This window comes from Arachis stenosperma, chromosome 4, assembly GCF_014773155.1.
Source record: "Arachis stenosperma cultivar V10309 chromosome 4, arast.V10309.gnm1.PFL2, whole genome shotgun sequence".
Lineage (NCBI taxonomy): Eukaryota > Viridiplantae > Streptophyta > Magnoliopsida > Fabales > Fabaceae > Arachis > Arachis stenosperma.
This window is the reverse complement of record NC_080380.1, coordinates 31,466,746-31,538,834: the sequence shown is the minus strand read 5'-3', so window position 1 is coordinate 31,538,834 and position 72,089 is coordinate 31,466,746. Positions and strand designations below refer to the sequence as shown.

The 72,089-nt window shown below is 37.3% G+C and overlaps 2 protein-coding genes across 2 annotated transcripts; both read right to left on the bottom strand.

Annotated features, from left to right (window-relative positions):
• Positions 1-5,795: 5,795 nt before the first annotated feature.
• On the bottom strand, positions 5,796-6,234 carry LOC130973999 (phosphomevalonate kinase, peroxisomal-like). The gene is made up of 2 exons (XM_057898701.1): positions 6,181-6,234; positions 5,796-6,053 (listed from the first exon to the last, which is right to left on the bottom strand). The coding sequence occupies exons 1-2, from the start codon at positions 6,232-6,234 to the stop codon at positions 5,796-5,798; spliced, it is 312 nt and encodes a 103-aa protein (XP_057754684.1).
• A 23,941-nt stretch (positions 6,235-30,175) lies between these two features.
• On the bottom strand, positions 30,176-58,661 carry LOC130974850 (uncharacterized). The gene is made up of 7 exons (XM_057899691.1): positions 58,197-58,661; positions 57,626-57,726; positions 56,241-56,425; positions 55,974-56,156; positions 52,713-53,897; positions 49,584-49,792; positions 30,176-30,358 (listed from the first exon to the last, which is right to left on the bottom strand). The coding sequence occupies exons 1-7, from the start codon at positions 58,659-58,661 to the stop codon at positions 30,176-30,178; spliced, it is 2,511 nt and encodes an 836-aa protein (XP_057755674.1).
• Between the last annotated feature and the right edge of the window lie 13,428 nt (positions 58,662-72,089).

The following is a 72,089-nucleotide window of genomic DNA, read 5'->3' as shown; positions in this document are numbered from 1 at the left end:
GCTCCATGTTCCAATTATCTAGAGCCACCACCTTCATATTCATATCAAGAACCACTATCTCCATATTCATACCAAGAACCACCACCTCTCTATCCATATCAAGAACCATCATCCTTCTACCCATATCAAGAGCCACCATCTCCCTATTCATACCAAGAATCATCCTTTTTTTACACTTATCAGGAACCATCATCTCCTTCTTATGCATACCAAGAACCACCATCTCCTTATTCATCTCAAATACCATTAGATCTTGAGCTTCTCATGAAATAATTCCTACATGATATCAAGACAAGTGTAAAAAATATAGAGAAATATGTGCACACGATGATCAAGAACCAGGAAGAGGAACAAGAAAATTCCTTCCCAAGAGATACAATGCAAGATCCTATGGAAGAAAGTGAGGAAATCAATTAAAGGAGTTTATACTCCAGTGAATTAGAGAAATTTCCACCCTCACATATGGAAGAAGAGGAAGATGCACAACCTCCTATGTCCTTGGTAAGTAATGAAGAAGAGATTGAATTAGAAGAAAGCTACCAATAGGAAGAGGTTAAAATTGAGGAAGCTTGCAAAGAGGTAGAAGAATTCAAAGAAGAACACAAGGGAGTGGAGCTTGCAAGACCTCTTCCAAAGCCATCACCATCCAATACAACATTCAAGTGGGTAAAATTCCTATCCTTAACCTTTACTTTCCCACTTGAATATGGGCTACTGGAGACGGATGGTCAACTTAGAGCTCTTTGTGGCATTAAGAGTAAGAGGAAGATGGTTAGTGGCAAGAGTTGTCAAGCAAGGTTCAATATGATTGCATGCTCCAAATTGAAGTGCAAGGATTGGTGTAGAGCTCAATTGAATGGGTCTAGAAGGTTGTTTGGGTGTCTCTGTGAGAATTCAGATTGCTTGCCACCCGGTGGGAACAACGGTGATCCACAAGAAGACAGGTGTAAAAGCAAGGTTTGGGACCCTGGAATTCATTCCCACAATCAACACTCTTGGGGCCTTGTCACTTGCTTCAACTTGCTCGAAGGCGTTATGCGCCTAGCTTGGAATCCCGGTTGCCATTGAAATTACAAACATTGGTGAAAATTCCTGGATCAGTACAAGCATAAGCCACCATGACAAGGAGCTCACCACATGTCCAACTTAAGGACTTTAACTAAAAGTGCTTGGTGGGAGACAACCCACCGTGGTATGATCGCTCCTTTTCATTCTTAGTTGTTTTTTGTAGTAGTAATTTTCTTACTTATTTGATTTTTATTGAGTTTTCACTATTTTTCTGATCATGCAGCTATTTTTGAATAGGAACCGGACACTTAAAAAAAACGAGCACACGACGCACAAGCGTCGCTGACGCGTACGTGTCATATGTGTGTGCGTGAAAAATAAAAGTGAACAGAGAGTTGCGCGGGAGTGGCAAAGGAAGTGTGCTTTGTGCACAAATTGGATCACGCGTACGCGTCCATGACGCGTGCGCGTCAATTACAATTTTGGCACTCCACGCATACACGTCAAGCACGCGCATGCGTGGATGAGTGAAATCGGCGTAATAGGTGTTTTGGCCAGAGAGTTATGCTGGTGTGGGGCTGGAACTATGTTGGGCGCACAAGCCCCACCACGTGGACACGTCTCTGACGCGTTCGCGTCATTTTCCCATCCTGGCCGTCGACGCGTACGCGTCGCTTGAGGTTCGCGCGATCCACGCATACGCGTGCCTCATGCGTACGCGTTGCATGCGACGCCCAATTAAACCACCTCAATGCCTGATTTCAAATCATCCCCCTCCTAAATCCTAACTCTCTCTTGTTCTTTTATCTTTTTATCCTTCTTTCATCATATTGATTGCTTTTATATCCCTCTCTATTTGCAGTTTTTCTTTGTTTGAGGACAAGCAAACCTTTAAGTTTGATGTTGATGCTTCTTTTATGGCTTTTCTGTCTAGCACCAAAGGGAGATGAATGTGCTTCATGAAGGAATGAGATGACCTGCAACATAACTGAGGTGGTTGAGTTCCTTTTATTCTATTTCTCTTCCGTTCTTATTGTGTTGTCTTCTGTTTTCTGTTGCTTTGATTGCTTGCATGATCATTAGTACTTTTAGTAAAAAAAATTCTCATGTATTGCTCACTAAAACTTGAATTTAAAAGAAAAAAAAGTGATGTATTGCATGAGAAATTGAGTTATATTTAAGAGTAGTCTTATTTACTTAAATGTGGTGGTATTATTTGTGATTTTGAATGCATGACATGAATAGTGCATATTTGAATTTGAATCAAAGGATGTTGATGTATAAGGAACAGGAATTTAGAGAATTATTATGACTTCTCTGAAATAAATAAAAATTTAATCCTTGAAGCAAAAGAAACAGCAAAAAAAAGAAAAAAAAGAGAAAAAAAGAAACTATAAAAGCAAGGTCCAAGGCTCTGAGCATCAATAACTAAGGAGGTCAGATATGATTAAAAGCTCAAAGAGTTATTTCCCTAGTCATATGCTTGTGGTGTGATTGTGTCAAGTAATCCTTGAGACAAAACACTTAGAGTCGAGACCAAGTGCGTTTAACTGAGTATGCTAAAGGCTTTGAGCACCACTGTCTAGGAGTAACTAAAAAAAATCAAAACTTAAAGGAAGTTTCCCAGTTAAGTACTTGTGGTGTTTCCGTGTCAAGTAACCCTTGAGACAAAATATTTAAAGTCACAGATAGGCTCAAGGTGTAAAGCACCAAAGAAAAAAAAAATTAAAGAAAATTATGCTGTGTTCAAGGATTAAACTGGAGTATAAAGATCAGAGAATTCATAATATGATCCGGATTCTAATTCCGAATGACACTGACATTTCTCTTATTCAAAGGAGAGTGAGATGCCAAAACTGTTCAAAATTACAATGAATAAACCCCATTTTAAGAATAGACTTGAGCTTAACCAAACTCTCATTCTCATGCAAATTCACCTCCTAAACCTGTATTATTTTGGTTGCTTGAGGACAAGCAACAATTCAAGTTTGGTGTTGTGATGCGTGAGCATCTTTCTCATCTTTTCCTAGTGAATTTGCATTTAAATTGTTAAGTTTAATCAAGAATTAATTGTCTTTTAGCCACTATGGATGCTACTTTGAGTCTTGTGCAATTCTATTTATTTTAGGTAGCATTCAGCTGGATTTGATGGAGTTTCTGCAGCATAAAAATTAAAGGAGATGACAGTGAGGAGCGACGCGTGCGCGTACGTGACGCGTGCGCGTGATTTGGAGCTTTCCATGGTGACGCGTGCGCGTGCCTGACGCGTATGCGTGAAAAGCGAAGTTGCACAGCGACGCGTGCTCGTAACTGACGCGTACGCGTGACACGCAGAATAGACCATCGACGCGTACGCGTGACATGCACGACGTGCAGAGAATGCAGAAAACACTGGAGGCGATTTCTGGGCCCCATTTTGGCACTCAAGTAAGACGCAGCTCTCTGCCAAGTTAGGCGCGGATCCAATGAAGCCAAGTGGTCCCCACATTACAAGACGTGGATTATTTAATTGATTCTTATTCAAATTTAAATTTGAAAAGAGGAAAATATATTATCTTAATTTTAGATATTAGATTTTAAATTAATAAGGATTAGTTATAAAAAGGAGAAACGTTTCTTCTTTAGGGGGATTCCATTAGGAAATTCTATACCAATTTATATTCTGTACTCTACAATCCTGATTTTCACTCTTTTCCCATGAGCAAGCAAACCTCCACTTTTAAGGTTAGGAGCTCTATCTATTGTATGGATTGATACTATTATTTTTCTATTTTAATTCACGTTTTGATTTATATTTCAATAATTGTTTTCGTTCTTTATTTTATGAATTTGGGTGGAACGGAAGTATGACCTATGTTCTAATTGAGTTCTTATATAACTTGGAAAAGCTCTTTACTTGAACAACAGCTTGAAAACATATTATCTTGAATTTCTAATTGTTTGTATTTAATGGGATACGTGACATATAATCCCCTTATTTTTGGATAATTAGAATTCTTGTGGCATATAAACTGGAATTTGATCATCACCCTCTAATTGGAATTAATTGACCAAGGAATTGGCAGTTGATGAATTTTAGAGGAGACTAGGAAGGTCTATAGAATTAGGGTCTAGTCACAAATAATTTGCCATAAATTAAATCTTGCATGATTAAAATAGTTAGTAAGAAAAATTAATCTAGAAAATAGATAACTCTGAAGCCTTAACTGTTTTCTCCCATATTTTATTTTCAACTTGATTACTTGCTGCCTTCTGATATTTTGAAGTCACTTTTTAAACATTTTGAACATCTCAAAACCATTTTCTGCTTGCCTAACTAAGTAAATCATTTAACCATTGTTGCTTAGTCCATCAATCCTCGTGGGAACGACCCTCACTCACCTGAGGTATTACTTGGTACGACCTGGTGCACTTGCCAGTTAGTTTGTGGGTTATAAATTTCGCACCAAATTACTGTCAGAATATTCTGACGGTACCAACCAAGTCAAATTTTTAAGAAAAATTTTTTTTATAAACTATTTCATCGGCATTACCGTTGGCATATTTCGCCGATAAATATGGCGGGGAGTCAGATGTTTTGGCACCAATATTACCATCAAAAAAATTCCAACGGTAACGCCTAGCTATTTCATTTTTATGCTAACTAAATTCCGTCACTAATTCTGACAGTAATTATCATCGAACAAAAAAGTAAGACGGTACACACTTACCGGCAAAGTTTATATCGTGTGATTTTTACCGATGGTAACTTGATTATCATCGGTTTTTTTTCTATTTTTTCACCGGTAAATTGGATTGCACTTAGCATTTTTCTTATGGTATTTATAATTTGAGAGTATTAAAATTATCATAAAAATCTATATTATTTTATTCTCTTGATTAACTATTCTAAAATTACATTAATTATAGAATTTTATATACTAATATTAAGATAATGTTGTTTTAAGTACATATTTTGTAGACATCAATAGAGGTGTTAAGTTGCTTTTTAGTAATTTTAAATTATTTGCTTTTATTAGAAAAATTTATACTTCATAAATCTCCAATAATTTATTGTTGTTTATTTTGAGCTTACTTTGATACATTCTTATTTTACAGTAAAATAACATACAAATATTTGTTGGTAAATTTAAGTGTTACTCACCTATTTAATTTAACATTGAATATATATATATATATATATATATATATATATATATATATATATATATATATATATGTCTAGCTTATTGAACAAAGTAAATCAGCAAAATGATTAATAACTACATTTGAATTAATACACTTAACACCATATTAAGAAAAAATCATGTTACCTTTTTATTAATATTTATAATTCAGGTTAATTTTAATAAAACAAAATTTTCTAATATTTATAATTCAGGTTAATTAACAAAATGATTTTTCAGACGGATTTTCCGTCTGTAATTACAGGCAGATTTTCAGACGAATTTTCCGTCTGTAATTACAGGCGGATTTTCAAACGGAATTTCCGTCTGTAATTACAGATAGATTTTCCGACGGATTTTTCGTCTGTAATTACAGACGGATTTTCCGACAGATTTTTTGTCTGTAATTTAAACTTTGGAAAATTATTATTACAGACAGAAAATCCGTCTGTAAGGTAAAATAGAAATTTTTTACTTTTTCTAATTACAAAATAAACTTGTTTTCATACAAAATAAATATAAATTTAATACAAATTTTTATCTAATTTATATTCGAATATTTACAATATTTCAAAAAATAAACAAATTCATCGTATTAAAAAAAACAATATTTACAATAAATTATTCAATATGAATTGAAGATACAGCTGAAGTGATTTCATTTGTTCTAATGTCAACACTTTCTAAAGAAACGCCACAAGGATCTTCTTTAACCAGAAGGGCAAGAACATTGAGTGAGCTCCATGTTTTTATCACATTATTGATTGAATCTCCCAAAGTAACAGCAAAGACAGCATCAAATCCTCCTGCTCCTAGAACTCCAGCAGCCAACAACACTCCTTCTAAGTTCAGTGTAGCATCTAAAAGTTGTTTGTGATTCTGGTTAAATCCGCATGAATAGCAATGAAAGAGTAGTGATATTCTACCAGCAGATATAATTTATAATTAACATCATTCAAACAAAAGAAGCCTAATAATAAGTGCCAAATCAATGAAAGGAACTTACAGGAACACCTGCAGCCTCACCCATTAGGCGCATATGATATGTAATCCCAAGCATAGCTTCTTTTGCACCTAGCAATGCTTTAATAACTGCTTCCTTGTTGGGTTCAGAAGCTTGCTCTATCCACTGTGAGAATTGTATTTTCAACATCAACACAAGAAGAAAAGCAAGAACATGAGAGCCTGAAGTGTAGTCTCAAGAACATGATATCACATATGTGCATTAGAAATTCAGTCACACCATTTGAAACTGAAAACCAGGCAAACAGTAAAGTTGGATATATAATCTATTTCAAACCCATCAAAAGTCAACTTAATTGTATAAGTCTAATAGTAAAGATGTCCTATCTCATTAAAATAACTAATAAACAGGAATGTAGAAATTTAATCTAATGCAAGGCATACCATAAGGCCAAAATGTTCTAGTTATTTAACAGTGAGCATTAAATTGCTTACCAGAGTCATCAAAGGTGGTAAAGAGAGGATGAACAAAAATAACATAATCATGGGGAATGGTTGTTAAAATTGCCAAATAACTTCAACAACAACAAAAAGTTCAACTAGTAAATTTATGGCAAAATATTTATCCTGGGATTAAGATCAAACCTGCCCCACAGCTGACCAATTTCACTGAATGCATCGGGTGGAACTCCACTAACTAAAAGAGGAAAACCGCAAGTATAGAAACTTATTAGTAAGTATAGAAAATTCAGTTATATATTGACATTTATATATATTCACATTTATATATAATAATAGTCACTAATATAAGATATATAAGGGCTTAATATAGATTAGTAACTTCAACTTTTGTAATATTATATATCGTATTAAAAACTAAAACCCAGTCCCAAATCAGTTTAGTTACTAATTCATCAACGTAATGGTAGGAGAAAAAAAATAACGAAAGCATCTAAATAAAGTAGTTTAAGCCTTTAAGCACTAAGGAGTACCATTTGCCTCATTTATTATTTGATTTGAAACCACATGAATGTATTAGTATATGGAATTCACACCGAAGAAATCGAAGGATAAGCATGTGGAGCCTGCAAGCAATGAATTGTTGGGACCCCTTGTTTATGAGGGTTGGGGCCCGATAATAAATAGAAAACATGGAAAGAAAAAAATAAAACGTAATGAGCCTTTTTAAAATATTGTTAAAGTAAACAAAAAATATGTGAAACTTTACAAGATCGAAGTAAATACTAGTATGAAATACTAAGCAAGAAACTGACAAACCAATATGGTGGTAGATATGTAAAGTGTAAACTGTAAACTATCCACAAAATATATAATATTAGTCTCTAATAACTTTAAAGTAATCAATCAATCACTGAAATCATGGAACTCAAACTAAAAGCAAGATATATTACTTGGCCGGGGAAAAAACGCTCGAATTATGTTTAGTGTGTCTTGCTTTTAAGGTTCAAATATACAAGGCAAATGCCAAATTCAGTTAAGGTTCATTCAACAGAGGACCAAAGGAAACAGAGTAAGAATCAAGAAGAGCCATATATCAATGCATCACAGTCCCAAAAATAATAGCAAATAGAGAGTAAAGAGCAAGATGAAACAAGAAACATACATTGAATATGAGATTTTTGTTGGTAGCTTCCCAAACTAAGCCACCTCTGAAGTGTATGTTCCAAAGCAAGACCATGACAATAGCAGCCACCGCTAGAAGGTGAGCCACAAAGGTAAATGGAAGAGCAGGAACTCCGAACCCCATCTTCTTCAATGTTTTCTCCTTTTGTCTCCCAATCTGAGAATTAAGAACCAAGTGAAGTAATAACTAATAAGCTTGAGCTGGAGATTGGAAGCACCCATACTATAACTGAAGTTTCTATACTTACTGACTTACTAACTCCACTAACTGACAATTAGAATCTGACTATAACAACATATATGAAAAAAAGAACCACCAGTTAATAGAACCTAAAAGGAGAAATAGCTTATCAGTGAGATGGAGAGTGCCACCAAACGACTGGCTGAAGATCAATATTAATGCAACATTCTAATTATGTTTAAGGATGAAAATTGGTGAAATTTTTCACTTGAAAATTTCATTATCAATATTTTCTATATAAAAACTATAGCTGAAAAGAAAATTAAATGCTACTGGTAAAAGGAACAGCAACATAGTAAATTCACCAACTCTTGAAATGTGGAGGTCAGATTCCCTAGATTTAAGCTCCAAGGGAAGGAAAGATGACTAAAAAGTATTTGCAGAAGTTTATAACTAACATGCCAGAAAAGATTTAGTCCCTTACAACATCTGCAAGAAAAAAGCTATTTAAAACAAAAAAGCATTCAAGGAATATTTTATTTATTATTAATTATAAGTTTATAACTAGCATGCCAGAAAAGAAAATGTCCTTAACACCAAGGTTGACATAAAAAATCTTAACTCAAAGCATCAAATTGATCTATATTTTCAAAGTCTTCATGGAAGTTGCTTTGGGTCACCAACCTTAGATAATTTACAAATGTCAGTATAACCTCTTACCTTATAGCAGAAGTTCAAAAGCCTTTTTAAGTACACTTACCATTATGCATTTGGTTCCACTTGACTTTAAAAGCTGAAGAGGAACAAGAGTAGCAAGTTCTAGAGCCTGAAACAGAAAAACAGATCAGGCAAAAAAAGGAAACAAGATGATTGCAGATAAATTATCTATAACAGAACAAAGATATGTTTACTATGCCTAAATTAGGAACTGATCTCAGAAAACATCATAGCTTACAGCAGGTGAAGATGGAACTCCTTGTCCGTGTGGATGTGGCCCTTATGTTTTAGAAATATATAATTCATGGGTACACAAACAGGATCAAAGGAAACACATTTGACATTTCAGTATATTAGTTTCTCTTATCCTATTGTGAACTATTGATTGATATCATTACAGTAGAAGCCAAACATTCATGGACAATGAACAAGACAAGGTCCAATTTTTCATAAACCATGAAATAAATTGCATGAAAGTAGCTAGACTTACAATAGGAATGGCAGGATGAGTATAAACCTCTCCAGGTGAATAAAGTACTGCATAAGGTGGCATCATAGGTTGAAAGATGTGTTCTAGTTACTGCAACCCTGGATCAAGGTAACATAATTCATTATTAAATCATGATAATCAATAATCAATATGAATCAGAAGCAGGACTTCGAGAAAGCTATTAAATTATCCATTCCAGCAGTAACATGATAATGCAGTGCAATTTTGGTGTGGTGTTAGATCAGTGGAATCAAATCATGTTTTAACTACAATAAGCAGATTATAGATCCAAAGTTATCAATCTATAGAGAAACAAAGAATGAAAAAATCATGGAGCAAAGTTCGACTTGGAATAGATTAAAAAAATATCACAGAATTGGGGGAAGAAAGAAATGAATCCAAGAACAGTGTGTGAAATTAGAAGCTGATACAGATGTAATTACAGCTACAAATCTTTGATGTAATCACCCTGTAAAATTAAAAAGCAAAACAGAAGGAAAAGAGAAGATATTAGTGCTGAATCAGGAACATGGTGATGAAAGTGATTTGTAATCGTCAAACGAACTTAAATATAGCAAAGCCATTACATAAAAGAAAACAGTTTATGCACTTTCACTTTCATGTTAGAGAGAGTGTACTAAATAAAAGATTTATACCGTTTTAGAAAGCATTACTACTTCAGCTTGAACTTGTTGGTTCATCTCATATGAGTTATACGAGTTTACAAGAATCTGGATTACTGCACTTGACCACCTTCATTTCCCCACACACCAGGCCTAAAAATGTTTTAATTTGAGAGGGAGAAACAAGTAAGCAGTTAATTTGAGAAAATGTCCAAAATGGTGCAGTCACAGATGGAAATTGGCATTGATTGTATGAAATACCACAGTTAGCAACTTACGCGATGGAAACGAGATGGTTAACTCTATCGGTAGAAGAACAAAAAAACACAAAGGGAGCAGCAATCAAAGTAGTTCAATTGAATGGAAACCTAGATTTTGTTCAGCCTTATTGCTCAATATTCCTATAAAAGGTATCTCCTTTTCCATGAATGCTGAAGATCCGCGCCGAGTTTTCTTGCGATAAATGCATGTCCTGACAATATATTCAGACAAAAAATTCTTGATAAAGTTATGCTTAACCCCAAAAAAAAAAGAAAAAGGAAAGAAAGGAGCATGATAAGGCCCTTAGAGACATTGCGTCGAACACATGATAGACGTGAATATATTATAACATTATCTCCAACATAAACATGAAAGTTAACAACATCAAAATAAGTAGAAGCCATGCAGGTTCACACATTACAACTAACAAGTATTTATTTGAAGGAATGATATATCGATCACAAGCAGTAAATGGGAAAAGATGGAGATTTTGAAGCACAACGAAGCAGAACCACCACAAATGTACAAATTTTATCATCTACCGTTTATACACCACAATAAAAATCTAACCAGAGAAGATTCTAATTGCTGCACTTCCTGAAGACAAAAATCATTCAAAATTAAATTGAAACAGTGAGTGAATAAATAAATAAATACATAAGCCGTCTTGAAAGAAAAGCTAGGGTTCGAAGAGACAGACAAGTTTACAAAGTGAGAGTAAGATTAATAATGTTGTTGCTAGGGTTTGTTGGTTTGTTAGTGTGTAATGGTTTCGATTCCTGAAGCCATACCTGAACAGCACAGGAACTATGATTTCAAATGAGAAGAATTCAAAAATTAAAAGCCATGCAAAACCATACCTGAACCGGTGGATGAGGATGACCAGCGAATGGCAGTTGCTGTCAGTGATGAGATCATGGACGGAGCGATGGAGAGAGCGGCGGCGGTGAAAGAAGCTCCTGTGATGGAGAAAACGTGGACGGAGAGAGGAAGAAGCTCTGAGAGGATAGGATCTGAGAGGATGGGTTCTGAGAGGATAGGAAGAAGCTCCTATGAAGGAGAGTGTGAAGTGTGAATGCATCGCGAGAGGATAGGATGTGAGTTAGGGTAACTCAATATTTTAGAGGGAAAATTTTAAATTACAGACTGATTTTTTGTCTATAATAATTTAATAAAACGCATTGTTTTGTCTACTTAATTACAGACGGAAAATCCGTCTGTAACCATTCCACGGAAAAAAAATTAATTTTTCCGACAGAATTATAGACGGATTTTCTTTTTCGTCTGTAATTTATGCTAATCTATTTTTTTTGTTTTCCGACAAAAAAAATCCTCTGAAATTCCGTCTATATTTCAGTGGGATAAAATCCGTCGGAAATATCCGTCTGTAATAACTAATTTTCTAGTAGTGAGAGTGCGACGGTAGGATGGTGATGGTGGTTGAGTTTAGGGTTTCTCAAAGAGGAGAGAAAGGAGAGGGGTGGGTGGATATATGTTGGGTTGGGTTTATATATATATATATATATATATATATATATATATATATATATATATATATATATATATATATATCGGTAATCCTGAAAAAAATCTGGCCAATTTTAATGGTTCACTAATTAACTGTCAGTTCGATTGGTTCTTAGTCCAATTTTTTACAAAAAAGTTTTATACCTTAATTGAACTAACTAAATAATTGGTTTTCGGTTAATCTGGTTAAATTGACCAATTCAATTCAATTTTTAGAATATTGGTTTGATCACTTTTATTATATTAGATTTGGCAAATCATTTGCTAATTGAGATTACAAATTCGTTTTCTATAAAAATAAATCATAAAAAGTAATTAATATTAATCTATTAAATAATAAGATAAATAAAAATGGATAAAGTCTAATTAATTAACTTACTAGGTTTGTTCGAAATTTATTGTTTAGAGAACAATATAGTGGTCACAAACCATATATTGTGAAATTTCACTTTGAGGGTTGTGTTCTCAGTTTTTCAGATGTAAAAATAAATAGAAAAGATGTTAGTCATTATTGGACTAGTTTAAAGAAAGGGCTTAATTGTAACATACATAAAAAAAAATAAAAACTATTTTTAGGAGTATGATTTTTATTATTATGAAAAAATATTTTTTTGTTTAATTTTGTCCTTTTTTTAATTATAATATATACTTCTTATTTATTCAAACAAAATTATTGTTCACTTCTGTTTCATCGTTGTTGATGTACTTATTAATTTCTTTATTAAATATGATACGAAGTGCAAACTTAGCTTTTTAATGCATGTGAAACTAAATAGCCAAGAAAATCCAGTTTGGAAGAAAGATAACAAATGACGAAGAAGTTGTGATATTTTAAAAAACAAAAGAGAATTGTCGTGTTTTAAGAATGAAATAAAAGATATTGTCAAATTGTATACAATAATCTTTTATTTTATGTAAAACAGTATAGATTCTAAATAAAAAAAATTGAATAAAATTAACTTCAACGTATGTTATGTTTAATATATTAATAAATTAATTAATTATGTTTTGTTGTAAAATATAACACTAAAAATAATAAAGTAGAAAAAAGAAAAATAGATAAATAAATTAAGATAATTTTGTTATAGATCTTTTTAATGGTATATTATATAGAACTCATAAAACAACTATCTATAATCAACTGGAGATATATGAACTAAATTAAATCAAAGATCAAATCAAATATTCATAACCAATTTATAATGTATCATTCTATTTATCATGATATGTATAGCCATAATTATCTTAATAAGAAAAAAAAAAAGAGTGCAACATACACTACTTAAGATGTGGCGGCCATAATTAAAGTTTGCTATTGTTATGAAATAAAGGTACTTTAAGCTCTTTTTGAGTGAAAATTAATTTTGGCTTTTCTTAGCTGTATTTTGAAAATATCTTAATTCTTAAATAAGTGATTAGTAAATAGTAGAATATAAATTTTTTAAAAAATATTTTGTAAAAATATTTTTATTATGGTCATCTCCAACTCTCTTTTTTGTTTCTCTTTTAAACACTTCCTTTATTTTTGAACCTATTACTTTTATCACCATCTTGTTACCTACTACCGCTTTGCCATCTATATTTTTTTTCTATACACCATTGTTGCTACCGTCGTCATCACCTCCACATCAAATCTTTTTTCTAATCTTTCCTTCACAATACAACTTTCTCCCTCCTTCCTTCGCCTGTGTTCGCCATCTCCTTCTCTACTTTGCCCTTGTCCATCATCGTTGTTGGTATCACACATCCATTTTTTCTTTCTTTCTTTTTCTTTTTCAATTTACATTTTTCTTTCAAAAAGTTAAAGTAACAAAAATAGTTATTGTTGTCGTTTGTTTAAATGGCATTTTTTCACATGAACAAAAATTTCGCGTGCACAAGATCAACCCACGTGTCTTAATTGATGAAACATGTGTATTCACGTTTTAGATTCTTCAAGAACCTCCAACAACTGTATCTGATAGTATTTAGAAGTCAATATGAAAGGAAGAAAGACAAAGTATAATATACACTCATATTTTTTTCATTCTTTTAGCTTCTTAGGACCTTGAATTCTAGAGAGAAGCGCCTCAACTTCTCTCTAAAATTCAAGAATTTCTTATAAATTTATATATTATTTTTAGATTTTTTATTTGTTTAATTGTAGTTAGTTTATAATTTATTATTTTGTTACTCTCATTTCTTAAAATTTATAGTTACTTTCTCTAATTTACTATTTTTAGTTTATGAGCTCTCGTTAATTTTTTATTTTCCTAATAAATTTGATGTTTATGTTTTATTATTATTTATTGGAGATGTTATATATATTATTGCTTTCTTGAATTATGTAGTTATAGATTTAACTAATTTTTGTCATTTATAAAATTTTATATTTATACACTCTAGATGTTTAACAAAATATTTGAACTAGTTATAGAGTATATTTTTACTCTTGACTTGAATTGGAAACTTGGATCAACTTGATTTATTAATGTCCAAGTTGATGATAATTTAGAAATGTTAATTAATCTTATTCTACTAACGCTAATCTTTTATAAATTTCAATTAGTAAGTTGCTTAGGACTTGTGGATTAGGATTAATTAAGCCTAATTGACGTTTCTCAATTTATAGATTTTTTAAGTTTGCTCTTTGTAATTATCATGTTGTGATTAGTGATAAAGATAGTGATTCTTAACCCTAAACCCTTGTCAAGATTTTTTAGCATTTAAATTTACTTTCTTCTCCTCTAGTTAATTGATTTGATTACTGTTAATTTAATCTCTTTGCCATTTAATCTTTAATTGTGCTTTTAACTTCTTGCTATTTATATTCCTGTTAATTGTGATCAAACCCTCCAATTTTTTCATAATCAATAATAATGCACTCGATTCTGATTCCAAGAGAGAACGATTCGAGATTAAACTCCCAGTTATTGATTTGAATTGTGATATTTTCTAACGAAACTTTAATAGTGTTGAATTCCAATTTAGAATTATATCTATGACGAATTTGAGCTTTAAAACTTGTGAATTTCTAAACCGGTACTTAGCACTCATTAAGTTTTTTGCACCATTGTTGCAGAATTGCAATGTGTGCTTGTTATTGGTTATTGTTAATAAGTGAATAGTGTGAATAGTTTATTTTTTGCATGTTTTCTTGTCTTTGCTACTAGTTAGGACTTTGTCTTTTCCTATAAATTCTCAATCTTGTGGATTTGAGTTGTATAGTTGAGGAAATATTGTAGAACATGGCAATTTCAATGACGGTTTACACCAAAGAATGAATTATCAATTGATGGAGGATGCTTACATTCAAGAAAAATCTTCATGGTATCAACAACCTCCTCCACCCTACTATGATCACAATCCATCTTATGGTGTATACCAACCCAATAACTATGGTGGTATATAAAACTCTGATAAAAGCTGAACAATTAATTAATAAATAAATTAACAATCTTTGTAAATATTACAATTAGTAAGATACTAGCTTCTTATTCTAATTAAAACTTTATTATCCTATTCTATCATATAGGTTATTCCATGACGCAAATCTTGAGACCTCATTAAACAATATTTCACGTTGGTTCAAAGAATATGTCGGCGTGCAGCTAACTGACACAACAGATTCAGAATTAGTTTGTACTTAGTTGGGGCCCAACAAATAAGGAAAAGCTACCCGATGTAAACTGTTAATGGATATCGATTCCATACCTTACCGTGGTCGATTAGAAAGAAAACAAATAACACCGGAGTTTGGGTTCATGGGGATTCAGCCGGGAGTCATTTTGATTAGTTTGGTGTATTGATGTGATAACTGTTGTCGATCTAGAATTTCACAAAATGTAAATTCTCTTCGTTGCAGGTATAGTATAGACCAACAACTAATCCTCAATCAAAGTTTAGATTTTTCAATTACAAAACATATAAACTGAGAGTAATTCAATCTCGGGTCGTTCTTCCTAGGATGCAATTGAAGTGTCACACTTTCGGTTGTTAGGTCAAAAGGGGGTTTTGTAATCAAAGAACGAAAGACTAAAAGAACTAAGAAATGATCAAAATTGGAATTAATGCATGTAAAAAGGGAAACAAGTTCAAAACTTAATGAAAATGCTAGAAATGCATAAAGAGAGCCTTGACTTGGGAATGAGAATCCAAGGAATTCTGTCATCGTCATAACCACAACTATGATAATTATGATGAGTCAATCTCGCCTAGTTAACTCCTAACATCGAGGAGTAAGTCAAGCAAGCATAATTGACCTTAATCCATAAGTCCTAGCTAACTTACCAAACTAGTTGATAAAAAGCTAGCGTAAATGGAAACAAAAATCAACTAACTACCCAAGAATTACCACTAAATGTCGGACATTATGACTCTAGTATTCTAGAAACTCGAACCCCAAGCCAAGTGTGAAAATCTACTCAAAATTACCAAGTGGTATTTTCACAAACACTTGGTGGGCACAAAACCAAAATATGAGAAATTGCAAAGGAAAATGGAAACTATAACCAAGATATTCACAAAACCAACCATAAACAATCAATCAAGCAAATATAAACCATAAAAAACTAAACTCATCAATCAAAACTTCAAGGAACTCAAAATTACAAATATGAACAAGGTAACTTGAACTAAGAGAAAATGAAAGTAAAAGTGATATTATTAGAGAGAAAATTGAGAGTACTTACAATTAAAGAAGTAAAATCCAAAATCAAAGCTTAAGTGTAGGTTTATGTGATGAAATCAACTCAATTTAAGTCAAAATATATCATCAAATATGGACTAATCAATTCCCCCACACTTAAACAATAGCATGTCCTCATGCTAAACCAAACAAGGAGAATGATCAAAGGGGTAAACAACTTATTGAATGCAACTCTCTATATACATGCAAGTATACTATATACTATCTATGCCTATATATATATATATATATATACTATAGTTTCCTATAAAATTGGTGAAAACAAACAATCACATTTCCAAGCAAGAGTATAGACATATAGGGCTAAGCAAGGAAATAATCCAATGCAATCAAAATCTAGAGAATTGATTCAACTCATCAAAATGAAGCAACTTGCAAGAATACATGATCAGACGTATGGAAACATAGAGTTGAGTAATTGAACCCTCACTAGGTGTGTATATACTCTAATCACTCGGTATGTAGGGTTAATTCACTCAAATCTCCTCTAATCATGTTTTCAAGGATTTACTTTCCATCTAACAATCAACAACCATGTGATGCATGAATGCAATTATCATGAGGACTTTGATGAGCGGATAATTTATACGCTTTTTGGCATTGTTTTTAGGTAGTTTTTAGTAAGTTCAAGCTACTTTTAGGGATGTTTTCATTAGTTTTTATGTTAAATTCACATTTCTGGACTTTACTATGAGTTTGTGTGTTTTTCTGTGATTTCAGGTAATTTCTGGCTGAAATTGAGGGACTTGAGCAAAACTCTGAAAAAGGCTGACAAAAGGACTGCTGATGCTGTTGGAATCTGACCTCCCTGCACTCGAAATGGATTTTCTGGAGCTACAGAACTCCAAATGGCGCGCTCTCAACGGCTTTGGAAAGTAGACATCCAGAGCTTTCCAGAAATATATAATAGTCCATACTTTATTCGGAAATTGACGACGTAACTTGGCGTTGAACGCCAAGTACATGCTGCTGTCTGGAGTTAAACGCCAGAAAAACGTCATGATCCGGAGTTGAACGCCCAAAACACGTCATAACTCGGAGTTCAACTCCAAGAGAAGCCTCAGCTCGTGGATTGATCAAGCTCAGCCCAAGCATACACCAAGTGGGCCCCGGAAGTGGATTTATGCATCAATTACTTACTCATGTAAACCCTAGGAGCTAGTTTATTATAAATAGAACATTTAACTATTGTATTAGACATCTTTTGATAGTTTAATCTCTTGACTGTTTAGCCTTTGATTATTCGGTCTCTTGATCACTTAGGGGGCTGGCCATTCGGCCATGCCTGAACCTTTTACTTATGTATTTTCAACGGTGGAGTTTCTGCACACCATAGATTAAGGGTGTGGAGCTCTGCTGTACCTCAAGTATCAATACAATTACTATTACTTTTTATTCAATTCTCTCTTATTCTTATTCCAAGATATACGTTGCACAACACTTTGATGAATGTGATGATCCGTGACACTCATCATCATTCTCACTTATGAACGCGCGTGACTGACAACCACTTCCGTTCTACTCTAGGCCGGACGCATATCTCTTAGATTCCCCAATAGAATCTTCGTGGTATAAGCTAGATAGATGGCGGCATTCATGAGGATCCGGAAAGTCTAACCTTGTCTGTGGTATTCCGAGTAGGATCCTGGGAATCCGGAAAGTCTAACCTTGTCTGTGGTATTCCAAGTAGGATTCCGGTATTGAATGACTGTGACGAGCTTCAAACTCCTGAAGGCTGGGCGTCAATGACAGACGCAAAAGAATCAATGGATTCTACTCCAACCTGATTGAGAACTGACAGATGATTAGCCATGCTGTGACAGAGCATTTGGACCATTTTCACTGAGAGGATGGGATGTAGCTATCAACCAAGGGTGATGCCTCCAGACGATTAGCCGTGCAGTGACAGCGCATAGGACCATTTTCCCAAGAGGATTAAAAGTAGCCATTGATGATAGTGATGCCCTACATACAGCTTGCCATGGAAGGGAGTAAGAAGGATTGAAGGAAGAGTGAGTAGTGAAGTAGAGTTTCAAGAGGAACACAGCATCTCCATACACCTATCTGAAATTTCCACTATTGATTTACATAAGTATTTCTATCCCTTTTATTTTCTTTTTATTATTAATTTTCGAAACCATAAACCTTTTAATCTGCCTAACTGACAAATACAAGGTCACCATAGTTTGCTTCATACCAACAATCTCTTTGGGATCGACCCTTACTCACGTAAGGTTTATTACTTGGACGACCTAGTACACTTGCTGGTTAGTTGAACGGAGTTGTGAATTCAACTGGTGCCATAATAATGAGTTCATACAAATACAAAGAATATGGATCACAATTTCGTCCACCAGACTTCATATGGTTGTAATGGGGCTAGGGCTAAGGTAGGATAAATATGGCCAAGTGAACTAATTTAATTGAATCCTTGATTAGTTTAAGTATCCAACTCAACCTTTATCAATCCAATAACAAAGAGATGCAATCCTAACTTCCTATCATTTCTTTTTTTCACAAGCATTCATGTATACTTTTTCATTCACATCACATATGCATTCCTTATTCATTTCATTTTTCTTTGTGGTAACTTTTATCCCCTTTTGATTGAAATTTTTTTTTCAATCAAAATAAATGCATATGGTTTAGTAGTTCATACATGAGTGCTCCCATTTTTCAAAATTTTCAATGAAGTACCCAAAACAAATGTTTTTATTCACTACCAATGTTTTCCAAAATTTTCCCACACTTAAATGTAACACACTTCTCAACCTAAACTAATCAAGGATACAAATCATGGTAGATCGTGATTTTCCGCTTAAGGTTGTAATGTGATAATATCAAAAATAATGGGGTAAATAAAGCTCAAATGGGTTAACAATGGTAGATGCAAAGCGTAAGCCATATGGGTTGAGTAAGCTTTAATCAAAGGTGGCCTCAATCATGCTCAATGCATTCAAAACATCAATCATTAGAAATAAAAAATCAAGCAAAACCAATATCACAATCATAGAAGAGATATAACACACAATCCGAGAATCTGCACCGTCTGGCGATGGTGGGTGCTGAAGTCGGTGATACACAATGATCGCACGGGTCGACTCTGTGGTGGTCTTAGCTGCTGGCTCTTGAATGGCCTAGTCAGGTGCCTCTGCTGTTACTGTCTCTGCTCTCTCCTCAGCTCTCTCAACTACTAGCTGCTCAGCTCTCTCCTCAGCTCTGTCAGCTGCTGCCTGCTCATCCTCGGATGCTGGCTCTACTGTCGGCTCCTCTGCCTTGCCCCTCTGCTGTAGGCTCAATCTCAGGTTCGGGCTCGGGCTCGGGTGTATCTAGAGGAGGTGGCCTAGGGTCTCTCCCCTCAAATTTTGCCACAATCCACTGAAAGTGGTGCGCATTACAGCGCTCATAACGGTGGATAACCTGAAGAATGCATTGGCCCATCTCATAAGGTGTTCAAAGTCTAGGTGCAGGTGCGAAAGGTGCTGGAGGTGCTGTAGGCACTGATGATTATGATGGCTCTATGGTTTTCCTTTTTTTCTGTGGTGGCCCATCATACTCTCCTTATGGCAGGAATGGCTGGGTGCTGGTATAGACAGACGTCCGGTCTGTCGGACGCCCAGATAAAGTGGCCATGCAAGTGATCATCGATGGGAAGGGGATGTTGTACTTCTGCTGTTGGTTCACTGATGAAAGAACTTTTGCATGGTCTAGAATTCAGAATAAATTCCCGTTGCAAGTATATCTTCTAAACCAACAAAAGTCCTTTCATACAAACGTTTTGGTTGTCACAAGTAACAAACCCCTAAATAAATTGATAACCGAAGTATTTAAACCTCGGGTCGTCTTCTCAAGGAATTGCAGGGAGGTATGTTCTTATTATTGGCTATGGAGATTGTAAATTGGGGTTTGAGAATGAGGAATGAATATGGCAAATAATTTAAATGGCAATTAAAATAAATAAATACTGTAAAGCAAACCCTTTGGCAAGGTATGAGAAATTGGAAGTCTAGACTTAGTTATTCTTATCAATAATAATAAAAGTTGAATCTTAATTCCACTTAGTTAACCTTTGCTAAAGCAAAGGAAAGTCAAGGGACTAATTAGTTTGACCTTCGAATCCTATTTATTTCCTAAGAAAAGGTTGGAATTATTGAAGTTCAGTTCAATTAGCAAAGATAACAGTTATCAATTATGTTGAGCTAAGATAACTCCTGAGTTACTGATTTCTTAACCAAGACCAAAAGGAAAGGGAATTAAATCTACTGGAATGAAAATGTCTTCAGATTTGGAATAATCAATAACATAAACAAAAGAAAGCAATATTAAACTGAAATACCTCAAATAACATTAATTCGAAAGAGTAATCTGTAACATAGAAGAATTCATAAACTAAATTGAGAAAACAAGTAATGAAAAAGGAATATTGAACCTGATAAAGAGATAATCCTCAAAGCAAATAAAATTCTAAATCTAAATCCTAATCCTAAAGAGAGAGGAGAGAACCTCTCTCCAACTAAACCTAAATCATCGAAAATGACTAAAAAATTCGAGGACTCTCCGAATGGATGTATTTCTCCACTTCATAACCTCTGTTCTATGCCTTCTGAACTTGGATTTGGGCCAAAAAGGGCTTCAGAATTCGCTATGAGCTGTTTCTGCAATTTCTGGTGCGTGGCCTCTGCCACGCGTCCGCGTGGGTCACGCGGTCGCGTCGATTGGAGTTTTCCTTGTCGCACGGTCGCGTTAGTCATGCGGCCGCGTCGTATGTAATTGGCTCAAGATGCGCGGTCGCATCAGTCATGCGGCCGCGTCGCTGCTTCTTCGCTCTTAGCACCCGGTCGCGTCGTCTATGCGGCCGCGTCGCTGCCAGTTTCTCCGAAACTCCGTTTTGTGCTTTCCTTCCATTTTTGTATGTTTTCTTTCCATCCTTTAAGTCATTCCTGCCTTAGAAGATCTGAAACTACTCAACACACTAATCATGGCATCGAATGGAAATAAAGGTAATTAAAATAATTAATTTTAAATCATAGGAAACATGTTTTTCACATACATCACATAATAAGGAAGGAAAAGTAAAACCATGCAATTAATATGAATAAGTGGATGAAGGATTGAATAAATCACTCAAACTCAGCACAAAATATATCACAAAATATGGGTTTATCAACCTCCCCACACTTAAACAATAGCATGTCCTCATGCTAAGCTTAAGAGAAACTATAAAGATGAAGAGGAATGGTAGGATGTATGAAATGTAACCTATCTATATGAATGCAACTACATGCAAAAATGTTTCTACCTACTTGGTTAAAAATAAATAAGTTCTCCAAGACAAACATAAATCAGATTTCACTAATTCAAATCATATAAAATAAAGACAAGTAAACTTGTAAGAAGATAGCTCATGAAGGCAGGGAACATAGAATTAAGCACTGAACCCTCACTGGTAGTGTATATCACTCTAATCTCTCTAGTGTATAGGGCAATCACTCTACTCTTCTCTGGTTATGCTTTCTAAACTTTGTTCTTCATCTAACCAATCAACAAATATTTAATGTACCAATGCAAACATCATGAGGTCTTTTCAAGGTTGTAATGGGGCTAAGGTAAGGGTGAGGGTATATATATGGCTAAGTGAGCTATAAATTGAATCCTTGACTAACCTAAGCTCTTACCTATATACACACTCTATATATTTTTAAATTCATGCTTAGCTACCCAAAATTCCCACTTTTGTATGATTCCCATACTCATGCGCCAAATTTTCTTTAATTTTTTTTATCACATGTGCATTGATCTTTTATTAAACTTTAATATTGGGGTAATTTTGTCCCCTTATTTATTTATTTATTCATTGAATATTTTTGGATTTTTTTTGAAACATAAACACAACATATATCAATGCACATGGTATTTTAGTTTAATTTGGTTTCACATGAACATGCTCCCAAATTCCTGATTTATTCTTATTAATTTAATCCTTTCCTATCAACCCATGTTCCCATGTTTTCCCACACTTAGTTGATACATAATCTCTATCTTAAGCCAACCAAAGATTCAATTTGGGATTTTTACTTTTGTTTTTCTGCTTAAGGCTAGTGATGTGGATATAGAACAGAAGGGGATTAAAAGCTCAAGGGGGCTAACAAGGGTGATGTAAAAGGTAGGCTAATTTTGGGATAAGTGAGCTAGAATCAAACAATGGCCTCAATCATATGCAAGCATGTAAATATACTAAATATTAGACATATAGACTGAAACAAAGTAAAGGTTGCAATCACAGAGAAGAAAACACACAAGAATAAAAATTTATGGTTAAATAATGTAACCATGTAAATAAGCTCAAAATCTCGCGGGTTGTGTGTTCTTTGGCTCAAAAATCATGTTCCAAATACAACTTCAAACAAGTTTAACACAAAAATTTTGACTTTAAATTAGTGAAATTTTTTTCAAAAATAAGATCTTAAAAAGAAACTTATTATTTTTCAACTAAGTAGTACCTAAATATAAAAAGTCAACTACACATGCAATCTATTATGCAATGCAACAATGAACTAATAAAGAAAATAAAACAATGGTGTTGGAAGGAAGAAAATAGATAACACATGGAAGTCGATATCGACCTCCCCACACTTAAAGATTGCACCGTCCTCGGTGCATGCTAAGATGTGCAGGTGGATGGGTTGTTCCAGCTGATGCTTCTCTCCAAAAATTGTGCAGATGGACTTGTCTTGTCTCCCCATGTAAACGTCTTCCGTTCCCCTCTGGGTGGCCATCCTGAAAGAAAAAGAGAAGAAAAGTAACCCAGAAATAAAGATAAGAAAATAAATGAAGTATGGATAGGTTAATGCCAAATGATAAGGGTCTCATTTACATGGAAGTTTCGACATGTACGTGAGAAAGCAATAGACACCATGGCATGCCAGTGGTACAAAATGTACAACAATGGGAAAGAGAGTGGGTAATGAAAGACAATGTAAGTTCATATCAATGCAAAAGGAATATAGGTATCATAAAAGATTGACATTGACAGAAAAATAGCATCACCCAACATTGTAAAATAAGTCACTAAAAATTATACCAGAAAAGATGCAACAGTTAAATAAGAAAATCAACACCAAAGGAAAAATAATAAATTTAGAAAAGAAAAGAAAAATATGCACTAAATGAGAATGCAATGAATGAAATATGCAAATAAATAAAATGAAAGATAAGAAGAATGAGAAAGGAAAGAAGGGAAGAAGAAGTAAGTAAGAAACGACGAAGATAGAATAAGAAAAGATAGAAAAATTAGGATTAGAGAAGAAAAGATAAAAAAATTGGCAATGATCTGGATAGGTTGTGCGACGCTGGCGACGCGGTCGCGTGGGTGGCGCGGCCGCGTGGGGTGTAATAAGTTCAGGCGATGCGGACGCATGGGGCACGTAGACGCGTGGCCTGATTTGTGCGATTAGCGCGAGTGCGGCCTCGCGTTCGCGCAACTCTCTGTTTGAAACTCATTTTACCAAATCTTAGGGTGACGCGGTGGCATCGGTGACGCGATCGCATGGATGGCCATTTTTGAAAGACGACGCGGCCACGTGGGGCACGCGTTCGCGTGGGAGGGCTTGGGCTTCTAGCACGAGTCCAGCCCAATTCCAGCACAACTTTCGGCCATGCACCTTTTTGACGTCGATTTTCATGGCACGCGGCCGCGTGCGTGACGCGGTCACGTGGGAGGCCAAAGTTCCACATGACGCGGTCGCGTGAGCAACGCGATCACGTGGGGTCAAATTATGCTAAAGGCGCGCCTCCAACCACGCTCTCGCGTGACTCTCTGTTCAATTCTTATCTACCCAACGCACTAGTGACGCGGACGCGTCAGCGACGCTGCCGCGTCGCGTGCGATTATTTTTTTTATGCAGGTATGCAAATATGCAGTATGCAGAATGCAATGATTAATATGAATGATATGCAAAACTCCAGGTTCAATATAATAAAATAAAATAAAACTTGAAGACAAGTAAGACTAAATAAGAAAATGAAAAAGGGACGATCATACCATGGTGGGTTGTCTCCCACCTAGCACTTTTGGTTAAAGTCCTTAAGTTGGACATTGGTTGAGCTTCCTGTTATGGCGGCTTATGTTTAAATTCATCCAGAAATCTCCACCAATGCTTGGAATGCCAATAGCCTCTAGGGTCCCAAACTAGGCATGTAAAGCTTCTGAGCAGCTTCAAACAAATTTTCAGGCTCCCGAGATGACGAATGTCAGGATAGGATCCTTGATCCCAAGCTTTGCTTTTAAATCCGCCTCCGTCTTGATCTACATGATTCCATCCGGGCGGTTTAAAAAGTAGATTCTCACCATGGTGACCAAACGTTCTCCATGATCCATTCAATTGAGCATGATACCAATCCGTACGCTTTGAGTTGAAGTATGGAACCTTATTGAACCTTGTGCACCAGCTCTGAGTACGAGCCATTTCTCTTTTTCTCTTAAAGCCGCAAAGAGCTCTAAGCTGGCCATCTGTTTCAAGCAAACCATATTCAAGTTGGAAATTGAAGATGAAAGTCAAGGATTTTACCCAAGTTGGAAACCATATTTCAAGCAAACCATATTCAAGTTGGAAATTGAAGATTCTGACCTCCCTGCACTCGAAATAGATTTTCTGGAGCTACAGAACTCCAAATGGCGCGCTCTCAATAACGTTGGAAAGTAGACATTCAGAGCTTTCCAGCAATATATAATAGTTCATACTTTATTCGGGAATTGATGACGTAAAGTGGCGCTCAACGCCAAGTACATGCTGCTGTCTAGAGTCAAACACCAGAAACACATCACAACCTGGAGTTGAACGCCAGAAACACGCTATAACTCGGCATTCAACTCCAATAAAAGCCTCAGCTTGTGGATAGATCAAGCTCAGCCCAAACATACACCAAGTGGGCCCTAGAAGTGGATTTATGCATCAATTACTTACTCATGTAAACCCTAGTAGCTAGTCTAGTATAAATGGGATAATTTACTATTGTATTAGACATCTTTTGATCACTTTAGATCTAAGGAACATCTCTAGATGCCTAGTCCTTAGACCATGGGGGCTGGCCATTCGGCCATGCCTGAACGTTTCACTTATGTATTTTCAACGGTGGAGTTTCTACACACCATAGATTAAGGGTGTGGAGCTCTGCTGTACCTCAAGTTTCAATACAATTACTATTATTTTCTATTCAATTCTCTTTTATTCTTATTCGAAGATATACGTTGCACTTCAACTTGATGAATGTGATGATCCGTGACACTCATCATCATTCTCACCTATGAACGCGCGTGACTGACAACCACTTCCGTTCTACTTTAGGCCGGGCGCATATCTCTTAGATTCTCCAACAGAATCTTCGTGGTATAAGCTAGATAGATGGCGGCATTCATGGGAATCCGGAAAGTCTAACCTTGTCTGTGGTATTCCGAGTAGGATTTCGGGAATCCGGAAAGTCTAACCTTGTCTGTGGTATTCCGAGTAGGATTCTGGTATTGAATGACTATGACGAGCTTCAAACTCCTGAAGGCTGGGCATTAGTGACAGACGCAAAAGAATCAAGGGATTCTATTCCAACCTGATTGAGAACCGACAGATGATTAGCTGTGCTGTGACAGAGCATAGGACCATTTTCACTGAGAGGATGGGATGTAGCCATTGACAACGGTGATGCCCTACATACAGCTTGCCATGGAAAGGAGTAAGAAGAAATTGGATGAATGTAATAAGAGAGTAGAGATTCAAGAGGAGCACAGCATCTCCATACGCCTATCTGAAATTCCCACTATTGATTCACATAAGTATTTCTATCCTATTTTATTTTCTGTTTATTATTAATTTTCAAACTTATCATAAACCAATTTAATCCGCCTAACTGAGATTTACAAGGTGACCATAGCTTGCTTCATACCAACAATCTCCGTGGGATCGACCCTTACTCACGTAAGGTATTACTTGGATGATCCAGTGCACTTGCTGGTTAGTTGAACGGAGTTGTGAGATTCTCTAACAGTGCCTGTAACTCTTTTGGTCCAACAACAACACTAAGCTGTTGGTTCCATTACCAGGGATTATTAAGATCCTAATTCATCATACCATGATTTCTTTGGGGTATTCTTGATAGAGCCAATATTTAAATTTCATACAAGTACAAAGAGACCAACCTTGAGGATCACAATTTCGTCCACCAACCAACAACTAATCCTCAATCAAAGTTTAGATTTTTCAATTACAAAACATATAAACCGAGAGTAATTCAACCTCGAGTCGTTCTCCCTAGGATACAATTGAAGTGTCACGCTTCCAGTTGTTAGGTCAAAAGGGGGTTTTGTAATCAAAGAACGAAAGATTAAAAGAACTAATATATAAAAGAACTAAAAAATGATCAAAATTGGAATTAATGCATTTAAAAAAGGAAACAAGATCAAAACTTAATGAAAATGCATAATTGACCTTAACATCGAGGAGTAAGTCAAGCAAGCATAATTGACCTTAATCCATAAGTCCTAGCTAACTTACCAGACTAGTTGATAAAAAGCTAGCGTCAATGGAAACAAGAATCAACTAACTACCCAAGAATTACCAATAAATGTCGGACATTATGTCTCTAGTATTCTAGGAACTCGAACCCTAAGCCAAGGTGTGAAAATCTACTCAAAATCACCAAGTGCTATTTTCACAAACACTTGGTGGGCACAGAACCAAAACATGAGAAATTGTAAAGGAAAATAAAAACTATAAACAAGATATTCACAAAACCAACCATAAAAAATCAATCAAGCAAATATAAACCATAAAACAGTAAACTCATCAATCAAAACTTTAAGAAACTCAAAATTACAAATATGAACAAGGTAACTTGAACCAAGAGAAAATGAAAGTAAAAGTGATATAATTAGAGAGGAAATTGAGAATACTTACAATTAAAGAAGCAAAATCCAAAATCAAAGCTTGCTATAAAATGCTACAATGGAAAATGGAAAAATGAACTAAAACCTTAAGAGAGCTTTCTAACTACACTACTCCTACTACTATAGAAAATGTAAAATTAAAGTTCTAAGTCCTAATTGCCTTCATATGGCTTCAATTCTTCTTGATATAGCACTTCCCATTCAGCATCCAAGCTTCTAAAACTGGGCCAAAGGCCCCCAAAATCGCAGATCATGTGTTTCATTAATGAAACCACGTGCAGGGACCTGTGCGTACGCACAGATGTGTGTGTACACTCACTTTGCTGAATGTTCACCTGTGCGTACGCACAGGGTTCTGGGCACGCACACTAGCCGATTTCCTTCATGTGCACATGCACAGATGCTTGTTGCCACGCACACTTTGTTGTGTGCGATTTTTCTTGTTTTTCTTCATGTGTTCTCCATTGTACAGGCTTTCCTCCACTTTTGCTTAGCCAAATCTTGCCTAAATGACTTGAAATCACTCACAAAATATATTACGGCATCGAATGGCATAAAAGTAAAATTAAAATCACTAATTTAAGCACAAAAACGCATGTTTTCATATTTAGGTTCAAATTAGGGAGAAATCACAAAAGTATGCTACTTTGGTGCTTAAGTGTAGGTTTATGTGATGAAATCTACTCAATTCAAGTCAAAATATATCATCAAATATGGACTCATCATGTATTACACAATATAATGGAATTACAGTATTTCTGTCGCACTACGTACAAGGTGTGTGTGTTTAAATGTGAATGGTATGATCCAAGTTCGCAACAAAGAACACGTAAGTATAAGGACTATGATATTACTAGAGTTAATGTAACTAGGAAATGTAGGCACTACGATCCTTTTAATCTACCGCAAAATGCACGACATGTATACTATTCTCCTTATCCAGGTTCATACAAGTCTAGTTGGGTGATTGTGGTTAGGACTAAGTCAAGAGGCCACATCGAGTCTGATGATAGGACAGATAGTCAGAAATTTTACCAGATTGAGGAGCCAATTCCTTCGAGAATGGTTGTTGATACCGATGAGCCAATCACCCTTAAGTCTACTGTTATGGATGATGCCATCATTGACCTTGAAAGATGCCGACGCACTTCCACCAAAGGACGACGATCTTTAAGAAGAAGGCATGATCGATGGCGACAAAGAAGAGAAAGACAAGTTCGATGATAATCAGAAAACTACTTTAGAAGAGGAGGATAGTGAAGAGGAAGAAGATGATGAATCTAATTAGGGTTAATGTAAACATAGTTCTGTGATATGTATTCTTTAAGATACTGTGCACATTTGTAATATATATTTTAGTGAATGTAAACATAGTTCTGTGAATGTAATATAGTTAAACTTGTTTCAGATATTTCAGTTACCATCAGTCTGTATTTGTAATTTATATTTTTTGCACTAAGGATTCAGGTTTAAAGGACTATTTTAATTGTTAATTATCAGAGTACATTAGAGATTGATAGAAAAAAATAACTAAAAAAAATAAAAAAGATACTTTTGTCGAAATTACCGTGGAATATTCCGACAATAGCCCCAAGTCAAATTTTTAAGAAAATTTTTTTATAAACTTTTCCGTTGGCATTACCGTCGTCATATTCCATCGGTAAATATGGCGGGAGTCGGATGTTTTGGCGCCAATATTACCGTCGAAAAAATTTCGACGGTAACGCCTAGCATATTCCGTTTTTATGCCAATTAAATTATGTCACTAATTTCGACGGTAATTATCGTCGGACAAAAAAAAATTCAACACCACACACTTACCAGCGAGATTTATACCATTTGATTTTAACCGATGGTAAATCTGATGGTAACTTGATTACCATTGTATTTTTTTCCATTTTTTCGTCAGCAAATTCGACGGTACTCAACGATTTTCTTGTAGTGTTTATAGTTTGAGGGTATTAAAATTATCATAAAAATCTATAGTATTTTATTCTCTTGATTAGCTATTCTAAAATTACGTTAATCATAGAACTTTATATACTAATATTGAGATATTGTTGTTTCAAGTACATATTTTGCAGACGTCAAAGGGGATGTTGAGTTATTTTTTAGTAATTTTAAATTATTTATTGTTTATTAGAAAAATTTGTGATTTATAAATCTCCAATAATTTATTGTTGTTCATTTTGAGCTGACTTTGATATATTCTTATTTTACAGTAAAACAACATATAAACATTTGTTGGTGGGTATAAGTGTTATTCGCCTATTTAATTTGACATTGAGTATATATGTCTAACTTATTGAACAAAGTAAATCAACAAAAATGATTAATAACTATGTTCGAGTTAATATGTAACGACCCAATTCCCAGTATGTCATAATCATACTGAAAACCAAGTGTCACCAACTTGCTTACCCAAAACTTTAACTATTTACTATTAAGTCTGTAATCGTATTAGCGCACTATCGAATTTTTGGAAAAACTTTACTTTATGAAAAGATTTGTGAGGGCAGCTAATTAAACATACACAAGCCACAATAAGAAATTAAGTAAAACATACACAAGGCCAACACTATATATAAATATAACTGATATCATAGATCATATATACATACAAAGCTATTGTCATATATATCATAAGTTTGCGTACAACCCTTCACATCTTGCAACTATGTACAAAATCAACATTCTAGGCCTTGGTCCATATAGGAAGTCCCTAAGCTGGCACCTGAAACTAGACTAGTCAACTATATACACCCTACTCTCGCAACGGATCTAATCAAAAGTGAGAGAATAACACAAAAGCTAGGCTAACACACAAAAAGAACTACCAAAAGGCAACATCCTCAGCTCCCAAGCATCAACTATCATCGTTAGTGGAAATCACAATCACGTCTGAGCACTCCTCAGGATCCTCATTCTCATCATCAGAAATCTTAATAGTCTCAGGAGGGGCCCTAACACTTGTACTACTGGTCTGACCAACTCGTCGGTCCACTAATGGAGGCGGTGAGCGGCTCCTCAGATGACGGCTCAGATGAAGATACTGTGATCTGCTCTACAGTGATATCCTCTTCCGGTATAGGCTCTAGCATATGCTCTTCCGTAGGCTCAAGTTTAGGGTCCACCTGATCCACAGGCTGATCGGGATGCTGATGAAGTACAAGCCCGTCATGAAATGTAAAACCCGGTTAATTAACGGCTAATTAACCCATAAATGAGAATTTATTCTAGAAAGCCTAAAATGTGATTTTTATGGCTAAATGTGATAGAGGAGACTGAGACGAGAATTTTGGTACCAATTTTATAGAATTCGGACCAAGATTGGACCGAACGGGCCAAACCGGGCCAATTGGACCCAACGTGGGCCCTTGGCCCAACATAACTTAACCAAAACCCTAGTTTTCAGCACTCTCTCTCCTCATTTGTTACACACACAAGCTGAAATTAGAGAGAAAGGGAGGAAGAACATTCTCTCAACTTCTCTCTCTCACTTGATCTTCAAATCACCATAACTTTTGATCTAGAGCTCCGATTGCCGCCCCGTTTGCGGCCACGCGTTCACCGCGGAGAGCTCTACAAAACCCATATAATCAATCTTGAGGTAAACCACACCTTGCTGTTCGAAATCTCAGCCCCTATTTTCGAGTTTCATGGGTTAAATGTTGAGATTTTGGGTTCTTTGATGTTATAGGACCCAACTCTCTTGAAGGAGAAGGTTAATCTTGTCTCCTTGGACCTTGGAGGTGGTAAGATTCTCAACCCTAGTGTATTTTGTTGTTTTATGATGTTTGGGTTTTGAGATGTTGTGTATGGGTATGATGGTTGTGGCTTAGGTTGTGTATATGTGTATATTGGAGCTTGATTGGTGACCTTGAAAAGCTTGGAAAGGGTTTGGTGGTGAAAAATCTGTTCTTGAAGGTGTTGAGGCCTTGAGAGCTTGTGGATAAGTGGTTTGGAAGTGCTCCGGTGGAGCTTGGGAAATTCGGCTAAGGTATGGTTTCGGTTTCCCGTATCTAATATGTACTGTGGTAGGAAATACTTAGGCTAGAGGCCCTAAGATAGGCATTGAATGGTTGATGTTGTTAAATGATTGAGATATATGATGTGGTCATATATGTGATGATGATTATTGATGCCTTGGTGGTATGATGTATGAGAAATATGCATGTTGTGATATGTGCTTGATGATTGGTTATGGTTGAATTGTGGGTTGAACCATGTTGATGGTAAGTATGATGTTGATTGTGTACAATAATGATTTATTGGAATTGGTGTTGTTGAGAATTGGCATGAGGAATAGTATATGATATGTCAATGTGTTTGGGTTTGAGCCACTTGGGTGAAGTGGGGTAAAATAATGAGATAGTGATTTTGGTAAATTGTGGTAATGTGTCAATGTGTGAGTTGAGGAGGCTTGATGTTGAATTTGATACATTTGATTGACTTCAAAGAAAAGGGATGAAATTGGCATGTTTTGATTGATTTTGAAAAGAGTTGAAAATGGTTTGTTTTGAAAATGGCATATTGTGGTTTGTATGAAAATATGGTTTTTGGGCTTACTTTGACGGGACATAACTTGGACTACGGATCCTCGTTTTGTATCAAACCTGTTTAGAAATGAAATTGGATCCGGGATGTCCATACCGTTCGAAGAACGGGTGAAAAACGATTTAAAATGAGGAAGTTATGTCCGTTGGAAGATTGGGGTTCAAATCTGTAAATTCTGCAGCTTTTAACTTAGAAAATTTTTAGCAGAATGAACCCTTGCGCGTGGGCGCACCTGGCGCGTGCGCGCCGATCTTCCGAGAAGTGCCATCCACGCGTATGCGTGATGTGCGCGGGCGCGCCGATTGTGCTGCACCCAATGTCCGGTCATTTTCCCGAGAGTTATGCCAGAACCGTGCCTGTGTTGTGCCTGGGGCACGAGAACACCGCGCGTACACGTGGTTGACGCGTGCGCGTCGATTGGCAAGTTTTTAATCCACGCGTTAGCGTGCATGACGCTTGCGCGTCGATGAAGTTTTGAGGCCACCCACGCGTGCGCGTGGAGTGCGCGTACGCGTGGCCCTGTTTTCATCCCAAAGTTGATTTTTGAGTTTTAAAAAGCCAAATCTCATACTTCTAAGCCTCCGATCTCACCATTTATGTCTTAAATCTTTATGACATGCCTAGCTATTAGCAAGGAGCTAGTGAATGAGGTAACTTGCGAGTGAAGCAAGGGAAAAATGAATGATCAATGAGGATCAAGATGATTATGTGAGATGCGGAGGATGGTGGTGGAAGTGCTTGTTATGCCATTGGCCGAAGGGCCGTAATTGTTTATGTATTGGCTGGTTCTGGATTGAACCGTGAGCCGGAATAGCTGTGTATGCTATGAATATTGGCTGGTTCTGGATTGAACCGTGAGCCGGAATGGCTGGTATGGATGTTGATCCATGGATGAGAATTCATGCATGTTGATGCTGAATTATTGATAATTGTGAAATTGCACTTCCACTATCTGAGTACGAGTTTCCTTGGGTAGTAGCAGTGGCTAGCCACCACGTGCTCCAGGTTGAGACTCGAAGCTCTGTTAACCCTATGTTGTAAGTGTGGCCGGGCACTGTGAAAGGCCCGGATGAGCTCGAACCCCCATAAATATTCACCAGTGAGGGTGAAGGATATGGATCATGTTTATGATCACATTTATAACGAGTATAACTCGAGTTTGGGGATGCGCGACAGAGGGACAGTCCAATGGTTAGCGACCAGGACTTGTCGGGTTGGCTCTATAACCGACAAGATGATATCATCGGCCACTAGGGACAGGCATTCATCATATGCATACTATGTGAATTGGTTGAGATTGCCTAACTGACTGCATATTACTTGCTAATTGTCTAAATGTCTTAACTGCTACTATTTGTATATTCTCTGTTTGATATATCTGTGTTTGCTATAATATACTCCTGCTGGTGGTTGGGAGGTTTGAAGGAATTGGAAAGGAAAGTATTAGTTAGACTGAAGAATCTTTAGTCAGATGCCCTTATATGGTTTAGCTTGTTTATAAGCTTTGATATTATCTGGAGGAAGTTCTAGGATTGCCTTTGGCTTTCCTCTATTATTATATATTATGTATGTGGAAGCTGTTACCATGCTGGGGACCTCTGGTTCTCACCCATGCGGATTTTGTGGTTTTCAGATGCAGGACGTGAGGTTTCCCGCTGAGGCATGCTGGAGACTTCTATACTTGCGAAGATCCTTTGTTCTCGGGGCTATTTTTGGTTTATATGTTTTGTTTAGATACTTTTATCTCCATTAAATAATACGAACTGTGATGACTCCTTTTATGGGAGAATTTTGGAGAATAGGTTTTATGTATTTGTGTCCCTTTGGGTTTACCTTGGGGTTTTCCTTTTTCTATCATATGTATATACTGTTATGCTCGGACCGGTTATCTTCGCAGCCGGATTTTGAGCCTTGATATTCCTGTTTTTGACACTCTTTTGTATATATAATCTCGCGTTGGTTTATCCTTGTTCGTTACGTTATCGATCGGAGTGTTGCGCTTTTGAGTTGCGGTTTTTGTTTACCACTTATTCTACAAAGGCTCCTAGTTATAATCAATCATTCATACTACTATATGTACTAAATTTTTATTTTAGAGGTCGTAATACCTTGCCATCTCTGAATTATGACTTAAGCATAAGACTCTGTATGGTAGGGTGTTACATTATGGTATCAGAGCAGTTCGTTCCTGTAGAGCCTGAGGGATGGACTGACTATGCTTCTGTGCATTCTCTGTGTGTGTGTTATGTGCTATTAGTATATCTACTTGATATAATTGGCATAAACGTTCATGAGCATGCATTTGGGACTTTGAAGTACTAGACTTCCGATATTGAGACTGATCAACTTAATATCGATTGTTTGGTATGTATAGGAACCAGATGGCGTCTCGTGGACGCGGTAGAGGTAGTGCGAGAGGTCGTACGAATGCTCGTGCACCGGAGAATAACCCTAATGACCCGGTGAACTTTATGGCTGCGTTGGAGAACATGGCTGCTGCTATGCAAGCCACTGCTGAGGCTCTTGGTCAACAGATGAACAACCATGGTAATGATGGAGGTGGAGTTCAGGGCCCGATGACTCTAGCAAACTTTTTGAAGGTTAATCCGCCTAAGTTCAAGGGAACTACTAGCCCAACTGAGGCTGATACATGGTTTCAGGCTATAGAGCGAGCGCTGCAAGCGCAAGTGGTGCCTGAAGGACAGCGTGTCGAGTTTGCTACCTATATGCTTGTCGGTGAAGCATCGCATTGGTGGCAAGGCATCCGACGTCTTCTGCAGCAGGGTGATGACTATATCACCTGGAATGTCTTTCAAGAAGAGTTCTATAAGAAGTACTTTCCGACTTCGGCTAGGACGGCTAAGGAACTTGAATTGTTACAGCTGAAGCAAGGTACCATGTCCATATCAGAGTATACGGACAAGTTTGAGGAGCTGTTCAGGTTCTCTCGCATGTGCCAAGGGACCCCGGTGGACTATGAGGAATGGAAGTGTGTTAAGTATGAAGGAGGACTCCGGAGTGATATCTTCAGTTCAGTGGGACCAATGGAGATTAGGACTTTCTCCGAGTTGGTGAACAAGTGTAGGGTTGCTGAAGAGTGTGTAAAAAGGGCAACCGCTGAGAGAGGGGGTCAAAGGGGATCATTCCCACAGAATCGAGGGAAGAGCTTTGCACCTAGGGTTCGTCTTTCAAGAGAGGAAGCTCTTTCAGGAGGCCCAACAACAACAACTCCCAAGGAAAGAAGTTTGGGAAGCAGCCTCAAAATGATCAAGCTTGCGCTAGGTGTGGGAGTCACCATCCGGGAGTACCATGCAAGGCCGGATGGGGTTTATGCTACAATTGTGGAAAGCGGGGCATAAAGCCGCCAATTGTCTGGAGAGGCAGAAACAAGGTGCTGGGAAGGCACAACAGACTGGTCGGGTGTTCACCACTTCAGCTGTAGGAGCTGAGGGATCTGAGACACTCATTCGAGGTAACTGTGAATTAGCTGGTCAAACTTTAAATGCTTTATTTGATTCGGGAGCATCACATTCATTCATTGCATTTGAGAAAGCCCATGAGTTAGGGTTGAAGATTGTAACCTTAGGTTATGACCTAAAGGTATATAATGCTACCCATGAAGCCATGGTAACTAGGCTAGGATGTCCGGAAGTTTCCTTTAGGTTCAAGCAGCGTGATTTTGTTCATAATTTAATCTGCTTACCGATGGTCGGCCTTGATCTTATCTTGGGATTGGACTGGTTATCTAAGAACCATGTTCTGCTAGATTGTTCCACAAAGTCGGTGTACTTTATGCCGGAAGATACAGAAGGGCCGGTCGTGGTGAATAATTATTACTTGAACTCGATGATGGTGAACTGTTCTGGAATTGAATGTCAGGGTATCATGTTGTTAACCGTGGGCGTTTCGGGAGATGATCAAAGGTTGGAACAGATTCCGGTTGTGTGTGAGTTTCCGGAAGTGTTTCCCGATGATATTGATGAGTTCCCACCTAACCGAGAGGTTGAGTTTGCTATTGAGTTGGTGCCCGGGGCGGGACCAATCTCAAGTGCTCCTTATAGGATGTCACCGTTGGAGATGAACGAGCTAAAGTCTCAGTTAGAGGATTTGTTGGGAAAGAATTTTATACGACCAAGTGTTTCTCCGTGGGGTGCTCCAGTGTTACTGGTGAAGAAGAAGGATGGGAGTATGCGGCTCTGTGTGGACTACAGGCAGTTGAACAAGGTGACAATAAAGAATAAGTACCCATTGCCGAGAATCGATGATCTCATGGATCAGTTACAAGGAGCTGGAGTTTTCTCTAAGATTGACTTGCGATCCGGTTATCACCAGATAAGGGTGAGGGGCGAGGATATCCCTAAGACCGCTTTCAGGACTCGTTATGGTCATTACGAGTACACTGTGATGTCCTTTGGGTTGACGAACGCTCCTGCGGTATTCATGGATTACATGAATAGAGTCTTCCGTCCGTTTCTGGATAAATTCGTTGTTGTCTTCATCGATGACATACTGATTTATTCCAAGACTGAAGAAGAACATGCGGAACACTTGAGGACCGTATTGCAGATTCTAAAGGAGAAGAAACTTTATGCAAAACTGTCTAAGTGTGAGTTTTGGAAGAGTGAGGTGAAGTTTTTGGGCCATGTGGTGAGTAAGAAGGGAATAGCAGTAGATCCAACTAAGGTGGAGGCGGTGATGGATTGGAAACAACCAACCACCATAACAGAGATAAGGAGTTTTCTGGGTTTAGCTGGCTATTACCGAAGATTCATCAAGGGCTTTTCACAGATAGCTTTGCCAATGACGAAGTTAACCCGAAAAGACACTCCGTTTGTTTGGACTCCTGAGTGCGAGGAGAGCTTTCAGACATTGAAGAAAAAGTTGACTACTGCACCTGTGTTAGTGTTACCCGAGCCGAATGAACCATTTGAGGTGTATTGTGATGCCTCATTAAAGGGTTTAGGGTGCGTGCTGATGCAGCATCGTAATGTGGTGGCGTATGCCTCACGACAGTTGAGACCTCATGAAGTTAGTTACCCTACGCACGATTTGGAACTCGCTGCGGTTGTGTTTGCCTTGAAGGTGTGGAGGCATTATCTCTATGGGGTTAAGTTCCAAGTTTTCTCTGATCATAAGAGCTTGAAGTATCTCTTTGATCAGAAAGAGCTTAATATGAGGCAGAGAAGGTGGATGGAACTGTTGAAGGACTACGACTTTGAGTTGCATTACCATCCGGGAAAGGCGAACGTGGTGGCGGATGCGTTAAGTCGGAAGTCGTTATATGCGGCTTGGATGATGCTTCAAGAGGAGAAGTTGCTCAAGGGATTTGAGAGTCTGAAAATCGGTGCTCGAGAAGTATCCGGAATTTTGTGTTTGAGCCGATTAGATATCTCAAGTGATTTTAAGACCGAACTCCTAAAGGCTCATCAAAATGATGAAGCGTTATGGAAGGTGTTACCGGCTATTGAGCAAGGAAAACGGTGGAGAGTGTCGGAAGAAAAAGATGGGTTATGGAGATTCAAGGGTAGGATCATTGTGCCGGATGTTGGCACTTTGAGGCGAGATATTTTGAAGGAGGCACACAAAAGTGGATTCTCCATTCACCCGGGAAGTACTAAGATGTACCATGATTTGAAGGCGATGTTTTGGTGGCCGGGTATGAAGAACGATGTGGCGGAATATGTTTCAAAGTGCTTAACTTGTCAAAAGGTAAAGATTGAACATCAAAGACCTTCCGGGATGTTGCAACCTTTAGAGATTCCGCAATGGAAGTGGGAAAGTATTGCAATGGACTTTGTGTCGGGATTGCCAAGGACTAGGGCTGGTTTTGATGCTATTTGGGTGATTGTGGACCGATTGACGAAGTCAGCTCACTTTTTGCCCATTCGTATGACTTACACCCTTGAGGAGCTAGCACGGTTATACATAAAGGAGATTGTGAGACTTCATGGTGTACCTGCTACTATAATCTCTGATAGAGATCCTCGTTTCACTTCAAGATTTTGGGGTGCATTTCAGAAAGCTTTTGGAACCCGATTAAGCTTGAGCACGGCTTACCATCCTCAAACAGATGGTCAATCTGAGAGGACGATCCAAACACTAGAGGATATGTTGAGAGCTTGTGTTTTGGACCAACCGGCGAGTTGGGATCGGTATATGCCATTAGTGGAGTTTGCATACAATAATAGTTATCATGCGAGCATAGGAATGGCTCCGTATGAGGCCTTGTATGGGAGGAAATGTCAATCTCCGCTATGTTGGTATGAAGCTGGAGAGAAAAGCTTATTGGGGCCAGAAATGATAGCTGAGACTACTGAACAAGTCAAGAAGATCCGTGATAGGATGCTTACGGCGCAGAGTCGTCAAAAGAGTTACGCCGATCAAAGGCGAAAGCCCTTAGAATTTGAGGAAGGAGACCATGTTTTCCTTAAGGTTACTCCGACTACTGGAGTAGGTAGGGCGATTAAGGCAAAGAAGTTGAATCCTCGATACATTGGTCCATTTCAGATCCTAGAGAGGATTGGACCGGTGGCGTATCGGATGGCTCTACCACCTCATCTTTCGAACCTGCACGACGTGTTTCACGTGTCGCAGCTTCGGAAGTACACTCCAGATGCTAGCCATGTGTTGGAACCTGAATCGGTTCAGTTAAGGGAAGATTTAACGCTTCCAGTGGCTCCAGTCAGAATTGATGATACTAGTATCAAACGGTTGCGTGGAAAAGATGTTTCACTAGTCAAAGTGGCATGGAGTCGAGGCGGCGTTGAGGAACACACTTGGGAACTTGAGTCAGAGATGCGATCGGATTATCCGCATTTGTTCTCAGGTAATTGCATTTGAATTTTGTGGGCAAAATTCCCAATTAGGTGGGTAGAATGTAAAACCCGGTTAATTAACGGCTAATTAACCCATAATGAGAATTTATTCTAGAAAGCCTAAAATGTGATTTTTATGGCTAAATGTGATAGAGGAGACTGAGACGAGAATTTTGGTACCAATTTTATAGAATTCGGACCAAGATTGGACCGAACGGGCCAAACCGGGCCAATTGGACCCAACGTGGGCCCTTGGCCCAACATAACTTAACCAAAACCCTAGTTTTCAGCACTCTCTCTCCTCATTTGTTACACACACAAGCTGAAATTAGAGAGAAAGGGAGGAAGAACATTCTCTCAACTTCTCTCTCTCACTTGATCTTCAAATCACCATAACTTTTGATCTAGAGCTCCGATTGCCGCCCCGTTTGCGGCCACGCGTTCACCGCGGAGAGCTCTACAAAACCCATATAATCAATCTTGAGGTAAGCCACACCTTGCTGTTCGAAATCTCAGCCCCTATTTTCGAGTTTCATGGGTTAAATGTTGAGATTTTGGGTTCTTTGATGTTATAGGACCCAACTCTCTTGAAGGAGAAGGTTAATCTTGTCTCCTTGGACCTTGGAGGTGGTAAGATTCTCAACCCTAGTGTATTTTGTTGTTTTATGATGTTTGGGTTTTGAGATGTTGTGTATGGGTATGATGGTTGTGGCTTAGGTTGTGTATATGTGTATATTGGAGCTTGATTGGTGACCTTGAAAAGCTTGGAAAGGGTTTGGTGGTGAAAAATCTGTTCTTGAAGGTGTTGAGGCCTTGAGAGCTTGTGGATAAGTGGTTTGGAAGTGCTCCGGTGGAGCTTGGGAAATTCGGCTAAGGTATGGTTTCGGTTTCCCGTATCTAATATGTACTGTGGTAGGAAATACTTAGGCTAGAGGCCCTAAGATAGGCATTGAATGGTTGATGTTGTTAAATGATTGAGATATATGATGTGGTCATATATGTGATGATGATTATTGATGCCTTGGTGGTATGATGTATGAGAAATATGCATGTTGTGATATGTGCTTAATGATTGGTTATGGTTGAATTGTGGGTTGAACCATGTTGATGGTAAGTATGATGTTGATTGTGTACAATAATGATTTATTGGAATTGGTGTTGTTGAGAATTGGCATGAGGAATAGTATATGATATGTCAATGTGTTTGGGTTTGAGCCACTTGGGTGAAGTGGGGTAAAATAATGAGATAGTGATTTTGGTAAATTGTGGTAATGTGTCAATGTGTGAGTTGAGGAGGCTTGATGTTGAATTTGATACATTTGATTGACTTCAAAGAAAAGGGATGAAATTGGCATGTTTTGATTGATTTTGAAAAGAGTTGAAAATGGTTTGTTTTGAAAATGGCATATTGTGATTTTGTATGAAAATATGGTTTTTGGGCTTACTTTGACGGGACATAACTTGGACTACGGATCCTCGTTTTGTATCAAACCTGTTTAGAAATGAAATTGGATCCGGGATGTCCATACCGTTCGAAGAACGGGTGAAAAACGATTTAAAATGAGGAAGTTATGTCCGTTGGAAGATTGGGGTTCAAATCTGTAAATTCTGCAGCTTTTAACTTAGAAAATTTTTAGCAGAATGAACCCTTGCGCGTGGGCGCACCTGGCGCGTGCGCGCCGATCTTCCGAGAAGTGCCATCCACGCGTATGCGTGATGTGCGCGGGCGCGCCGATTGTGCTGCACCCAATGTCCGGTCATTTTCCCGAGAGTTATGCCAGAACCGTGCCTGTGTTGTGCCTGGGGCACGAGAACACCCGCGCGTACACGTGGTTGACGCGTGCGCGTCGATTGGCAAGTTTTTAATCCACGCGTTAGCGTGCATGACGCTTGCGCGTCGATGAAGTTTTGAGGCCACCCACGCGTGCGCGTGGAGTGCGCGTACGCGTGGCCCTGTTTTCATCCCAAAGTTGATTTTTGAGTTTTAAAAAGCCAAATCTCATACTTCTAAGCCTCCGATCTCACCATTTATGTCTTAAATCTTTATGACATGCCTAGCTATTAGCAAGGAGCTAGTGAATGAGGTAACTTGCGAGTGAAGCAAGGGAAAAATGAATGATCAATGAGGATCAAGATGATTATGTGAGATGCGGAGGATGGTGGTGGAAGTGCTTGTTATGCCATTGGCCGAAGGGCCGTAATTGTTTATGTATTGGCTGGTTCTGGATTGAACCGTGAGCCGGAATAGCTGTGTATGCTATGAATATTGGCTGGTTCTGGATTGAACCGTGAGCCGGAATGGCTGGTATGGATGTTGATCCATGGATGAGAATTCATGCATGTTGATGCTGAATTATTGATAATTGTGAAATTGCACTTCCACTATCTGAGTACGAGTTTCCTTGGGTAGTAGCAGTGGCTAGCCACCACGTGCTCCAGGTTGAGACTCGAAGCTCTGTTAACCCTATGTTGTAAGTGTGGCCGGGCACTGTGAAAGGCCCGGATGAGCTCGAACCCCCATAAATATTCACCAGTGAGGGTGAAGGATATGGATCATGTTTATGATCACATTTATAACGAGTATAACTCGAGTTTGGGGATGCGCGACAGAGGGACAGTCCAATGGTTAGCGACCAGGACTTGTCGGGTTGGCTCTATAACCGACAAGATGATATCATCGGCCACTAGGGACAGGCATTCATCATATGCATACTATGTGAATTGGTTGAGATTGCCTAACTGACTGCATATTACTTGCTAATTGTCTAAATGTCTTAACTGCTACTATCTGTATATTCTCTGTTTGATATATCTGTGTTTGCTATAATATACTCCTGCTGGTGGTTGGGAGGTTTGAAGGAATTGGAAAGGGAAGTATTAGTTAGACTGAAGAATCTTTAGTCAGATGCCCTTATATGGTTTAGCTTGTTTATAAGCTTTGATATTATCTGGAGGAAGTTCTAGGATTGCCTTTGGCTTTTCTCTATTATTATATATTATGTATGTGGAAGCTGTTACCATGCTGGGGACCTCTGGTTCTCACCCATGCGGATTTTGTGGTTTTCAGATGCAGGACGTGAGGTTTCCCGCTGAGGCATGCTGGAGACTTCTATACTTGCGAAGATCCTTTGTTCTCGGGGCTATTTTTGGTTTATATGTTTTGTTTAGATACTTTTATCTCCATTAAATAATACGAACTGTGATGACTCCTTTTATGGGAGAATTTTGGAGAATAGGTTTTATGTATTTGTGTCCCTTTGGGTTTACCTTGGGGTTTTCCTTTTTCTATCATATGTATATACTGTTATGCTCGGACCGGTTATCTTCGCAGCCGGATTTTGAGCCTTGATATTCCTGTTTTTGACACTCTTTTGTATATATATAATCTCGCGTTGGTTTATCCTTGTTCGTTACGTTATCGATCGGAGTGTTGCGCTTTTGAGTTGCGGTTTTTGTTTACCACTTATTCTACAAAGGCTCCTAGTTATAATCAATCATTCATACTACTATATGTACTAAATTTTTATTTTAGAGGTCGTAATACCTTGCCATCTCTGAATTATGACTTAAGCATAAGACTCTGTATGGTAGGGTGTTACATGAAACGGGTGAAACAGAGTATTCGGGTGAAGCCAATACAACGGAAATTCATAAGGCATATCGAGGTTAAAGTGTGGAGTGTTAATCGGATCACAGAAGGGGTGGTTACGTAGAATGTACATACGAGTCCTCATCTCTGTAGCTCCTATGTAAAACATATGCTGTACAATATCCTCATATATATAGGGAAGGTCCATCACGTAAAATAGAACTCCGGTCTCCATCTGAATGCGAAGAAGGAAAAGGGTAAGAACTGGAGGGTTTTTAATAGGGTCGAGATAGTTAATCAAACCAAGATTATCACAGTTTAATTAATTCATAACGAAAGATACAAGTTCCACGAGAAATATCTAATCATCACAATTTAGAATAACATTAAGGAATGCATAAACACAAGTAGACAATCACAAACAATTTCACTATATCAAGTAAAATGCAAATGCACAACAAGAATGATGCATATGTAGTCTTATCGCAGGCCATGAGCTCATGTGTCGGTTGCCTACCCACTCCCGACATTACCCAGGCATAAGTCACAGGTATGGCTTTCCAGATACATATAATGTGTATATAAGTCTTACAGCCAGGCTGCATTCAATGTGATTTTTTTAAATGTATTATAATATGCTTACATTTGGAAAACAGTTCTCAGTGTGTGGACGTCCACACTATACATTCGGCACTAAGGCCCAAACAAGGTCGCATCTGCTCTCCTGTGACAGACAGTCTTTTAAAGCTTTTTCATTATCTTTGCCCTCTACTCTCCTGTGGCAAAGATCCCTTTAGTTAATACATTCTTTTATTTTCTGTGTTCTGCTCTCCTGTGATAGATATTCCTTTAATTATCTTTTTTTTCTTTACTTTTCGTTCTTCTTCTTTTCTTTCTTATCATTCCATAATATAAATTATCTTTGATAAATAATTATTATAGTAATAATTTATTTTAATATAAATGAGTAATTTTAAATAACAATTTGAAATAATATTTATATTTTTCTTTTAAAACGTAGTTTATAAAATGTTATTTTTAAACTTTTTATTAAATCACTTTCTAAATCACAAATTTTTTAATATTTTATTTTTATATTTATAAAAATAATCCTGAACTCTTATAAAATACCCACTTTACCCCTAAACTTTACTTATTATCCAAAATACCTGAAAATTTATACAATAATAAATTTAACTTGATAATCTTTTTATAAAATTACATTTTTCACTAAAAAAATAAAAGATCTTGGATGTTCTTTCTACCCTAAAAAACGAAACCCTCCCTTTATTATTCATAAAAAATACCACTTGATATATAATTCTGTTTTTGAGTTTTTCGATTACCGATTCTTCGTAACTTTTATATAATCATTTAGTCATTGAACTTCATCAAATTCTACTCAATAATAGATAATAAACAATAAAATAACCCAAATTTCATCATCAAAACTACGGTTCCGCTGTCCCAAAGCTGGCCGAAACACACTCTTACCAAAACACCAAGATTCGATAAAAGTTCAACATTAAAATCAAGCAAATTCAATCAAATTCTAATAACAATTAGTTCAAGCATCAACTTCACTTCTCAAATATAACTTAATTGGCAAGATTTACTACAATCCTACTTTCGTATGAAATTAAAATATTCGAAATTTTAAAGAAGTCTTTAACCGAGTTACTAAAGAGAAAAATGTCAAAAATCGTCTGTACCTCCTAAAATTTCAATTAACTGAACTAAAAAAAGAGATATAATTATTTCCGTCAATTTCTACCAAATAAAAATAACGTCAACATGTAAAAAAAGAGAATACGAATATTTTTATTAGATTAAATTTTTTATTAAAATTATAAATTACAAGAAATCGAAGCCAAAAACTTGTGGGAGGTCACGGTTCTCTCAAGGAACACTCTCGGTCTCTTTTTTTTTTTTTTTAATTTCAGTTCGGTTATGAGATGAAGAAAGAAGATTAGAAGATTAATTGAACAACGGATATGTGTCGAGGGGGATTTATGTGTTACATTTGCTTTCTTTCTTTTCCCTTTTTTTTTCTTTCTTAATCCATTTGGTCACAATGAATGAACTAATCAAAGGATAATAGCATTAGATGATGACTCATGATTAAGTGCTTTTGGTTAATAAAGGAAGGAGACATGTGTTATGGTTTTATATATGCATATGAGCCATGTGAATGAAAACCTAGGTGGATGAATCATGAATCAAAGTGAATGGCTTCTGTTTGTATTTTTCTTTCTTCTATTATCCTAATGGCTTCGGCCAAGTGAATAGAACTAAGGTAATGATAATGATTAATGGTGATTTAGCTAGTGGCAAGGTGTCAAGTTCTGAAGTTGTTAATTCTGCAATTTAAATTATAAATATTTTAAACGAATAATTATATAAACTGAATATATTAAACCACAAGTAATAATATATATATATATATATATATATATATATATATATATATATATATATAAAGTTTCATATATATGAGTTACTAATGTTTCATATATATGAGTTACTAATATAAATGATATTAGTAACTTAAGAATGAAAGATATTTAATAAAATATTAGTAATTTTAAACTCATTAAAAAATACCGATAATTACTTATATCGAAAAAACTCAAACTTAATAATAATAATAATAATAATAATAATAATAATAATAATAATAATAAAACCAGTTATATGGTATAGATTAAATAATTTGATGACAAGTGGTAAAAAGCTTGCTTGGAGGGAACAGATTTAGCAGAGGTCTTTAAGCATGTCTCCCTTGGTTGTGGAGCTTGTAGCCGGCTAATGAAAACTGGGTAAAAAAAAAAAGTTAACAGAACCCCAACTGGATTACGAAACTGGGCTGGGCCATCGTTGTTTGGTTTTTTATTTGGGACATTATTGGTGGCAGCAGGAATGGAAAGAAGTGGCTTTGTGATACGTCTACAGTATCTGCGGACTATGAGGTTGGATTTGGGTTGGGTTGGAAGGGAAATTGGTAGGGTAATTTTGTTTGGGCTTGATAAACCATTATTTTATGCTTTATCTTGTGCTCAATTGAGTGGTTTTTATCTATTCTTTACCCACTTATTCATATTATTTGCATGGTTTTGTATTTGCCTTCCTAATTATGTGCTTTGATTGAAAACATACTTCCTTGGCTTTTATTTCTTTTTATTTAATCCTCTCTTATTATCATTAGATGCCTTGATATGTGTGTTAAATGTTTTCAGATATTACAGAGCAGGAATGGCTTGGAGGATGAAAAGGAAGCATGCAAAAGTGGAAGGAATACAAGAAGTTGAAGGAACTGCAAAGCTATCAATCTGACCCTCTCGCACTAAAACGATCATAACTTGAGCTACAGAGGTCCAAATGATGCGGTTCCAATTGCATTAGAAAGCTGACGTCCGGGGCTTCGATTTGATATATAATTTGTCATAGTGGCCGTACAGATAGGCGACGCGAATGCACGCTCCACGCTGACGTGTCGCATCTGCGAATCTCATTCCACGCATACGCGTGGATGACGCCTCCGCGTCACTTTGTCACGATCTGTACGAACCAGATTTCACAATCAGTGATTTTTGGGCTATTTCTGACCCAGTTTTTAGCCCAGAGAACACAGATTAGAGGCTATAAAGTGGGGGAATGCATCCATTCATAAGGATGCTTTCATAATTCATAATTTTAGTTTTTAGATTTAGATTTTAGTGAGAGAGGCTCTCTCCTCTCTCTTAGGATTAGGATTTCCTTTCACTTCAGGATTATTTCATCTTCATATCAGGTTCAATGTTCCTTTTATTTATTTCCTCAATTTAGTTTATGGATTTCTATGTTTAACTCAACTTCTTTATTTGGCTACAACTGCCCATGTTACTTTTGATACTTTTATTAATTCATGATTTTGAGGTATTTCAGATCTAAGTTTCTTACTTAGCTTTTTATATTATTGGCTTTAATTGATTAACTGGAAGCTCTTGAGTTATCAACTATTCATGATTGATTGTTATGTCAGCTAATTAACTGGAATTCCACTAACTCTAGTCTTTCCTTAGGATTTGGCTAGGACTTGGGAAATCTAACCAATTAGTTCACTTGACTTTCCCTTGCTTACGCAAAGATTAACTAAGTGGGATTAACTTCCATTCTTATAGGAGTAACTAGGATAGGACTTCCGAATTTTCATATCTTGCCAAGAGTTTATTTTATAGTTAATTATTTATTTTATTTGTCATTTAATTTACTTGTTCCTCACTTTCAAAACCCCAATTTACAAAACCCATAACCAATAATAAGAACACACCTCCCTGCAATTCCTTGAGAAGATGACCCGAGGTTTGAATACTCGGTTATCAATTTTAAAAGGGTTTGTTACTTGTGACAACCAAAACGTTTGTAAGAAAGGTTGATTGCTTGGTTTAGTAACTATACTTACAACGAGAGTTTACTATAACTTCTAAACCATCAATCTTTAGTTCTTCAAAATGGCGCCGTGGCCGGGAAATTACAAACGTGTGCCTTATTATTGGTTATTGTAAATATTTTTCAAAAAAAAAATTCAGATTTTTATTTTAAAATTTTTATCTTATCTTATCTTATTTCAAAAATCAAATCTTTTTTTAAAATCTTATCTTATCCTTTTTCAAAAAAAAATCATATCTTTTTCAAAATCCTATCTTAACTTTTTCAAAATCTTATCTTTTTCAAAATATCTTCTTTTTGTTAGTTTTTGTTTTTATTTTCTTCTACTACTATGAACTCTCACCCCTTTTGCTATGAGTCTGGTTACAACTATGTTACAGGAAGAGAAAGCTATAACAGGAATATGCATCAAGGTCAAACCAATCAAAGATGGACGGAGCCAAGAGGATCTGATCAACCCTTTAGGCAACAACACCTTCCAAGATATCACAGACAAAGACCATCCTACAACGCATACCAAGATGATAGATATGGTGGACCGCCTAGTAGCTACCAACAAGCCCCACCGTATGCTCAGAGACCATCCTCACAACATAACTTTAAACCACCACACTCACAAGCCCCTTTCCACCATTCGCCTCCATATGACCCCAATCCTTATTCACCACACCAACCACCATGTGAACCATACCCAGAACCACCACCTCAATATACACCATCTCCATATCCTTATCAAAAGGAACCACTTCCATGTTATGAATCTTTTCTCCCAACAAACGACCCTCCTATCCACCCCAAACCTCCATGGAAAGCAAACTTGCCTCTATCACTAGTCTCACCTCTACTCTTCAAGCACTCATATCCCGCATGAACCAACCCTCTACTCCCAATATTCAACCCTCAAGCTCCAATGCACATCCATCTCAACCACACAATGATCCACCCATCCCATCACCACCACCCATGGAAGAGCACCCACATCCATCAACCCAAGAGCAACATGATCCCAATGATACTATTGACATGGAACAAGAGAGAAAGGATCATCTTCACGAATCCATACTTCATAAGGAGCTAGAAGAGGCACTAAAGGTAAAGGTAGTAGAGACCTTTGCAGATGAAGGAGTAGTTGAAGGGAGTTATCATAGAAAAGAAGCCATCAAGGAGGATTTTGTACTTGAAGGTGAAGAAATAGTTGAACAGGAAATCATCAAAGATGAATACAATTTCATACTTAAATACCTTGATGGTTTCAGTGGCTAAGAGAAGGGGGGGTTGAATCTTAGCCCCCTTTTTAAAGCTAACACTGGCTGACCTTCAGAGAAGACTTTTCTGTTTTTGCTCGTCAATAGACACGAGCAAATTTGTTTTGTCTCGTCCCTTGTCACGAGACTTTTCTTTTTGTCTCGTCACTTGGCACGAGATAATTCTGGTTTTTGCTCCTGTGTACTTGAAAACAGAAATGGAGTAGAAAGTAGAAGAAGATGGCACCCAGATATATCCTGGTTCGGCTGCTAGGTGCAGTGCAGCCTACATCCAGTCTCCATCACAACCATGATGGAATTTCACTATAATCCATAGTTGTAAGAACCGAACCGGTGATCAAACCGGTCAGATCACTGGTTCACTGGTTTATTGGTTCAACCGATAAACCGCTGGTTGAACCGATAAAACCGGTTTCACATAAATAAAAAATATAAAATACTAAAAATAGTCGTAAACAAAAAGTTTATCACACTTTTTTTTCGATTATTGTTAGGAATCTCGACCCAAAGGGGAGGATTGTTCATTGTTTAGACAAATTACAAACGATTCATAATCTCAAAAAGACTATCTCCTAAACACCTATTATACTTAATCACCTAAAGAGACATTTTCCTCAAACAATCCACATAACCATTTCATTAATCTCCGTAGTGTTTCTTCGGCATTGACATCAAGACACTAGAAAACTAATTATATATGTAAAATTATAACTGCTAAATCATATACAGCACATATTACTAGTTATACCAGATCACACAGAATTCATCACTATCTTTTGCTATTTGTCTCCAATTCTCAAGACAGTGTAGTCCTAAACCTCAATTACCAATCCAATCTATTTAAACTCAACTCCACAAAATTTTTAAACCATAATTCTGCATAAGAAAACAATTTTATTAAACACAGAAGCTATACTACTCAAAATATGCGTACACTTAAAGTTCATCACATTTATTAGAGAATGATTGGAGTAAATCCTATGTATAGGAAGAAAAGGGAAATTGCATGCCATATAGGTGAAAAATTAAATTTTGTCCTTCATTCTACATTATCTATGTATGCATCATTCTTCATAAATCAAAAGTGCTAATATATGTGGGGGGAAGAGGAGATAAAGATTTAACTTTGGAGCAACGAATGGAAAATATCTTACCATGCAAATGAAACTCAAGTGTTTTATTTGGCACAAACTCATAAACAAGCATCCTTTGGCCACCTGAGACATAATATCCAACTGGGGAATCAAGTCCAGATGTATTGTACTTTTCATGTTGTAATTTGTTTGTTACAAAACATTTATTGAACAGGAAAATTTAGTTATATTGCTGCATATTATTTGAATTACTTACTGTATCTGGCCAATTTATCACTTAGGAGATGCTTAATAATTCATGTTTTCAGTGCTTTTCTTTTGCAGAAATTTTTCTTTCAGGGTAGGTTCATATTTGGACCAGATGTGAGATCATTGGCACTGACAATTCTCCTCATTGTTGCTCCTGTTGCAGTTTTCTGTGCCTTTGTTCATATTTCAACAAGCATATTCATCCCAGAAATTTTAAGTTTTCAACACAGAATAGAATAACATAGGAGAAGTGCAGTTTAAAGTTGCTGGATAAAATAGGAGAAGTGCAGTTTAAGGTTGCTGGAGAACAGAGAAGAAGTGCAGAACAGCATTATTCATAAGTCATAACAGCGAGAAGTGCAGAACAGAGGAGAACTGGAGCTAACCTGTTTGACAGAGCAGAAGAGCGAGGCAACGGCGAGGGCGACGGCGCAGCAACGGCGAGGCAACGGCGAGGGCGACGGCGCGGAAACGGTGACGGCGATGAGAAACAGGGACGAAGCGGAGCCGCGGGTCTGTTCTGTTCCTTCAGACTTCAGAATAGGTGTCCGGCGGTGAGACGAAGAAGACGACGGCGGGCGGCTGGCGGCGGTGGCTGGGTGAGTGACACTGACAGAGTGAAGTGAGGTGGTGGCAGAGATGGTTAGCCGTTAGGGGATTAGGGTTGGGGGAAAAGTGGAAAGTGAAAGCTGGGAGTGGGGTTTGGGGGTACCGCGTATACGATTTCTTTCTTTTTTTTATATAAAAACCAAAACGACGTCGTTTTGGAAAATGAATTTAAAAAAAAAGGGCTTCCGAACCGGTCGGTTATCCAGAAACCGCCGGTTTTTCAGTTTTCATCAAAACTGGCCGGTTCAACCCGGTTCTCAACGGTTCTCTTCCTTATCCGGTCATATCACTTAACCGGACCGGTTAGAGGTCCGGTTCACCGGTTTTCCGGTCGAACCGGCCGGTCCGGTCCGGTTTTTACAACTATGCTATAATCAATCTGATTACAACTTGTAAAGTGCTAACCCAACTTACAAGGGAATTCCCACAGAATCATGATACACAACATAGATGAACAAAGGACCTCTAAGACATCTATGGCTTTTTCTTTTAATTTTGCACTCTCTGCCTTTTTCCGCTCTATGGCTTTTTCATTACAAACCTCACTGTTTGCCTTTTACCATGAGACTCAAGACATGACAAAATTAAACAGAAAAACAAAAGACAGAATACATTGAAGGAGAAGAGAAATCTGTTAGCTCAGGTAGCTCTGAGAACTCTGTGCCTTGCACTCTCAAATTTTCTCCTTGCTTCAAACAGTGGTTGTTCCCCCCTTTTAAAGAAGAGGAAAGCCTCCACACTTGAAGCCACAACCGAACCAACTTCTTCCTCCTTCAACAAACACAGAACCGGTTCGGCCACTCAGAGAGAGAAGAGATAACCATGCATTAACCCACATGCAATTACCTCTAGTCCTTTCTTGATCATCACCCTTCATCAATCCGGGCTCTCCATCCTTGGCTTCCTCTCCAAGATGGATTTCTGGCCCTTGATGCCTCATGATGATAATGACTTCATCTGCTTCGATCTCTGTCTTCAACCATCACTTCGCCACTCTAGCTACTCCCTGTGGTGGTTGAGCAGAATCAAAGACAAGCCATGCTTCAAGAATCTCCTCTAGCTGGCCGAATCTTCTTCTTCCATTTTTGAGCATATAAGGCTCAAGATAGTCTCACCAAATCTATCCACATTTGGTGAATATCTTAGCCACAGCTCACTTTTATTTTGGTGTGTTTTCTTGCCATCATTTTGATGGTCTTTAGGCTTGCTTTCTCTCCTTTTGGTAGCTCCTTTTTTGCTTCCATGGCTGCCAATATTTCCTGTGCAATAACCGAAGAGAGAAAGAGATGAGAGAGAAATAAAGAATCTGAAGAAAAGCAATGTAGAGTGGTTAAACACATTAAGAACTTGCTTTTACTTCCCTTAGAGTGGCGTGCATAGTCATAATAGCCATCAAATCAATCTTTTCTCTCTTTTTTATGTTTCCAATGCATTAAATCAAATTTGAATTCCATCCAAAGTGAGGAATGGAATCCGTTGGAGGCAATGAACCAATTTTCTTTGCTTCTTGGGTTCGGTCATGCATGGAAACAATCATCAGAATTGAATTTGGGCTATGTTGCAATAAAGCTTAATCTGACCCAATAAAATTCTAATTCAATCAAATTAATTTGGGCTTTGTGACATTATGATCAAAGCTGGCCCATTTAGATAACATTTGCTTTCCTGATAAAATTGATTTCGGATCAAGCATGGAAAGCACACAAGAAAGCATTTGTTTGGGCTTGCAACAATAATATTTATTCTGGCCCAATTATAACTAGCTTTAATTACAAACACAATGCTGAACCAATAATGCAACAGTTGGGCTTTGTTAATTTTCTTTTGTTTCGGCCCAGCATAAAATCTGCACAACAAAATTATTAATTAAGCAAATATGAATTAAGATCAAATTAATAATTTTATAATTTAATATTTTAATAATGTTTATTCATCATCAAAATTTAATAAGAGTTTTCCAAACTCATCAATCTCCCCCTTGATGACAAACATTATTAAAATTGAAATGGAAAGAAATTTAAAGATTGAGTAAGGAATACTCCCTTTGATTTTGAATTTCTCCCCCTTTCAAAATGTCACATGGCTCCCCCTTAATATATGCTATTTTACCAAGGGAAGCACTAACCTGTAACATTTAAAATCAAGCTTCAAGTAACAATGTTATTTAGCAAATTTTATGATGCTAAATGCTTGATTTATGAGCAGTTTTAATTGATAATCAAAAACTCATTTGATATCATAAACTGATTTACTGCTCAAACATACACAAAGTATCCAAATATTTTTCGAACATTTTCCTGTTTAGGATATCAGAGCAAAACAACATGATGAAAAATATTTGAAGAACAAAACAAGGCAGTTTTGATATTTTTACACAAATTAAAGGAACTGCCAAAAATAAATTTTCAATCTAACAAGTTTATCAATGATGAATCAACAGCCAGGCATCAAAATAAATCAAACATCATTATAAACCAAATGCCAAAATAGACTAATCATGATAAACAAATGCAGTTCAAACAGCAATGACCATATTAAAACAAAAGCAATAACACCATGCTTTCTTTGAACAAGGGTAATCATAAATTTTCAAAAATTGAAAATTTCAACCCCTGTTCCCCTGTTTTCCAGCCCTTCCAGCCCCTGTTTCGTTTCAATTTCAATTTTGGAACCTAAATTTCCTCCCCCTTTTGTCATCATGGGGCACCTGCACAAAATGTGATTAACATAGCAAAATATTTAAAATAAAACAGTAAAGGTATATCTCAGTATTCCTAGAGCAGTGAGTATCAAGTCATGCTCATACAAAAAATAGATTGAGCCTAATGGAGCCAATATCAAACAGAATAAACACAATTGCTAATTATCAGAGAAATGAATGTCTTCTTCCTCAGCGCCTCATTCACTATCATCTCCCAAATCCTTAGTAAGATGTTCCAGCATCAGGTTGACTCTTTCTTTGCAGTTTTTCCAAGCTTTCTCACTCTCATAAGCTTGCTTGCGGGCCTCTTTGTGAGATCGAAACATCATGTCTGCCATGTTTGAAAATTCTCCCAAAATCTGTTGGATGGATCTGATTGTCTTGGTAGATTCTGGCCTGCTTTCATGGTCACTATCCGATGCAGTTTTTTGCCCTTTGGTTTCCTTAGTTGCTCCTCCTTCTCGGATTGTAGACACCTCATTTTCTACCTTCTCATTTAACAAATCAACTTTAAAGTACTCAAAGATTCTAGTTAAAAACATACCATAAGGCAGGTTAGCCTTTCTGGTGCTTCTAACAGAATCCCACATGTGCCTAATCATGATGTAACCAAAGGAAATAGGGGTAGAGGTAACCAAAGCAAACAATATGAGACAGTCAGAAAATGTTACTCGGTTGTGTGAGCCGCTTTGGGGAGTCAGAATATGAGTGATGATTCGGTGAAGCAAGGAATTGACTGGTCCAAGAGCTTTGTGAGTTGGAGTGGTTCCATGCAATCCGGAAAGGTTTGTGCAAATGTGCTGGAAAACAGTTTTGTGAGAAACGCCGACTTGTGTGTCCCATTTCTCCACCATGTATGCTCGCGGTCCTTCATCCTTGAAGCCCAGGGCCGCTCCAATTGTCTCAGCATCAAGGGCTATTTGAACCCTTTTGACATAGGAATGAAGGGTGCCGTCAATAAGTCTCATATTAGCATAAAACTCTCGAACAAGACCTGGGTAGACTGGTTTCTTGATGAGGAGCAGAGGCTTCCAGTTGAGGAGTTCAAACAGAGAGGAAATGTTGGTATTCTTGAGATTTTCGAGACTGACAAGATAGGTGGTGCACAAATGACGCTTCTCCATAACCTCTTTGTGAAACTCAAAAGAGGTACAGGAGTTAAATCTGCTTGGATCAAAATGAGAGTGAGTCTTGCCATACTTGTCTCGGAATTCCATGGATTCCAAGTTTGGAGGTTCAGTAGTGTCATTGAGTGCAAACCCCTGATTCTTTTGTGAGCTTTTTCCGGGGGTAGACTTCTTCGGTGATGAGGGTGGAGGTGAAGGAGTGGGAGAAGTGTGAGACTCTTGCTCTTCTTCTTCAACTACAGGTTTCTTGTTCTTGCCTCGGCCTGAACTTTTGTGGGCAATCACCTTTTTTTCTCATGGTGGTTGTTTGTTTGGACGGTGGTGAAAGAGAAGATGATGAGGTTGAATGAATGTGAATATGAGTGTGGGTTTGAGGCGTTGATGGTTTTTGAGACAGAAGAATTCTTTCACTCTTTCTTGGCACGGTTTTCTTTTTCATGGTAATGGAGGAATGAAATATGAAAGAGTTGATAGCCGAGTTGAGTGGGAGAGAAGCAATGTGGGTGACGCATTAAATGAGGCTTGGAGAGAGAATGATGGAAATAATGATCATTAGTGGGCGGTTAATGACCATTATGAGGTGGTTATTACCCAAAAAGATGATTTCCCCTTTTTTTTTAACTTTTGAAATCTAAAACTGAAAAGTGGTTGCCTTAAATCAAGGGATTAGATGGAGAGAGGGATTTGATTTGACAATAACCACTTCCAAGAGGATATGGTGACACAAGGAAGACGATTCTTATTTGTATGGAGAGATAATTAACAAAACTGTTATTGTGGGGTCATGGAATTTTAGTGGGGCCCATAAAATTTGAATTCTGCGTTGCCTCCCCCTTGACCACAGCTCTTCCATTATGCAATTAGTTTTCATCTCGTCCAAACCTGCGAGCAAAACTGAACAGAGTCACAAATTCACAGATTTTCAATGAAACTTAAATCAAACATTCCCAAACTTTTTCTCAAGGTACAGAATCTGTCTTCACAGAGAGGTTTTGTAAAAATATCAGCAATTTGGTCTTCAGATTTTACAAATTGAATATCAATAGTACCCTTTTGCACATGTTCTCTAATGAAATGATATTTTATCTCAATGTGTTTAGTTCTCGAGTGCAGAACAGGATTTTTTGAAATGTTTATAGCACTCATATTATCACAAAATAAGGGTATACTATTGATTTTTAATTTGTAATCTTCCAATTGTGTTTTTAACCAAATTAATTGTGAGCAACAAGCAGATGCGGAAACATATTTGGCTTCAGCAGTGGATAGAGCCACTGTGGCTTGTTTCTTGCTTGACCACATGTTGAGTGAGTTTCCAAGGAAGCAACACATGCCGGAAGTGCTCCTCCTATCCACTCGATCTCCCACATAATCTGCATCACAAAACCCTACTGCACAAAAGTCATCAGATTTAGGATACCATAATCCATAATTACAAGTTCCCTTAATGTATCTAATGATGCGTTTAACAGCCGTAAGGTGGGATTCTTTTGGATGTGATTGAAACCTTGAACATACACCCACACTTTGGACTATATCTGGTCTAGAGGAGGTAAGGTACATGAGTGAACCTATCATTCCTCTATACCTTGTTTCATCCACATCTTGGCCATCATCATCCTTTTCAAGTTTAGTATTGGGATGCATAGGAGTGCCCATTGATTTGGAATTTTCTAGGCCAAACTTTTTGATAAGTTCTTTTGCATACTTTCCTTGATGAATAAAAATACCACTAGGAGTTTGCTTAATTTGGAGGCCAAGAAAGAAAGTAAGCTCTCCCATTAAACTCATCTCAAACTCACTAGTCATGAGTTTTCCAAACTCTTCACACAAGGAAACATTGGCCGAACCAAATACAATGTCATCAACATAAACTTGAACAAGAAGGATATCATCATTAGATGTTTTAATGAATAAGGTAGTGTCGGTGGTTCCCCTTCGAAAATGATTTTCCAACAAAAAAGCACTAAGCCTTTCATACCAAGCTCTTGGAGCTTGTTTAAGACCATAAAGAGCCTTAGTTAATTTAAAAACATGATTTGGAAATTCTTTATATTCAAAACCGGGGGGTTGAGCCACATACACTTCCCTATCAATAAAGCCATTAAGGAAAGCGCACTTAACATCCATTTGAAACATTTTGAAACCCTTATGGGCAGCATAGGCAAGAAGCAACCTAATTGCTTCCATTCTAGCTACCGGAGCAAAAGACTCATCAAAATCAATACCCTCTTCTTGATCGTAACCTTGGGCCACTAATCTAGCCTTGTTACGAACAACTTGTCCATCTTCACCAAGTTTATTTTTAAATACCCACTTAGTACCCGTTACCTTCTTACCATCCGGATGAGGTACTAATGTCCAAACCTTATTTTTGTCAAATTGAGCGAGCTTCTCTTGCATTGCTTTGACCCATGATGGATCCTCAAGAGCTTGTTTGACATTGTTGGGCTCTATTTGCGACAAGAGAGCAAGATTGCTAGGTTCGGTTGACCTTTTGGTGGATGATCTTGTTGTTACTCCTTGAGAGGGATCACCAATGATGAAGTCATGAGGATAACCCTTCATAGACTTCCATTCTCTAGGCCTTCGGACAGGTGTAGAGCTTTGGTGAACTTCTGGTGGTCTTACTGTTTCAGTTGCTCGTGCCTGCTCAGGAGACAAAACGGAAGTTTCTCCTCCAATTTGACGAGACCAAACTGGAATGGCAGATTCTTCATTCTGGACAGATTTGGGATTTTCTTTGCTTGTTCCAGCTCCTTCTTCATCTGAATCATTATCTCTCACAGTACTGGGAATTAAGTTAGAATCACAAAAGGTAACATGTATGGATTCCTCTATTGTCCTATGCTCCTTGAGATAAACTCTATAAGCCTTGCTTGTGGTGGAATATCCAACAAACATTCCTTCATAGGATTTTGGATCAAACTTTCCAAGATTTTCTTTATTATTAAGCACAAAACATTTGCATCCAAAAACATGAAAGTACTTAAGATTTGGAGGGGTTCCTTTCCATAGCTCATAAGGGGTTTTCTTTAGCCCTTTTCTAATGATTGTTCTATTCAAAATATAACATGCTGTGTTCACAGCTTCTGCCCACAAAAATTTAGGAATCTCATTCTCACATAGCATAGCCCTAGTCATCTCTTGAAGGCTTCTATTCCTTCTCTCAACCACCCCATTTTGTTGGGGAGTTCTAGGACATGAAAAGTTATGAGAAATTCCTAAATCATCACAAAATTTTTCAAAGTCTTGATTTTCAAATTCCCTTCCATGATCACTTCTCAAATGGGCAATTTTTAAATCTTTTTCATTCTGAATTTTTTTGCAAAGGGTGGAAAAGGCATAAAATGCATCATTCTTATGAGCAAGGAAAAGTACCCAACCGAATCTAGAGTAATCATCTACCACTACAAGACCATAGTGTTTACCTCCTAAACTTTGAGTTCTAGTAGGGCCAAAAAGATCAATATGCAACATTTCTAATGGCCTTTTGGTTGAGATTCCATCTTTTGATTTAAAAGAGGATTTTACTTGTTTGCCCAATTGACATGCATCACAAGTAAGATCCTTGTCAAACTTGATGTTTGGAATTCCTCTAACCAAATTCTTTTTAACTAGCTTAGAAATTTGGTACATGCTAGCATGTCCCAACTTTCTATGCCAAAGCCATTTTTCAGATTCAAAAGATGTAAAGCATGTTACATTTTGTTCCTTTAAATCCTCAAGAGTTAATCCATACACATTGTTGCATCTCTTGGCTTCAAATAAAATATCCCCAGTTTTCTCACAAACAACCAAACAAACAAACTTTTTAAAGATAACATCAAAACCTAAATCACACAATTGACTAACACTAAGTAAGTTATGTTTCAAACCATTTACAAGAAGCACATCATTTATACAAGAAGAAAAATTTTTACCAACTTTCCCAACAGCCACTATTTTTCCTTTTGCATCATCACCAAAAGTGACAAGTCCTCCATCATACTCATCTAGCTTTATGAAGAATGTTGTCTTTCCGGTCATATGCCTAGAACATCCGCTGTCCATATACCACATGTTCTCCTTTCTTTTGGATGCTAGGCACACCTACAAAACAATGCTTAAGAGACCTTGGGTATCCAAATCCTTTTGGATCCTTTTACGTTAAACCATCTTCTATGTCCTAAGCCATTGTAATCAAAAACAACTTTACAAACTTTATCACCAATCATTCTTTCACCAAAGAAACATTGAATAGGAAAGTGTCCATTTCGATTGCATAGCCTACAAAACCTTGGAGTTGCTGTTTTGTTAAAGTGAGTTGGGTTTTGATACTTTGTATCATTTGAAGATGAAGCAATGTTTTCAAAATGTGATTTTTCAGATTTATAAAACCCCAACCCAGCTTTATCATAAAGAGGTTTTTGACTAGCCAAGATTTGATTCAAATTTTCAGAACTTTGGGTGAACTTGGCTAAGTCTTCTTTAAGTCTTTTAACCTCTTTAAGCAACTCTTCATTTTGCTTAAAACAATCCACATATGCAAGGACCGAATGGTCACTTTCACAACTTCTAACTTGGGCTCTTAACTGCTTATTCTCTTCAACAAGATCACAAGCAGTTTCGGCCTCTCTCACTTTTTCTTTTAGAAAACTGTTTTCAGCTTGAAGAATGGTGATTTGTTGTTCAAGTTCTTGATTTTCCAGCAGAAAGCATCTTATTTTTTCAGAAAGGTGGTCTATCATAAGATGAAGATCTTCAGTGTCAGGGTTATGAAAGACTACCTGATTTACATGATCTGCCATAAGACATTTTTGAGATTTGGTTTCTGATTCTTCATCATCATCATCTGAGTCGTTTTCCAACTCTTCCCATGAGGCCATTAGTCTTTTCTTCTTTCCTTTTCTCGGCTTTTCTTCCTTTTTCAACTTAGGACAGTCAGATTTGAAATGCCCCATTTCCTTGCAATTAAAACAGATTACTTTGCTAGGGTCTTTCTTCATCCTTCTTGAGCTGCTGCCTTTGCCTTTGAGCTTTGCCATTTTCCTGATTTTTTTTACAAACAACACAAATTCATTTTCAAAAGAGTTATCACTGGATTCATCATCCAGAGGGTTAGTCACAGAAGAAAAAGCAATTCTTTTCTTTTTTGAATCCTTTTTCAAATAGGAGTTTTCAAAAGCAAGAAGATTTCCTCTCAAATCATCAAGTGTCATGGAATCTAAGTTACTACTCTCAGAAATAATTAAAGCTTTTGTTTCCCACTCTTTTGTGAGACATCTCAACACTCTTCTCACTAGCACAGATTCTGAATGTGTGATTCCAAGAGCATCTAAGCCAACAGTGATGATATTGAACCGTTCGAACAGTTCATCAATGGACTCTCCTTCCTTCATTGCAAACATCTTATATTCCCTGTTTAATATGTCTGTCCGAGTTTTCTTTACAATGGTAGTTCCTTCATGAGAGATTTACAACTTGTCCCAGATTTCCTTTGCCGTTGTGCATCGTGATACTCGTCGGTACTCCTCAAAGCTGATGGCACAGTTGAGCAGATTGGTTGCCTTGGCATTTAACTCCACCGTCTTCCTATCTTCCTCGGTCCAGCTTGCTTCTGGTTTAAGAGAGACTACTCCTTGAGCATTTGTGGTAGTTGGAAATTTAGGACCTTCCAAGATGATCTTCCAAAGTCTGTAATCCACGGCTTGTACAAATATCTTCATCATCTCCTTCCAATAGGTATAATTTTTCCCATTGAAGAGGGGAGGTCTGTTGCTTGATTGACCTTCAGCCAGATTGTATGATAACACACTTGCGCCACTGTTTTCTGCCATGAGGATCTTTACTCCAAGCTGCAAAGCTTGATCTCTTTGAGACCAAGCTCTGATACCAATTGATGGTTTCAGTGGCTAAGAGAAGGGGGGGTTGAATCTTAGCCCCCTTTTTAAAGCTAACACTGGCTGACCTTCAGAGAAGACTTTTCTATTTTTTCTCGTCAATAGACACGAGCAACTTTGTTTTGTCTCGTCCCTTGCCACGAGACTTTTCTTTTTGTCTCGTCACTTGGCACGAGATAATTCTGGTTTTTGCTCCTGTGTACTTGAAAACAGAAATGGAGTAGAAAGTAGAAGAAGATGGCACCTAGATATATCCTGGTTCGGCTGCTAGGTGCAGTGTAGCCTACATCCAGTCTCCATCACAACCATGATGGAATTTCACTATAATCAATTTGATTACAACTTGTAAAGTGCTAACCCAACTTACAAGGGGATTTCCACAGAATCATGATACACAACATAGATGAACAAAGGACCTCTAAGACATCTATGGCTTTTTCTTTTAATTTTGCACTCTCTGCCTTTTTCTGCTCTATGGCTTTTTCATTACAAACCTCACTGTTTGCCTTTTACCATGAGACTCAAGACATGACAAAATTAAACAGAAAAATAAAAGACAGAATACATTGAAGCAGAAGAGAAATCTGTTAGCTCAGGTAGCTCTGAGAACTCTGTGCCTTGCACTCTCAAATTTTCTCCTTGCTTCAAACAGTGGTTGTTCTCCCCTTTTAAAGAAGAGGAAAGCCTCCACACTTGAAGCCAAAACCGAACCAACTTCTTCCTCCTTCAACAAACACAGAACCGGTTCGGCCACTCAGAGAGAGAAGAGATAACCATGCATTAACCCACATGCAATTACCTCTAGTCCTTTCTTGATCATCACCCTTCATCAATCCGGGCTCTCCATCCTTGGCTTCCTCTCCAAGATAGATTTCTGGCCCTTGATGCCTCATGATGATAATGACTTCATCTGCTTCAATCTCTGTCTTCAACCATCACTTCGCCACTCTAGCTACTCCCTGTGGTGGTTGAGCAGAATCAAAGACAAGCCATGCTTCAAGAATCTCCTCTAGCTGGCCGAATCTTCTTCTTCCATTTTTGAGCATATAAGGCTCAAGATAGTCTCACCAAATCTATCCACATTTGGTGAATATCTTAGCCACAGCTCACTTTTATTTTGGTGTGTTTTTTTGCCATCATTTTGATGGTCTTTAGGCTTGCTTTCTCTCCTTTTGGTAGCTCCTTTTTTGCTTCCATGGCTGCCAATATTTCCTGTGCAATAACCGAAGAGAGAAAGAGATGAGAGAGAAATAAAGAATCTGAAGAAAAGCAATGTAGAGTGGTTAAACACATTAAGAACTTGCTTTTACTTCCCTTAGAGTGGCGTGCATAGTCATAATAGCCATCAAATCAATCTTCTCTCTCTTTCTTATGTTTCCAATGCATTAAATCAAATTTGAATTCCATCCAAAGTGAGGAATGGAATCCGTTGGAGGGAATGAACTAATTTTCTTTGCTTCTTGGGTTCGGTCATGCATGGAAACAATCATCAGAATTGAATTTGGGCTATGTTGCAATAAAGCTTAATCTGACCCAATAAAATTCTGATTCAATCAAATTAATTTGGGCTTTGTGACATTATGATCAAAGCTGGCCCATTTAGATAACATTTGCTTTCCTGATAAAATTGATTTCGGATCAAGCATGGAAAGCACACAAGAAAGCATTTGTTTGGGCTTGCAACAATAATATTTATTCTGGCCCAATTATAACTAGCTTTAATTACAAACACAAAGCTGAACCAATAATGCAACAGTTGGGCTTTGTTAATTTTCTTTTGTTTCGGCCCAGCATAAAATCTGCACAACAAAATTATTAATTAAGCAAATATGAATTAAGATCAAATTAATAATTTTGTAATTTAATATTTTAATAATGTTTATTCATCATCAAAATTTAATAAGAGTTTTCCAAACTCATCATACCTAGATCAAGCAAGAAATCAATTACCTTTCCGACGTTTGGACATTCAAAGAACCCCCATGGTTTCATGTGGAAAATCTACTGAAGAACGTAGCAGGAAGGAGAAATTGGGCACTCCGGTGGATAGTGAGCAGCACGATTTGGTATTGGAACAAGTGGAGGAAGCTGGAATTATTGAAGAAGAAGAGGAGGCAGTGGTTGAAGACTTAGGAGATGCTGAACCTCCATGGAAAAGTCAAGTTATAGAGCATCCTTCAAAGACGTTTGAAGCTGATGTTGAGGAGGGTGTACAACCTCTAAAGCATATCATAGTTGAAGACTTTGAAGGAGACGATCAAGAGACGGATTCAATCATTAATGAATTCTTATCTACATTTGAATCCTCTCCCATTGGACTTGACATGAAAATTAAAGAAGAAGAAGCACAACATCTCATGCCCTTGGTGAACAATGAAGAAGAGATTAAATTGGAAGAAATTCACCAAAAAGAAGAGGTTGATATTGAAGATTACAAAGAGGTGGCAGATGTCGAAGAGGAGCACAAGGGAGTGGAGCTTGCACGTTCATTAGAAACACCTCTCCCGAAGTTGCCATCATCCTTCACAACATTCAAGTGGGTAAAATTCATATCCCTTAGCTTTCTAATTCCATTTGAATACGGGCTACTGGAGACGGATGGTCAACTTAGAGCTCTTTGTGGCATTAAGAATAAGAAGAAGATGGTCAGTGGTAAGATCTGTCCTGCAAGGTTCATTATGGTTGGAAGCTCAAAGTTTAAACGCAAAGGTTGGTATAGAGCTCAGCTGAATGGGTCTAGGAAGTTGTTTGGCTGCTTCAGTGAGAATTCAGACTGCTTGCCACCCGAATGGAACAATATTGCTCAACAAGAAGACGGGTGCAAAAGCAAGGTTTAGGACCCCGGAATTCAATCTAGAATTCAATACTCTTGGGGCCTTGTCACTTGCTTTAGCTTGCTTGAAGGCTTTCTGCGTCTAGTTTGGGACCTCGGAGGCTGTTGGAATTCCAAACATTGGTGGAGATTCCTGGATCAGTACAAGCATAAGCCACCATGACAGGAAACTAATCAAATGTCCAACTTAAGGCCTTTAACTAAAAGTGCTAGGTGGGAGACAACCCATCATGGTATGATCGTTCTCTTTTTAGTTTCAATTTTAGTCTGTTTTCGAATTTTTATTGAACCTGCAATTTTTGCATGACATTCATTTCATTTTACATTCTGCATACTGCATAAAAAAAATAGCACGCACGTGACGCGGCAGTGTCGCTGACACGTCCGCGTCACTAGTGCGTTTTGAAGAAAAAAGAATTTAACAGAGAGCCACGCGAGAGCGTGGCTGGAGGCATGCCTTTGGCACAAACAGGACCACGCGTCCGCGTCAACCGCGCGGCCGCGTCATTTGGAAGAAACGCCTCCCACGCGTCCGCGTCACCCACGCGTACGCGTGCCTAGAAATCGACGTAAAAAGGGTGTATAGCCGAAAGTTGAGCTAGAATTGGGCTGGACTCGTGCTAGAAGCACAAGCCTTGCCACGCGTACGCATGCCCCACGCGTCCGTGCCGTTTTCACATTCAGGTCATCCACGCGATCGCGTCAACCACGCGATCGCGGCACCCAAGGATTCTGGCAATATGAATTTCTAACAGAGAGTTACGCGACTGTGAGGCTGCCCCCGCGCTAGTAGCACAAATTTACTCATGCGACCGCGTGCTCCACGCGGCCGCGTCACTTGACAATAGCGCCACCCACGCGGACGCGTCACCTGCGCCGCACAACTTATCCAGATCAGCGCCAATTATCTTATTTTTTCTTTTCTAATCCTAATCTCTTCTATCTTTTCTTCTTTCTTCCTCCTTTTCTTACTTTCTTCTTCTTCATCTCTTTCGCTTCTCATCTCTCTTCACTTATATTCTATTTCATTCAATTTATTTGCATACTTTCATTCATTGCATTATCTTCATTGGTGTTGAAAAATTAATTTGGGTCATTATTTTGCTTGTGGATTGTTAAGAAATTGCTTGACAATTATATATATATATATATATATATATATATATATATATATGTATATATATATATATATTAGGGTGCTTGCATGTTCAATTTAATACCTTCCATACCTTATTTAATATGCATGCTTTGTTTTTGTGAAAAAGCCCGTATGGCATTGTGCATTCTTAATTATTCTATCCTTCTACTCTAATGCCTACTTTTCACAAAACCCTTTCCAATATTTTATTAATTGAATATAATTATCAATACAAAAGTTATTTAGTTTCTCACGACTAATAATACATTATGGCTTTTAATGCTTGATTTACGCTACTCATGCTTTTTCCAGCATGCCAATAAACATCTTGAATTTGATTGCCTCAACTTATCATGCTATGCTTCCATTGATGTCCTAATTTCATGGAATCGCGACCATGTGTTAACGACATTTTTCTTTATTTTGGCATGATTCTTACAAGTACTGCCCTCTCCCTTGCTCTATCCCTTTGACTTCATGCCCCTTTTTCTTCTTCCTTTTTCAGGCTGGCCACCAGGAAGAGTAAAGAGAAAGACTCTACATTGAGCACCGGCTGAGGAACCACAACCCCCGCCCACCTACACATCGTTGCATGCACCGAGGACGGTGCAATCTTTAAGTGTGGGGAGGTCGATACCGATCTTCACAGGTTAGCTATTCTCTTCTCAGCACCAATGTTTTATTTTAATTGTTAGTTCATTGTTGCATTTGCATGTTTAATTGCATATTTGTCTGATTTTATGCATATTCTACTTGGTTGAGAAATAATAAATTTCTTTTTAAGACCCTATTTTTGAAAAATTTTCACTAATTTAAAATCAAAATCTTTCATGTTAAATTTGTTTGAAGTTGTATTTGGAACATGGTTTTTGAGCCAAAGAATACACAACCTGTGAGATTTTGAGCTCAATTGTATGGTTACATTATTTAACCATAAAATTTTATTCTTGTGTGTTTTTCTTCTCTATGATTGCAATATTTATTTTGTTCCATTCTACATGTCCAATATTTAGTGTATTTACATGTTTGCATATGATTGAGGCCATTATTTGATTTTAGCTCACTTATCCCAAATAAGCCCACCGTTTACATCACCTTTATTAGCCCCTTGAGCTTTTAATCCCCTCTTGTTCTATAAACCACATTACTAGCCTTAAGCAGAAAAACAAAATAAAAATCCCAAGTTGAATCCTTGGTTAGCTTAAGATAGAAATTGTGTAATTGTTTAAGTGTGGAGAAACTTTATGGGAACATGGATGATAGAAACAAGGTAGAAAGTTGAAAAGAATAAAGATATTTCAAAATAAAAATTTTTGGGAAGCATGCTCTCGTGAAATCAAAGTAATTAAATTACCATGTGTATATAAAAAAAAATTCAGTATTCAAATAATGGGGATACAAAAGAATTCCCAAAATGCAAAATAAAGCAATGCACATGGGACAAAATTCAAAAATAAGTTTGATACATGAACATGTAATACAAAAGTGGGAAAAATTTGGGTAGCTAGGTAAAAAATTTTAAATTTTATAAAGTATGTATATGTTAGGTGAGATCTTAGACTAATCAAGGATTCACTCTGTTAGCTCACCTAACCTTATATGTACATCCTTACCTTTACCTCAGCCCCATTACAACCCTGAAAAGACCTCATGATGTTTGTATTGGTATACTAAATATTTGTTGATTGGTTAGATGAAGAACAAAGTTTAGAAAATATGATTATTGAAGAGTAGAGTGAATTATCCTATACACTTGAGAGATTAGAGTGCATATACACTTCCTGTGAGGGTTCAGTGCTTAATTCTATGTTCTCTGCTTTCATGAGCTATCTTCTTACAAGTCTACTTGTCATTATTTTATATGATTTGAATTAGTGAAATCTGATTTATGTTTATCTTGGAGAACTTATTTATTTTTAACCAAGTAGGTAGAAACATCTTAGCATGTAGTTGCATTTATAGGTTGCATTTCATACATTCTTACCATTCTCCTTCACTCTTTTAGTTCTCTTGAACTTAGCATGAGGACATGCTAATGTTTAAGTGTGGGGAGGTTGATAAACCACTATTTTATGGTTTATCTTCTGCTCAATTGAGTGATTTTTATCTATTCTTTACCCATTTATTCATACTATTTGTATGGTTTTGTATTTGCCTTCCTAATTATGTACTTTGATTGAAAACATGCTTTCTTGGCTTTTATTTCCTTTTATTTAATCCTCTCTTATTACCATTAGATGCCTTGATATATGTGTTAAGTGTTTTCAGAGATTACAGGGGAGGAATGGCTTGGAGGATGGAAAGGAAGCATGCAAAAATGGAAGGAATACAAGAAGTTGAAGGAACTACAAAGCTGTCAGCCTGACCTTCTCGCACTAAAACGATCATAACTTGAGCTACAGAGGTCCAAATGATCCGGTTCCAATTGCGTTGGGAAATCTAACCAATTAGTTCACTTGACTTTCCCTTGCTTACGCAAGGGTTAACTAAGTGGGATTAACTTCCATTCTTATAGGAGTATAACTAGGATAGGACTTTCGAATTTTCATATCTTGCCAAGAATTTATTTTATAGTTAATTATTTATTTTATTTGTCATTTAATTTACTTGTTCCTCACTTTCAAAACTCCAATTTACAAAACACATAACCAATAATAAGAACATACCTCCCTGCAATTCCTTGAGAAGACGACCCGAGGTTTGAATACTCGGTTATCAATTTTAAAAGGGTTTGTTACTGGTGACAACCAAAACGTTTGTAAGAAAGGTTGATTGCTTGATTTAGTAACTATACTTACAAGGAGAGTTTACTATAACTTCTAAATCATCAATCCTTAGTTCTTCAGGGCTTAGCCCAAGACCGGTAAAACGTAATAGGTTTAAAGAGAATGTAGCAACCGCCGTTCTATAACAACGAGAATCCTAACCCCAGTTCATGACACCTAATAGCAGAAACGTCGACCCCTTGTTACGTATATAACGGTTCGGGCTTTAAGGTAACTCCTCGCTCTTGTCGTTTGGTATTTCAGAAGTGTGAATTTGTGAATTATTTATATTGTAATGCCGCTGGGTGTCGCTGTGATTCATTGTTTGATTAATTGTGAGGTGGGGCTATGAGTGGGGGAGAGATCTGGATAACCTCGAAACAAAGACACCATGGGATAAGGAGGAAGAGATCCGGAGCTTTCACGAGGGCGATTACCCTTGGGATGCGCACTGAGAAGGGATTTGTGTAGGTGGCGTACACTAGATCTGGAAAAAAGGTACGTTAAACCATCAATATTTCTTCGGATATGTTAATTTTGGTAATGAAGGAGGTGAACGGTTTGTCCAATTCATGTAGTTATTTTATTTTATATAAGAATTTTTATTATAGGCTGTTATTGTTCTGTAGGCGATGACTGATGAAGACTGTAATCGATTTTGTGTTGTTGGTGCTTTGTTACTTCAATCAGATACCAACTGAAAGCTTACTGTTGATGAATCCAAGTAAAGTGACCAATTCCATACTGTTCTGGGGACTATGTTATTTATAAGTTAGAGAATCAATTCTAAACCTAAATTTATGTAAATACTTTGTTTTTAAAATACTGACCATATATTTTTGCATGTATGAATTGCAATCAGTCAGCTTGATGCTTGCATGTTGTCTAATTGAGAAGGCAACAGATTAGTTTAAAAAAAAGTAAAGTTGAATATCTACAATTAATTAATGTAAGGGTAGTCTTGGGTGAAGGAATGGAACATAAAAGGAAGCTTCTGTGTCGGGGGAATTGCATTATAAAAGCATTTTTTACGAATCATGATTGTTATTGTTGTTGGATTTTATGTCCATGTTTTTCGGCTGACTGATTATTGATAGTCCTATCTAATTGGATTTTCTGTTTTTGATTTCTTCTCCGGTCCTCCCGCATTGTAATGCATCGCGTCTGCCCCGACAGAATCACGGAAGGAGCATTTCAACACAGAAGAGCAGCTCCAAAATTATTAAGCCGGCTCGCAGTTCCCTACTTCTATACCTCTTCACGAATCGGTTAGTAATACAGTAACTTTTGTTGGGTATAAAGCTTTCTTGGATTATAATAATTTTTTTCGTTTCGAACTCTAATTAATAGTTTCTTGACAAAAAAAAGCAAAATAATCATTCAGAACTTGTTTAAATTGCATTCATAACAGTGGAAAAAAGTACATAAATTAAAAGTCGTTAGAAAAGAGAATACTGGTGTATGGTTAAGTTTTCTGTGCCTGTTGTTAGTAATTAGTTGAGTACGTGCTGCCGTAAAGTCGGATATAGTTTTAAAAGATTGTTGGAGAGGCATGTCGGATCCAATATCGGTGAAGGCATCAGCCGGGGAAGGAATAAAAGTAAAATGGAGTAAAAAAAGAAGATGTTAGTGTTTGGTTTAATGAATGTTGGTACGGAATTGTAAAGTTATTGTGTTTAGGGTGTGGGTATTTTGTGATTTTTAAGTATAACGGAGGATCTAAATTTAAGTTCCCGGTGATCCATTCGAGTGACTTGGATATTGATTATTCGAGATTGTTAAGTTTCCATGACGATCACCACCTTGTGGGAAATAATTTTTCGAGTCATAAGGAGGCGAGCATTATGGAAACTTCTCAAACTTGAGTATTCAATCTCCGAAGCAGTCGAACAGATCATGAGAAAATTAAATTTAGATTCACCGTTATACTTAAAAATCACAAAATACTGATACTTTAATATGTATAGCTCCACAACTCCGTGCCAAGCTGCATTCAACCAAACACTATCGTCTTCTTTCTTGATCCATTTTGCTTTTATTCCATCCGCGGCTGAAAAATCCAACAATATCGGATTTGATAGTCCTTTTGAGTAATTATTTAAAAAAAATGACGGGAATGATTGCAGTCGGCAACACGTCTTAAACTACATATTAACAATCGACAAAGAAGACTAAATATTAACCGGATGGATGATGAAGTTTGTTTTTGCTTTGCTGAGGGAATATTAAATTGAATTTTACTCGGCAAAAACTGTTACATCAAATTTTTTACGAAAATATTTAATACGAGTGATGTCAATTTCTCACCTCGATTGTTGATGAGGACATGGAGGAGGACGGGGGCAACAACAGGCTGTGTGCGCAAAGTTGCTGTTACAGGTAGCAGCAGAAGAACAACAAAATTTGCGGTAGACGTTGCAAACATTAGTTCCATGTCCGCCTAAGAATGGTTATCATTGAATTGGTTACTTGGAGGGGAATTCGGAATCTAGCTGTGTCATAAAAGTTTCATTGAAAGCAGCCTCTGAGCATGGTATCATTTTTTATGCGATATGTGTGGAGATGGTGTTGTGCTCATGCCGGTATCTGCAACAACAACTGAAAAGCAAGATGAGTTTTCGAGTAAAGCATGTTCTCTTCAAATAGATAAATATCCCAAGCCTTTGTTGTGAGGACAGTTACCACGTCAGTTTGTAATTTTTGGTGGTGCTGTTTCTTTGTAATTTACATCCTCGCACATTCTTCAGCAGCTCATCATTGTTGCCTGTGAGGTGGAATGACAAATCTTGGGTGAGTCCGATTGTTGATTATTACAACATCATAAACGCATCAATGTCGGTTCACTATCATTAGCACCGAAAGTGAAATTTTTAGGTCTCACTGAGATACTATCTGGAGAAGCACGCAATTCAGACACAGGATTAGTTGGTGTAGTTGTTGCAAAGTTTTGGATTGGTTGTGTCTGCATCGCTCATAGGAAAAATGTAAGGTACTAATTGTAAGAATACTTGTATTTTTTTGTTGTTTTTTACTTAATTCTGAGCATCAGTGGCAGTATACATGTCCTTGGGCATTCATTTGCATGGACCTTTGAATTTCCATTTATCCAGTTCATTCTGTCTGATGTAATGTAACTAAAGCAACTTTATAGTTATCAGTATTAACTTCGACTGTGGAACTTTTTTAATTTTAAGCTTGCTGGTTTCTGGTTCCACTCTGTTCCTTTGGTGTTGCTTAGGTGTTATGAGTTTTTGCCGTAATTTTGGTTGGGCTACCTGAACATTCTATTCATTTTAGGTAATTAGGATTCCTTCTTTTTATACAGGGATCCTCCAACTCCTGCAACGACAATCGTGATATGCCGGTTACCTGGGAGTGTAGACAATTTACTTTGTAACCAATAAATTTAGAATACAGTAAAATGACGAACACAATAACTATGAGCCTCATGCGAGCAAACCCATTGCCGGACAGACGTCGATTTTTTAAATTCAATTTTTGTCACTTTTGACTGAGGCCCATTTGATGTAGGAAAAAATGTTAAACTGAGAACACCAAAAGTTGAGTGTTTCACATGACAGAACTTGTAAAGCAGCTTTATTTAATTTTTTTCGTTGGGACTCATGCCAGTTTGTTGTTAGGGTCATTCAACTGTTACATCCAAGATGGTGTTAAGAACTTGGGCTTGCACTTCAGTGTACATGTGCATGCCAAAGATCATGACTAAGTAAATGTTTTGGTTTTTCTTACTTGAATTTTCAAGTTTGTGGTGAGCCCATGAGACCCTTATGAAATATTAATTAATTAATATGATTATGGTTTCATATTCACCAGTGGCATTGAACGCGATGCTTTTCTTTTAAATTCCTGTATGGTTTCTTGTCCATGAAAAAGTCTACTCCAAAGATTATGTTACCTACAAGCCGGTACTGCCTAACTAACCTAGGTGAGGGGTTACAACACTATAGTGGGACATATGTGAATCTATTTTTTGAGACTCAGTATATGATATCGAAACATATATGAACCACTTAACCGTTACTCATTATACCAGATTCCCCATTGAATTATATTCCACATGTTAACATAAAATTCGTGACATGAAATCAATTGCAAAAAACAAGCTCGATTTTAGTGAGTAAACACTGTTGTAGCTTTGAAGTAGTTGGAATATGGCAAACGTATCAGTCGCCGGTTGTAGTCAATAAACACTATGCTGCACAAACACGTGAAACGCCTGGTTGCGAAGGTGAAATCAAATATATGTTTTCCGGGTCAACAGATTTAACTTGCGAAGCAAATATATGTTACCCGAGAAACAATGGAGTTAATACCATCAACCTCACACTACTAGTCACACAAAACGATAAGTAAAAAGTCACACCAAACCAGAAGTAAAAATAAAAAGACAAGACTAAGTAAACACAGGTTAGACGTAAGGAAAGTTATCATCATCCCGGCCATACTTTATGAACGCCATTTAACCCACGCTCAAACTGATACGGTTTGGTTACTGCGTTTTAGGGGATGGTTGGTGATTTTCATACTTTCCCACTACATCACGAAGAGTTGGAGTCAGAGTCCACCAACTCTAGGTTGTTACACCGGAGTACATACCTGTATGAGGAACGAAGCTCCCGGTAGCTGGATTTCACTGCCCCGATCTCCCACAGAAGATCGTAGTTGAGTGCGAAAGACTTATCAAGGAGATCGTAGTTGTAGTCATCCAGGTGCTTACCCGAAATCTCGAGTAAGATCCGTATCATCTCGGACGCACCAACTTTTCGAGCAATGTGGGGGTCCGTGGAGAACCTGCCGACTACAGAGAGAGCACCCGTGCCCATTCCCAAAGAAATGAGGACGAAGAACCTATGAACAATTCCCACATCGGTGAAGTCTCGTGTTTGGATCTGGTAATAGGGAGCCGCTCGACCCAGCTCCTTGCAAAGTTGACGTAGAGCTGCTTGGCGGCGCCTCCAAACGGCGACCTTGCTCCAGTCACGATCCGGCACCATCTCGTCCACTGCAAATAAAAAAAATGGGTAATTTGTGTTGGGCATAATGCATCCATGGGTCACGAGTGTGCCCCAGTTGCGTACTGGTGGGAAACATATGCATGCAAAGTTGAATAAGTTAAGTGCCTCACCTGCCCCCTTCCCCGTGTGTTGCTTATGAGCCTCGCGACTTCATCGGCGTTATCGACGGCCCAGCGTTCTTGCCTCACTCTTTCTGCAGAGGAGATGCGCTCCAGGACGTCTCTGCGTGTCTCAGCGATTAGGCCGCGTATGTGCTCGATGGATGCTACCTCTTCGTAAGAAGGTTGCGGAGTGTTGCCGGTGGACATTGCTCGGTTCTGACACCACAGGTGTAATCGTCTATGCATGCGACGTCCCTGAAGCAGGACGACCAACAAAGTGGTTTTGTTATGGTATAGGTTGAACGTATCGTTGCCTCCCTATATATACTCAGTCAAAAGTTCCAGGTTGCATAAGTTTTTTTTAGGTTCGATGGGAAAAGTTCGATTGGCAAATCAAGTAATAACAAATGATGGGGTAATTATTTTCAGACTAATAAAATAGTCGAAAAAGTAAGTGCACCGAAATATTTTAATCAAAACTATAAAATTATTATGTTATTAACGTTTTTTAGTAAAAAATTTAACTACACCTTTTTTTTTCAGTTATTGTTACTGAACAAACTTTTTCGAACGGTGACCACTCGGATAATTTTGCCTATTTCATCTTTTTCTAAAAATGTTTTCATGTTGTGTTCTAATTGGTTTATGTATAATTTATTCGGTGTTCCTCATCATATATTATTCAATTTCTCAAAAGATT

Coding starts and splice junctions, on each gene's coding strand:
- LOC130973999 (XM_057898701.1), bottom strand. CDS start 6,234: ATGCTTGGGATTACATATCATATGCGCCTAATGGGTGAGGCTGCAGGT. Junction 6,054..6,180: donor GTGAGGCTGCAGGTGTTCCT/GTAAGTTCCTTT, acceptor GGATTTAACCAG/AATCACAAACAACTTTTAGA.
- LOC130974850 (XM_057899691.1), bottom strand. CDS start 58,661: ATGGCAAAGCTCAAAGGCAAAGGCAGCAGCTCAAGAAGGATGAAGAAA. Junction 53,898..55,973: donor ATTAGTACCTCATCCGGATG/GTAAGAAGGTAA, acceptor ACAAAAGTTCAG/GCCGAGGCAAGAACAAGAAA. Junction 30,359..49,583: donor TCTTCTGCTCTGTCAAACAG/GTTAGCTCCAGT, acceptor GTACTTCATCAG/CATCCCGATCAGCCTGTGGA.